This window comes from Poecile atricapillus, chromosome W (genome assembly GCF_030490865.1).
Source record: "Poecile atricapillus isolate bPoeAtr1 chromosome W, bPoeAtr1.hap1, whole genome shotgun sequence".
Lineage (NCBI taxonomy): Eukaryota > Metazoa > Chordata > Aves > Passeriformes > Paridae > Poecile > Poecile atricapillus.
The window spans coordinates 47,923,560-47,995,648 of record NC_081288.1 but is presented as its reverse complement, the minus strand read 5'-3'; the positions used below and the strand labels follow the sequence as shown (position 1 = coordinate 47,995,648).

Below are 72,089 nucleotides of genomic sequence, written 5' to 3'. Positions count from 1 at the left end.
AAATGGAGGGATCACTCAGCATTTAGCATCACAAAAAGTAGACGACTTCAGGAAATTAATTTCATTTACTGCTCATCAAATCAGAGTAGAACAATGAGAAATAAAACCAAGTCTTAAAATATCTCCCCCACACCAATCTTTCTTCTTGGGGTCATCTTCACTCCCAAATGCTCTCCACTCTCTCATCAGTGGCATAAGGGGTCAGGGAATAAGGGCTGAGATCAGTTCATCATCACACACTGCCTCTGCTGCTCCTTAACTCCTCACACTCCCTGCTACAGTGTGGGGTCCCTCCCACAGGAGACAGCCTTCCACAAACTTTTCTAACTTGAATCCTTCCTACAGGCTACAGTTCTTCATTAATTGCTCTATTGTGGGTCTCTTCTATAAGGTGCAGTCCTTCAGGAACAGGCTGCTCCAGCATGGGTCTCCCAGTGGGTCACAAATCCTGCCAGAAAACCTGCTTCAGCATGGGCTCCTCTCTCCACAGAGCCACAGGTCCTGCCAGGAGCCTGCTCCTGTGTGGGCTTCCCATACACACACACATCAAAACCTGGCTAAGCAAACCAAACACACTCCTTCAGTCAGAGATCCCACTTAGACACAAAGGGCTTCAGACACTGCATTGTGAAGGGCAACTAACCACTGAAGGCCAAACAGATTAAAATACAGGGTCCAACTCTTCCATGCTATTCTTCCAAAAGATAAAATGTTTAAACACTTTTCACAAAGTGTTTTGCAAATTATTGCATGAAGTCCAGGTCTCTGCAGATACCAGGATGTAAACTGTATTTATAAATCGTATTATCTGATGGATGACCTTAGGAAAGTCAGCCTTTCATTTAAGAATTCATAATATTTGAGACAATTCAAAAATATGAAGAAGGGTTTTTACATCTCTGACAAGTGGAATATGCATACTTTGGAAAGAGACTCCTTTTTATTGTGTTACTAAATTTTACATATGGATCAAATAAACTACATGGTATTCCTTAGAAAGTTCTGGCAGGACTTTTTATCTATGTTTTATTAGATGACTGAATGCTCAGGAAATACCCACAAAGTTTTAACAATTGGATAACTGTTGCTATGTCTTAAAGTAGTAGTTAAAAGAATTTAGCACCTTTCAGGGGATCTTGTGGTGAAGTGGAGCTAGACTTTGGAGAAGGTGCTTATGAGCCATCCCTACCCTGCCAGCTGCGGGGCAACACAGTATCTTTTCTGTTTGTGAAGTCCGAGGATGATGAAGGTTTCAATAGGTCAGCAGTGGGCTTAGTTGATATGAGATAATTGAAATGGATGCTGGAAGAAAAATCAGTGAAGCTGGGTAAGGCTATAGCAACAATTGAGAGCACCAGGTTCATCTGTACTTCTGTTCATCCTGTAATCGCAAAGGGTCCCCTTCCCTCCCCAGATGTCTTCATAGCTGTTTTTTTAACTAGGGAGGATTTTATCAGCTTTTCCACTCTTTAAACATTGTCAGTTAGTGCTAGCCAGACTTCACAGTTAATTGTATTCTAATCTACCCAATTAGTCCCCTATTCCCACAAAGACTTACACATGTGGTTAATTTAAAGTTTCAAGCAAGTGTGAAACTCTTCTGTGCCTGAGCCTGCCTGCTTCTAATGAGTGCAAAACCAAATGCTTTTCTTTCTGAAATCCCTCCTCAAGAGCCACAGCTTTCTCTTGGCCTTTCATCATTAATCTCAGCTCTGCTGTTATGCACTATCTCACCCATGCCTGATCATTAAACCTAATAAAACAAAGTGAAAAACAAATCCAAAATAAAAGCCAAATGGAATCAAATTATCTGATGGTCATGCTTTATAAATAATGAGTATTTCATGAAACAAATTCCCTTTCTTTTGCTTTCTGTTTTTTCCTTTTCTCTTTCACTCCCACTGTGACCCTTCTTAGCCAACGTAATTCACTGTGTTGTCTCTTTTGTACGCATCCTAGGGCAGGGATCTTGTAATCTCTACAGTCTGCACGGCACCATGCACCTCAGAGCTGTGTGTAAATATTTATCAACACACATTCACATTCAATGAAATCAAAAGCCCTAATTTTATGGATCAATAACACTGTCTCACTGGGTATGAAACAGTAATCCATTGCCACCTTTTGAAAAGTGGTTTCAAATGGAACTTTCACGAACAGTGTGAAAAATATATGTATACAAACAAAGATACAGCCATCTAGTAAAGCACTGGTTTGCTATATGAGCAGTGCTTATTGACTTTCACTCACCAAAAAAAAAAAAAAAAGCCAACTGCTGGCCCTACACCTGCTCCCAATGATGTTAAACTCTGTTTGGAAAAGTTTTCCTAAATGACCTTTCCAAACTTTTGGATACTCTTAGTCTTTCATTTCTCCCCCTCTCTGCCATTACCTTAGTGATGTTAAAGCATTACAAAAATGTTAACCAAAAGGAAAAAAAAAAAAAAGGTAGAAATTAGAAAACAAGAGATTCATGATACTTCTGTGCAACCTCCATTTATCCTTCCTCCTGCCTGTATCTCATGCTGCAAGCTTCAATTGCAAGAACTTGCTCTATGATTTTTTTCCAGCTCCTGGAAGCCAAAAGGCAGAGTTTTACAGATAATCAACCAGTGAGTGCAGACTCACAAGGTGTTGAAGCTGATGGTAAGGATCATACCTGCATTACAGGATGTCTAGCATGACCAGACTAACAAATGAACTACAACCCTTTCAGGCAAAATGTATATTCTTTCTTCCCTTGATTCACTATTATCCTCTGCACTGCATGGACTCATGGCCTTCTGGAGAAAAACCCTGCCTCTGACTGTGTCATTGTTAGCCTAAGCTCCTAGCAAATTTTCAAGGGTTTGGTGGATTGTTTAGGAGCAGAAGAAATTAAAGAGGGAAACATATATTTGTCTAAGTCTCTCTAACATAAAAAACCTCGATACTTTTCTCCTATTTTCTCCTATACATGATCAAATATGTATTCCAGCCTGCTTTTCACTCTGCAATGTGTTCCCTAAATATCACTGTTAATTTTATACCAGAGTCATGTAGTGTTTTACTGGCTGACTCTAACTTGTCTTAATTTTCTTTGTGGAGGAATTTCTTAAGCTAGGCACGGTGAGGTCCATCCATTCCTATTTCTGATGCAGCTTTGTCCCTGGCACTGAGCAGCAGAGACACCTCTGACTGCAGCCCACAGGAGCTGCAAGTACATGACATCTCCACATCAGTTCTCTGCAGGACTTTCCAGTTATTCCCGACGTTACTTAGGCAGGCACAAGGGAACCCAGGCAGGAAAAGCAGTAAGAGAAAAGGAGAAATTCCCAGTTCTCATGCACTCAGGCTGGTGAAGTATGTGATGGGAATTTTTTGTACAGTTATGTGCTCCCATTCTTCTTTATGCTAAAGCAGAATGAAACAGATCTTTCATACTGACCACCAAGTTAGATAGATGTGCAGCAGAGCTGCTATGCTCTGGTGTGTCCCAGCAATAGATGCTAGGAGAGGTTTCACTAGTTACTCAAGCTTACGAAGACAACCACAGAGCACCTGCAAAGCAGCACACGAGAGAAAATTAGAAGGCTTTACACAACATTATTGCCATTTCTTCTGGTTTTGAACATGTAGCACATAATTAGTCTCCTTTTCTTAGTTTTATCTTTGCAGTGAGAAATCTGTCCTGTTCTTGTTTTGTCCTGTATTGTTCTCTCAAGCCTTCATTATGCACACTCAACATTCACCAAAGTCAGCTACAAAAATTTCTCTTGAGAATACTGGGCACATCAACTAAAGAACATTGGAGTAAACACTGTTTCGAGGTATAAAGCACACTTTTTTTTTCACTGCCTCTCAAAAATCCCTTCCCCTGAAACAGTAAACTGTAAAACAGAAAATGCTCTTGAAAGTGTGATACCATATATGAGAGTGTTGGCTGTATTTGGTTATTTTCTGGAAATTTTAGCTGGGAAGAATTAGAGGAAGGAAAGCGATCGTTGCATATGCTGGACTTCCAGCATGTGGCAACTCATGGGAATACCTATACGGTAGCTTCATCTGACTAGCCAGAAATCTGGCAGCCCCAGGGTCTACCAAATTAATGACATGTGTGGTACACAGATGGTTCATGTACATACAGTAAGTACGACGTGAACTGAAAGTGTCAGAGTAACGATGCACAGATTTAGTCCATGAAATCCCTCAGACACACAGCAGACACATTTGAGATTCTCTGGCTCAATGTCTGCCAGATTTGAAGGTAGCATTGAGCTCTGAGGTACAACAGTACTGTCTCCTCTATTTATTCCACAAAGGAACAGATCAATTTTTCTATTTTTTTTTCTGAATTAATAAGGCTTCAGTAAGGCTTTTCTCACTCCCAGCATAAGGCAATTAAACATCGTGTCATACTGTAATAGGTCTGCACCAAGGGAAGTTAACCTTCTTCTTAGCCTCTATGGTGCTAAGCTTTGGATTTGTAGCTAAAAAAAATGTCCAGAACTCACCAATGTTCAGACTTTTATTGAGGAGTGTTTGCACAGCATCAAGGCCTTCTCTCTTCTCTGCTCTGCCCTCTCATTACCCTGCAGTGGGTAGGCTGGGGCCAGACATGAATTTGGGAAGGGACATGGCTGTGACAGCTGACCCAAAGTGGCCAGAGGGACACTCCATGCTGTAAAAGGTCATGCTCAGCAATGGGTTGGAGTAAAAAAAGAGGTCGAGGGGTTTTGGCTTCCAAGGTTGATGTTGCTTAGTGGCTGGCTGGGCACCAGTCTGCTGGTGGGAGGTGATGAGGCATTACTGCCTTTGCATCATTTGGTTTGGTCTGGGATTTTTCCAGTTACTAAATGTCTTTATCTTGATCTATGAGTTTTTTTGCTTTGTGTCTTCCTGTTCTCTCCCCTGCCCTGCTGAGAAAGGAGGATGTGAGCAGTTGTGTGGGAGCTTTCCTGCTGGCCAGGGTCAGCCCACAGCGCATATGTGTGTTGAGTGGACATATGCCCTCAACACAGGGCAGTGTGTTGAGTGGAACACAGCTTCTGTCAAGAGTCCTACCTCTCACATTTCAGGTGGATTTGACTGTGCAATCATCAGTTCAGGCTTGTACTTGCTTTCACAGCTAGATTGCCTCCTTCTTTCCCCAGCAGCCCTTGTGTTTACTGAAGGACACATTTAACTGGTGAGTTTGGCATCTGTGTTCATTGTCCTGTAATATTCACAGCAGGGCCCCATCTATTTCCAGGGCCTGCTTCCCCAAATCCTCACAAGCATGTCATTGTCCTGCAAATGTCCTCCCCACATGCCCTAGCTTACCCTTATTCACTGTCTTCCTTGTCCTTCAGGATCTTATGTGCATGTCCTGCTTGTCCAGGTACTTTGTCCCAGGACCTGCTCCTCATGAGGGGCCTGGTTCCCACCATCCTACTCCATAGTCCTCCTCCTCCTCCCCAGAGCCAAGTGTCAGCACTGGAGCAGAGAAGCAATGCTCCTACTCCTCTCCCTGTGCTCAGGAGCACAACTCATGAGCTCATGATAAATTAGTTACCTGTGGGCTTGTGACCTGCCAGCCATCATGATTTTATCACTAGTTTAAAGGTGTTAGTTCTTCATGCTTTTGCTAGAAAGCAAATTCCTTATTTCTGTCGGATAAGCAAGTTAATAGTGCTCTTGAGTGAAGGGGGCATTCCCAGCGAGTAACTATGTGAGCCTGAATAGCTCCAGTGCCAGAAGGTGACTGCCTCTAATGCATGTATTTATTTACTTTTAAAGTTCCCAGGATCTTTAAGGTCACCTGATTTTCTTTGTGATCTGAATCATAAAATAAGTTTTTATTCAAGATTTTGTCCAGGATCCATCAACATGTGGTTTACTAAGAGATTCCTACTGAAACTTTTTGTTTAGTAGCACTAAAAATGCCACCACTTTTTTGGAATGAAAATGAACCTCTATGAAGGCAGCAGGAGTTTTGCCATTGATTTCAACAGTATAGCTTTCTGTCTTTTCATATAAAAGAAGCTCTTACTGCAGAAAGGAACTGAGATGCTGAGGCTTGGTTTGGATCCTGATTGATCTCCAAATCCCTTGTGCAATCACCCAGGTAGTGGAGCTCTACTGCAAGTCCAGGAACGAGGATGAATTCCACTCACCTCCAAAAGAGAACAAGGATAAAGCAAATGCTTGGAGGATTTAAAGTCTTTAGGGACAAGAAGGGTTCATTCTTCTTATTTCCCGTAGCTGCTATTGTTAGGTTTCCTTCACTGTGAGGCTGATCCAATTGCCACTGAATGTCGCTAGCAAAACTGCAAGTGACTTGTCAGCCAGAATACACTGGAAGGTTATTGTTGTTATGATTACATGATACAGAAATGAAGCACTTTTTGAAAAATATGTGTTCCCTCCGGACTGTCACCTAGTCAGAAGAAGTTCCAGCTTTCAGCAAATAATACAGAATGACAGCTTCAGAAGTGTCTTACTAGCTCCCATTTCAAGGGATGTCATTTTTGCCTTCACTGTGCCTGTTAATATGCCCTGACTTCAATGGGCTTTGCACATATCCTTGAGGTGATAAAAGCAGTTCTACCACCAATAAAACACCACAGAGAGAGCTTAGTGACAGCATGTAGGAGAAGTTCACTGTTACTAATTAAACCCACATTTTCGGTGTTGGGGTCTTGCTGCCTCACCAAGTACATCATAGGACTGTCTGGAGAGAGAAATCACAAAGAAAAATATTTAATTGGAATTTGCCAAAAGTTCCCCCAGCATACAATTTTTCATAGAATTACTCAAAACCAAGAAATAACTGATGGTTTGAAATGCATGTGTTCTTGGACAATAGTGCTAGTGCATTGAATGCTGGCCGTAACTGTGTAAGGGCAACTGTTTTTCACTTTCCCTGCCCCATGTCAGTTCACTGTACATGAATAAAGAAATTTTTGAAGAACATTTTTTTAAGTTACTGCTGCTCACAGTCTCCAGAATAGGAAATTAGCACTGCAAATAGAAATTGAACTGCTGGAGATCTTTTCCATTATGTCGTCCAGCATGATGTACCCCCACCCTACACACTCATTGCTCATCTCCTCTATTTTGCTCACTTGTCTTCCTGAGAGTCACAAATATTCAATTACACTCTTTGAAACATGCATATTCTGAGATTTCTTCATTTCTTCTTGCTGGACAATGAAGTTCTTCTCCCAAACTAAGTACTCACACACCTTTTACCTTTGGTTCAATGTCTGTATCTGTGTCAGAGAGATCAGGAGTGTTATCACTCAGCCTTCTAACTCTTGCATTGCACTGAAAGGACAGTCAGCAATCTTTTTGACAGCAGATTAAGAAGTAAGAAGCTTAAGAGAGCCTCAGAATACAACTTTCAGTGCCCTGTTAGTATGCTTTGAAACAGATCTCAGTGTATATTTTCGATTATATATTTTTTAAAATTCAATACACACAGAGTGGTCTGTTTGCCCTTTCTTTACACAAACACATTTACCTTCTGCTCATGGGAGTAGTGGAGGCATGAACAACATCTGGGTCATAGTCACTAGGAATCTTTGGGGCCCTCAGCACTCCCAGCTGTGCTGCTCACCATTCTAACACACTGCCAGCAAAAACTCAGAGAGTATTTCCACTTCATTCTGTGCTTTTGCTTCAGAAGAGTAATGAACCTTCTTTCAGTCAAAGCTAAATATTGTACTATGGATGCAAATCTTTCGCTAATGAATGAATAGCAGACATACATTTTTCATTTGATAAAGACATGCGCTTAATGTTGTCATTTAAAAAATGTATATTCATATGGCCATTTAAAAATAACCAGCACCATTGTCATAATTATCTTTTCATATGTTCAGCAGTGCCAGCAATTAACTATGAATGTAAATGTAATCAAGCACACTACCACACTTTTAACAAGGCAGTTTCTCTAATTCTGTTTTGCTGGTAATGGTCTGTAGTTTGCTCTTAAGGAAGCTTAAGGGGAGTCTTTACCCAGCTGACAATTGTGTTGGCTCACTAGCACACCACATTGTCCTGAGTCTGCTGAAACTCACGGGGAAGGCTTGCTCAAAATAAAGGCATCCAACTCCAAATATGGGAAGACAAATGAGTATTTGTGTGTGTCCTCTCTCACAGATGTGGGGAGTGGAGGAATGTGTGAATGTAGTGTGCAAGAATCGACTTCTTTGGGGAGGTACTAAGGAAGTGCTCCCACACCTCTGTTAGCACATGTATGTTACTACATCACACAGTGTAATTGCAACCTTTTTTCTGTATATCTCCTTCCCCAATCTCCTTGGCTCATCCTCCACCTGGCAGATGAGAGAAGCTTGTGGTCTAATGGTTTATATATTTAAGAAAAAACCCAAAACCACGTGCACAGTAGGAAACAGGACATGTGATCAAAACACAACTTAACGTGAGTAGATTATTTCACTTTGGTCTTGCCCCAGCTCCCAGCTCTCCTCATCTCTCTCACAGCGCCTCTTGCTTCTCTCAGATTCTTACCTGCTTGGAGGAGACCAGAGGTCTTCTCAAAATCCCTAACACTGCATATAGACAAAAGGATATTAGAAATATAAATGGTGAATTGCATAGGTATCATAGACACTACATAATTTCCTTAGTGTGTGTTGGAAAAATGGAAGTATTTTCTTTCAAAATCTATTCAGTGTTCTCACAAAATTCCCTGATGAGAGTCCTATTGTCCTTCAGAAAAAGCATAAGACAACCAATATTGGGGCACACAGGCTTGTGCCTCAAACAAAACACACTGTGGAAGGACTTGCTTCGGGGTTGAAATGGCAATTTACTCTCTGGAGTCCCTCAGGTACTCCATATTTCTGCTGAGAGAAGGGCATGTCAGCAGCCATGTAATCACATTTTCCCTAGAAAAGGGCCAATACAACTTGCTCAGTGAAACCAGGCTACCTGACACCTGTCGCTTGGTAACAGTCTTTGGAGCAGAATAGGACTGGACACTGTGCTGGATTTTAAGCAGTGGCCTGAGGGTAGAAGCACCCATGTGTCCTAGTATTAGGTATTATTTTTCATTGATTTGACAGGGAGACTGCTCTGGTCTGGCATACTGAAAAGCAAAGAGCATATGAGAAGTTTCACCATTTAATACATCCCACAGGGCTCTAAAGACCCAAGGCACTTGATTAGGCATGGCCAGCCTTCGAGTTCAAGTAATGCAAATCACTGCAAGGAGAAAGTTATGCAAACTAGTTAAGTCACTTACTATGAACACACTGATCTCTGTCTGTGAGGTTAAGATCATCACTGACTAAATTGTTTTTTTTTAATTGGTCAGCCAATTTTGCTTATTGGGATATTCACTATATCTCCCACAGCTCACAGGGGTCATCAACAAGGTCACTGGCTCTGGTCACTGGATGAGAACACTTCTCAGCTGGGGACAGATGACGGAATTCCTCATAAGTGTCTTCCTGCAAATTCATGTAACAATTTTTTTTCCTGGTGGATTTTTGTTTCTGATGGAAACTTTACTGTGTCAGCACCAGCTGAACCAAAGACTTCAGATTTTACTTCTTTGTGAACAGCAGAGAGAATGTTTCTATGCACCCCTGCACCTCCTATTTTCAATCGGCTCTGGAAGCAGAGTTGGACACAACAAACAAAACTTCTCTACTGCCATGTGTCCATATTGGGAAGAGGAGGAATATATCAAAAGATTTACCAAAAGATTATTCAGGCAGATTTTCAAACTGAGACCTGTGCTTTTGAGATTAAGGCACAGCAGTAAAGAACATCTTCTCAATACTGTCATACACAAAAATGGCACAGGAATGATATCTGTCCCTTAAGAAAAGGAAAATAAAAAAGAACAAGTAGCCTACAAATACTGGCTCCAAAACAGAGCTTCTTTCTTGATAAAAAAATGCCTAGAGAAATAATCAGGAGAACAGTATCTTCTTTAAACTTACTCCTGGTGCAGTGACAAGGCACAATATCATTAATATTATTGTTCTTTAATGGCTTTGGATCATCAGTTGTCATCATAGTAAATTGCACTAACTAGTTATGCACTTAAATGTATGTAACTGGAAATAGGATTAGTAAATTTAATTTACTGATTCCCTAATGGGCTCATCCCTGTCTTCAGCTTGGTGAAATCAGTAGCAACAGGCAGGACTCAGTTTAAAGGCCATCCAAGTTATCTCGGGATTGTTTCCTTGGATTCCAAGTCATTTGAGTCAGTTTTCTGCAGCATGCCCATTGGCAGATGTAAAAACACTTTACTAAAATATAAAACCTCATTTTTCAGAGATGTTTTGGTGGATACATATGCGTACACATGCCATGTTGTATACAATGATCCTATTTTTTATATATCAGCCTTTCATTTTACTTTCTTAAAGAGGTGTGAAGATAAAAAATAGTTCCAAATGCTTCATTCATGTATGTGCATAAAATGAATTGCTCACAGTGTAATAGAAATTATGATAAGATGTGTTTCCACATGTAATGAGGGGGAGTATAAATTTTATGATTACACTGTCTGGCAAATAAATAATACAAATTGTTCAAAGGGCTGTTGCAGATATCAGGCAGTACTTCTCAGGTTTTGTAGCTTCCAAACTGCTATTGGTCTTGTGCTACTGTTGTAAGAACAGAAAACACTATAGGAGCTGCTTTAATTTTGTCAGTATTCTGCCTTTTGTACAAAACAGACATTAGTACCAGAGTTTGTGCAGAAATATTCAACTCTAGAGGATGAATCAAATTAATCATATTTTGTCACTTTTTTCAGTGATGTAGTTCTTAGAACTGTTCTGTGACCAGAAATATAGCATTAGAAATGCAGCAGTTCTTTAAATAAAGTTTTCCACAGATGATCACTGCTGAAGAAATGTAATCCTGCTTGATATTCAGTATATATTTTTTCATGACAGCTTTATGATACAATTAAATTTCATACTTTCTTTTCTACCACTCTGAATATGCATTAGAAAGCCAAGCATCATAATTCTTAACCAATTGGGTTGATTTGCTTGTTGAAATTCAGTTATTGCTTCTTTATGAGCATTTCAAAAAAAAGGCCATTGACGTACCAGTATATTTAGAGCCAACACATGGTCACTAAAGGTCTAGGGCGCATCAGAATTGTATTTCTAGGCTCAAGTTATGTACTTTATGTGGAAAAAATGAAACAATGTAATTCTAGAATGGTTTCTTGGAGTAACAAACTGTAAGAAACAATAAAGCTAATAGAAGGATAGGGAGAGAGGCAGATTATGAAATTGTGTATTACTTGAAAATTATACTGATATTTAGATGGACATAATAACTTAGTAAGGCTCATTTGAATGCAAAAGAATGAACGTTGAGTTGATATTAACTTTTAATGCTTGTAATTTTATGTTAATTTATATTTTTAAATTATAGTCTCTTTTTTTTTTTTTTTTTTTTTTTTTGTAATCAGACTGGCTAATTATACCTCAAACATGTAAATTTGATATGATGGCAAAACCAAATTAAAAAAAAATTCAACTAAGTACTTGGTTATAAAGACCTATAATTCACTCAAACTGTATTCTGGCTGAGTTCCTCCAACTACACAAATCATTACATTTTGCAGTAGCAGAATCATGCCATTTCTCTGAGATTATTTCTTTAGTTGATTTCACAAGGCAACAATGCTAATGCACTCTATTTGTGCAATCTTTACATGAGCACTGATTTGACAATTCTTGAAGAAATCCTTCATCTAACTTTGATATTTGCAAATGTAGTTTTCAAAGATGCCCTCATGCTAAAAGCATCATTAGCAAAAATGTATTTTTCTACCACCAAAATGGTCTCAAATTGAGATCATGAGTTCCATTCTTAAATAGTACACTTAATAATAAGTAACTTACTTAATAGTAAGTTATTTGTGTCAACATTAAACATCTACTAACCTACTAAAATAAAAATGTAAAACTATATATCTTTATTTAACTATATAACTGTATAAATATATAGCTATATATTTATATATATAGAGGATCCCCTTTAAGGCAATTATTTTCCAACACATATTAAACAAAGTTACTGTGTCTAAGCATGCCAAATTGACAGGAGCTTATACAGAAAATTTCTTTTCTGTATAATATATATATATATAATGTATATACAGAGCACTTTCTTTTCTTAACTTGTATTCTGGAGTTAGAGTTTATTTTATTTCTTTTATTGTGTTTCCGGAACTGAAATAATTAATTCCTTCTGTCAACTCTGTTCAGACAGTTTTTTAAGTGCTCATGACTCAGATGTCTTTAAAGAAACTAAATATTTTGTCTTGAATGACCTTGAACTCCATCAGATTGGGAGAAACTGAGCAAAGCTTTATGTACAGCGTTGAGCTGGTAACCTTGTTGCAGCAGCCCTCTACTCATTTGAAGTTATTTGGTTTTTTTAGCAATATTTCTGTAATAGAACTCATTCATTTAATGAACTATTTTTTTCCTTGCATACATCTGAGCAGACTGACATACATAGCAACTTGAAAATCCTTACTCCTTCAGCAGGCCATTCTTTCTCCTCCTTCTGCCTTCCTTTAGGGTCAGGGCTTTATTCATGTGGTCTTCCACAACACAGATTGCAATGAAATCAGTAAGCTAAATTTTAGCAAGAACTCCAGTCGATTTAAGAAGGAAATTTCTCTTAAATAGTAATTGAAAGTTGAACTGTTGCTTTGGGGGTAAAAAAGTGTACAGTTACTGCAAATAGCTAGGTTAGGTGAAGTGAACCTCTGCTTCACTTACCTCCATGGAAATATCAAAGCAAAAGTCTGTCCCTGAGTTTATGAAGTATTTTCCAATGACATCAAAATTCCTCCTCATTCATCCATGCCATTAATCCATGCAAAGTCCTGAATGCACAAAACTGTAGGTAGTGTCTCCTACAATGCTGAGAAAGCAGAAGTTCTCTGCTCTGCCTGCCTGTGAGGCTTTTGGGGAGCAGCAGGATGTTGCTAAGGCACTGCAGAGCAGAGGCAAATGGGTACAAGGCCAGTGGCCCCATGAGCTCACCAGCCACAGCCAAGGGCTACAGGGGCAGCAGTTGAGTGCTGGGCTGCCCCCACTGCCCACCAAGAGCAGCAAAGCCATGGGCAGTCTAAGAGCTCCCATCAGGAGCAAAACTGTCAGTCTGTGCTAGGAGCTTGGTCTGCCTTATTTCCTCTAACCTTTCTGTGTGTGTAGGTGGCCAAACTCACTACTTTTGTAGGTGGATAAATCACATCCACAGCCAATTAATAATTACTGACTCATTCAAGAGAGATTGTTCAAGCACTTGTATAAATGGCTCTGCTCTAGCATCTTTTATCTGCTCTCCAGCTGGACCCATAAAATGCATGTAATAGCAGTCACAGAGCACCAAGGTTTACATACCCTCAACACAAACCAGTGAACACAGAAGAATTTTGAAATTTGCAGACCATCCTTATGATAAGAACATATATTTTCAATAGCTCAGAGCTGATTTTCTTTTATTAAAGCATCTTCCATAATAGCTAGTGCATACTTACAATGCTAGTTACTTTTTTGCAATTATGTTATTCAGAAATAATTGGATTTCTGGGTTTAATTGGGCTCTAAATTAGCCGTAGCTTTCATAAAAGCTATTACAGAGATTTCTAATAGCAGCTTTTCCTGCTATTTAAGGACAGAGTGTTTCAATGAGAGTGATTCAACATTGTAAAAAGTCCTGGCTGCTGTGAACTCTAGCGCAGGTTCAGTTTAATTATGGCAATTTAGGCACCATCCTTTTGTAATTAAACATTTGCTCAAAACATTACCCAGAGTGTATAACTGTGTCAAACAACTGGTTGTCCTTTAGAAAGATATGATTTTGTTTTCCAAGTCTTTGGAAGATTAGGGAGCTTTATGGCAGGTTGGCTCCTGATGACTGGGTTCAGAGGCAGAATAAGCACCTGTTTGCCCAGTCTTTTCACCAGCTCGCTTGGGAGGAGGCTGTGTGAGGTGTCCCTCTGTTCCTTCCCACCCAAGGGGTCCTGTGCTCTATTTGCTGACCACTCCTGCACGCATGCTTGCATGCAAACATCCCACTATTGGAAAAACAGAGAAGTAAAAATGCAATCAGCTATTTTGGAGAATATCTTGGGTCAAGTCCTTTGGCTTAGCTGCAGATGATTGAGGGGTGATGATGAGGTGATTCAGGGTCAAGAGGAACAGACTTCACCTCTGTGCTTTTCCCTGGTATCTGCCAGTGGCACCTCTACTCCAGTGAAGCAGTATCTGTGATCCTCACAATCTTCACAATAAACTTCATGCATTTTAGGCATCACTTTGATAAGGAATGGCCTTATCCTACCAGACAACATAACTCCTTGACCATAATGATGCCTCCCATGTTTACGTTCTAGCCTGGTGAGGGATAGAGGATAACAACAGCAATTGTTTCACTTCCAACTGATTCCTGCTTACTGCCTGGCCAAAACTCTGAAAGGATTTGTGAAGGCAGACTGACTTGGCTTTGTTTTTAAGAGAACAAGTTAGCAAGCCTCTACCTGGTATTTTTTGCTTTGGAAAATGCATAATCTAAGAAAATTTAAAATGTATTTTGGTAAATTTGGCTTATTCTCTAATGCACTCACTCTTCTGATGAAGCCCACTTCTTTCCCAAGGATACTGCCAAAGGAGACAAGCCCCATATTTTTAAAATGATCCCAGAAAAGCTCTTTGCCCACATAACAAAGGTTGGAATTCTGCCCCAGATTAAAACATGAGAATCTGCATGCCTACCAATACATATTTACAGGTGAACTTGGTGGCCAAGCATCCCTTTTATCTCTGCAGTTTTAGTCAATACACTCACATGAGAAAAGGAGGATTAAGGCCACTGTAGTAGGGACACTTTAAGGCTCAGCTCTGTACCTGAATGCAGGTGCTCAGAGCTACCTGAGGAGCCCTGGGGGATCCCAGCTGCCTTTTGGGTGTTGATCCTGGAGGGCACATATCTCCCAGGCTTCAAGTGCCACAACTGTATCCCCAGGTCCATGACTGGGGCACTTGAAGTCAGACAAGAATCCAGCATTTACACTGATATCAACAAGTCAAAACATTGAAACAACTTAGGACACTCAGGGACTTCATAGGACATCATAAGATACCACCATCAACTTAATTTATTATGTTACTATGAAGTCCAAACAATATCTGACCTGAAAGACATGACACAAATCAAAATTTGCCTAAATTAAATATGAAGGTTGAAACAATTCAGTTAAACATTTTACTCTTGAATTTTTTCCTTTTCCTTCAAAATGCTGGAGACTGCATTTTCTGGCGAAAAAGTCCCTTAGGGACAGGGAGTTCCTTTTGCAGGTATGCTTTAGGCAAATTGTGAGTGATAACATTTGAGTGTTTTGCTACACATGCTTTCTGGCTTTGTTTTATCCATAATAGCTTCAAGGATTCTTCAAGATCTACAGCAAGGCTGAGAAAGTTTTTTGGAAATTCCTTTGCTAAAGCACATTTTTCAACTACCTGAGAAAATTCAAGGCTCTTTTGTGTAAATAGGGAAAAAAGGTATCAAGGTGTCAACCCTAAATCCTTTTCTAGACAACAGGAGTTTCACAAATGATTTCAACACTAGCAAACTTAAACCTTCAAGTTCAATATTCCAGTTTTCCACAGACAAAAAAATCCTTACTAAATTGTAAAACTAATTTGGTGAATTGAGTCAATTCACCTAGCTAAATGATTATAAAAAAAGTAATCAGAAGAGATGTCTTATAAAAAAGGAGTATTAAAGGATATGAACTTCTTTTGATGCCTTCACCTAAGCAAAGATTTATCAATATTCATCAATAATATATTTGCCTATGGTGACTGTGAATAATGTGATGTTTAATATTCCCTAAATTTTTTAGATAACCTTCGTGAAAAGTCATTAATTATAGTATTTATCTGCTACTTGAAAAAGAACATGATATAAAATGACAACTCAATTTTCCCCTTTGACATTTCAAATACAACTAGGTCACATTAATCAATCAATAATGTGCTTATCATATACTGTGGTCAATTATATCCCAACTATCGGTGACAGTTTTCTGGCTTGCAATCTGGACACATATACTGTCATGACAACTACATTCTTTTTAGCCCTTTTGTATTTTACAAGCAGTGCTCTTGCTTGAGGCACATCATAAATGTGCAAAAAAGGGCATCAGATACTTCGTAATTCCAATTCCATTTCTGTGTTATTAATATATTTCCAAAGAATAAACTTTCAGTGCACTGAAATCCAAGAGCAATGTGCTAAGCTTCTCTTCTCTGAAGAGAAAGTTATACATTAAATAAAACTGACTGCACTACAAATAGAGCATTTGCATTTGCTGATTGCAAGATAGTGATTATAGCTCACCACTTTAATGAAGTCATAAACTAGTTGAGTATACTTCTTTGGTTTATTGCACAATGATAACCTTATTTTTTGGAGTTGTAGCCATATGATTATTAATGATATCTCCGTCTAAGACATTATTAATGCTGTTTGCCAGGACATTGTTTATATTCTAATCTATCTGTAAAGATCAGACAGCATCTCCCAAATGAACTTTGACACAGTTTTAAATAGAGCATCTCACCTTCAGACAAATCACATAAATCTTAACCTTCCTGTTTTTATTGAAATTATTCTGAATGAATGATACACTCACAAATCTTATGATACAGTGTTTCTCCACTGAAAAATGCTGACTGGTGAATGGTTTAATTGATTATTTCAACCATGCCTGATTCTAATTTCCCTTGGAAATACTTTCTGATAAGGAGCAACGGAACACGTTCAATTTTTTGGAGAACTTTTTTTTTTAAATGGACTTCTTTTCAAATATTTAAAGTGATGTAATAAGCCAGTATGAAGTAAAATTATGGAAGAAATAAGTAAAAAATAAATTATCCAGAATTTTTTTTTAATTAAATTAATTTTAACATATTTGCTCTGATTAGGAATTTGTTTCAAATTGCAGAGCTTTCCATGAAATAGAATAGGCAGGTTTTATGAGGCCACTGACCGATGAACCTTCCTCCCACAGAGGTTATGGCTTCTGAATTACCATCCTCCATGATCTCCTGAAAATGAGAAAATACAACTTTTCATATATATTTTTTTTTATCTTTCTTGCATAAAGTTTGCTCCAACTAGCTCATAGATAGAAAGCTGAGAAGGGAGAAGATGTGTGAGTTCTCAGCCCTTCCAAGTGCATGATGAGACACATCATACATCTTCCTTCGTAAGTGCCAGCAGCAGAATATGGAAACGAGAGGAAATTTGAATATCAAAAGTCATTCTCCAGTTTACCCACTCTTATAGCCTGTCACAACACATTCCCAGCAGTAATTATCTACCCTGTTCCAATTCAGAAACAAGGGTATCACAGAGGTGGTTGAATGACCCTATCTGTTGCAAACTGTTAATTTATTCAGGATAAAAATAAAGAGAAAGAAATTAAAAAAACTGTTGTACATATCTAACAGTTCAATAATAGCTGTTTGCTTGGTTTTATTGTTTTTACATCCTATTTTGATGCTGCTATGCTCACTGGGACATTTAAAGGGTAATATAGTAATAATTTATGAAATAAGAGTCTGATATGCAACAGTATTCCTAGTGGTGCATTTCGTTTCATATTAGCAATACAAAAACAGTAAAAAGCTGATGGTGGCAGTGGGTTCCCACTGAGACATCCCCTATTACAGTGGTATCCATGTCAGCATGTCAGCTTTTTGCTCTTTAATCACAGCTTTGACATTCAGTGGCTACAGTGTTTTTCTCTCAAAAATCATACAGGTTTTCACCCAGGAGCCGAAATCATTTAGATGACATTCCTTCTCCCACATTAAAGCCAGTTAATGAAAGGAGTGCAGGTAACTTCCACTGAGGAAGGAAGATGTACCAATGCTATTTGTGTGTGCAGGCTATAAAGAAAAAGCCCTTCCTTAACCCCTAGCTTGAGCCCCAGTAGGTGCTGAGATGGGACATCAGAGAGCAGGGAGCATTCCTGTGAAAATCTGAAGGTACATTTCTTTTGCCCTCACAAACATTATGTTATGTTACCAGTGCACAAATACACATGAAAATTGTCAGTGAAGACTGACCTCTTGATATTTAGTTAATGTAGTATACCCACAACAAAGAAAGGCAAGACACAGAAATTCTTACCTATACTTACAAAGCTAAAATTAAAATGTTGATGAGAGAGTTATGCTGATATATTGGTCAGCTCAAATAATTGGAGAAAAGAGTAGGAGAGGGACTTCGACACATAGGCAATGGGCAGTGGCATAGGCTCTGCCTTAGAATTACCTTATTTTCCCCAACAATGTCTTTAAAATTTAATCACCCTGGTTCTGCAAAACCACTGAATCTATTATTCAATCTTTAGTTTCTTTTCTTTACATCATTTCGAGATTTTTATTATACTACCATCTCCCTCAGAGAGAGATCATCTTTGTTAGAGTAAACTGAAAATCACTGGTTATGACAAAAGGGAATTCCCATTAACAAGTCATCATCTAATAATTTTAGGATCTTTGTATCCTATTATTTATTAGCTTTCTTATGAAATACCATTTCTTAACGACAGGGATTTGACTAATACTGTGTGAACTCTGTTAACGTTATTTGAAAGTTACAGCCAAATGTGTATTTATGGAATAAGCCATCATCTTTTTCATGCTTGCACATAATTTTAGCTTGTGATTTGATCAGATGTGGATGCTGGAAGTTAATTTTCATCAAATCAACTGAGGAAGGAGGAATAGAGCTATCAGGATTTTCTGCTGGCTTAAAACATATTGGCATTGAATTCAAGGGGCCTCAAAGGGAATCAGACTTCCCTTCTCATTCTCCACAAAATTTCCTTTTTGGGTGACAGAGGCAGTCTATCCATTTAGTACTTTCTTTGAGGGCCACAGTACAGCTTGTATATAAGATATGTAACTTTTACTGTATTTCAGCACTAGGGAGAATCCAGACCCCTTTGGTCCCAGTCTTAAACCTTATGCAATGAACTCGATGCCTGATTAATTTCAGCCACCTCCTGAACTCTGAAATGCCATGTTTCTTTCCCCATATTCCATCTGTTGCCAGTCCAAATTGATTTTACCTTAATCTGAGTTGTCTTAATCTGTTTTAGCTGTCCTGGCTCCCCAGAGTGTGGAAATTATACACTGGTGTAACTCATCACCTGATAATTATATGACTGGATGAAACCATGTTAAAATGGAGAAGAAATTGACCTCCTCTTTTTATCCTTGTTCTGTATGCCTTGTTCCTCATAACTCTAATTCAGGGACAAACCACATTTATATTTAATAGTTCACTTTCTATCAATCTAAAGACACAATTCTTAGGTAACAGCTTGGGGAAAATGTTCTCTGTGCCAGAAAAACATATTTAACAAATTTTTTTTATGGTCTTGAAAGGAGAAATACAAATTTTGATCCATTTCTCATTGATGATCTTCATACCACCCTTCCTCACATCTTAAAAGAAAAAAAAATTAATATATTTTTAGAAAATAAAATCTTCTATGAGATACACTTTGGATCTATTTAAGTGATATATACTATGCTAACAAGTAGATATCACTAACAGAAATAGAATTTTGCTTTATCTTTTCATAGGTAGACTGACTTCAAGATTCTGAATGTAGAAAAGCAATAATAAATTTATAAGGCTGTTCTTTCTGGTTGAATTACAAATGTAGAGATCCCTATCTGAAATACTATATATAGAATCACAGAACTTCAGAGAAAAATTTCCTGTGGGTAGGCTGTTGACAAGACAGCCTCCCAGTGGCAAAATGCTGGGGAGTAACAGGTGAGGCACCGTCCTTTCAGCTCATGTTTACACAGCATCTACCATTGGCTCTGGTGAATGACTGGTGTTCTCAGCTCTAATAACACATGAAGAGCAATACATTTTTTTATCAAGTACATTGCCACAGAGTGCAATAGGTAATATCATAAAATGATAGCAAATAGAGCAAAATTGTCCATAGGAGCAAGTTATCTGTTGTGCTTCAGTATTCTTGGTGTCTTTGTTACGGAAATCCAGGTAAGGGGATAATGTCGGCACAGTAATGCTAATGGAAGTATTTACTTTGATTTCCATGAGCCTTGCATCATGTTTTTACTTTCTAATTTGCAAAATCCGATAATTCACAGTACAGCCCATAGAATTATTAATTTGAATTAGTGAAGTTCTCTACCTGATTGATTTTAAACCAATTTATATAGGCTTGTATATTTAAGCTGTTAATGCTGTTGAAGATTACTATGGTATTACTGCAGTCTGCAATATTTCAGAGCTTATGGTGCTGTATCTCACCAAATCCTCAAAAAGGATTTGACTTTCCACACCACTTCTAGTCATCTAAGAGCTATCACTTGTGAAACAAGCCCCTGAAAGCCTGGGCTAAGTATCGGAAAACAGAATTTACTCTGCTGAAAGGGCTAGAGCAGGAATTCAACTATTCACCATAAAAACAGAAAACACATTCTTATTTCATCCAACTTCAGGTACCTGGATAAACATTTTGGTTAATTAAGCTGTGAAATTTTTTGCTGGATTTAGAGGTCCTTATAGTTTTACTGATTCAATGTTTAAATTAAACCTGTACTTTCCTTTGTGATTCATTCATTTTGCTGAAGAATTACCCATTTAAAACAAGTACTGATTTTGCAAACATGAAAAGAATACCTTAATAAATGTAAGTCACTTCTCTGCTCTAACTGCACTGGGAAGATAGATTAGTGTTGTAAATTAACCCACAAACATACTTTATGCTCTCTTGCTCCTTAAAACAAAGCCAGTGCATGGCTAAATAAACCATCCCTAAAAATATGTGGCTCTAATTTCTCAGCCAGTACAGAAAACATTATTTATAATCTCCAGTTTGAAAAGTTTAGCTAATGACAACAGCCTCTAGAAGAAAGGGAAACAGAGCACCATCTGCTGTACAGCTCTGCAAATGTTTCAGAACAAAAGCTGCAAGAAAACCAGCTTTACCTTAAGTTTTCCAAATAGGATATGTGGAAGGTCATTGTCATCCAATAATGCATGACCATTGTCGCTCTATTAGGAACGGCTGGAAAGAACGACGCAGACTCTCATGGAGTCAGAACAGGAGAATTTCTCTAGTTTATTACTTCAGGCTTGTTTTATAGACTGGTTCGTGGAAAGTACAGAAAGGAAACTCTTATTGGTTAGTAAACTGCTACATCACCATCATTGGTCAGTGGTGCACAACACCCTCTGACTTTCTCCTGCAAAGAAAACAAGGGACAGACAAACAGCACCTGGCACGGCTGTTTTCTGTCTCTGAGGATTGTTTTCAAATCCTCCCATGAATTTCTCAGGCTAGCTCTCAGGCAAGACTGAGCTATGTGGCCTGTAATAACTACAGGCACTCTGGTTCAGATTTAGCATCCATAGACCACGATCTTTGGATGGAGAGAGCCTAAAATTAGAGAGAGACACATGAAGACCCAGGGCTCACAGTAAGTTGTCAAAAGCTACAGGGAGAAAACAAAGCATGGAGTTTTGTTTCCTTGGAGGGCCTAGCATGGCTATGATATTTAAAAGTACAGAATTTGACAGCCTATGTATGTTATGTATGCTATGTAGCCTATATACTACTATATTGACATGTCATTTGGCAGACCTGCTAGCTCAGGCTAAAACAGTGCTATGATAAACCACTCAGAAGTTGTGTTAGTATGCCTACACCTCCTTTTCCAGGAAAAGGAAAAATATATGCTCAGGGGCCACATCTCTGTGCATATCCTCCTCATGATTAGTAGCCGTTTGAAGATAAGCCTTTTGAGGGGCCTTTATTTGCAAAAGTTCTTTGGGGGAATCTCAAAAAGCAGATAAGGCTTAGGCATGCATGTCACAGGCTGCAGAGGATCTGAGTTAGGAAAAGTGATGCCAGTGACTCCTGAAGCACCCAGCAAGCCTGAGGGCAACCTGTCTTCAACACGTCCAACATGAACCATTAATCAGTACTGATGGAAACTGATTGGTTTCTGTCCTATGAGTAGAAAAGAAACTTCACATTTCAGACTTCCAAATGCCCAAATCAACACCAAGACCATCTCCTACAGAAGATGAGGAAAAGCTACCCCTTTTAAAGACTATAGACTTCAAAGTCACCAACTGATAGAGCACATAAGATGTGTAATGGATCCTTCCCAGTCCTGAAGAGAATGAGGGACTCTTCATAAGCCTGACATCCCAGGATACAACCATGTCCCTTTATCAACTGCTCAGAAGAGTCACTGAGGCTTCCTAATTTGCTCACTAAATAATGGGCAATACAAATGAGCAATAACCACACAACCCCAGAATATGTTGAGTTGGAAGGGACCCACAAATATAATCAAGTCCAATTCCTGGCCCTGTACAGACCATGCCCAAAAGTCACACCACGTGCCTGACAGCATTGTCCAAGCACTTCTTGAGCTCTGTCAGGCTGGTCCTGTGACCACTTCCCCAGGGAGCCTGTTCCAGTGCCCAGCCACCCTCTGGATGAGAAAACTTTTGCTAATATCCAACCTAAACCTCCCCTGACACAACTTCAGGCCATTCCCTCAGGTCCTGTCACTGGTCACCACAGAGATCAGTACCTGTTCTTCCTCTTCCCCTCACAAGGAAGTTGTACCTGCAATGACATCTCCTCCAAACTGAACAGACCAGGTGACTTCAGCCACTTCTTGTGCAGCTTCCCCTCAAAGCCCTTCACCATCTTTGCTGCCTTCCTTTGGACACTCTCTAATATATCTTTCTTATATTGTGGCACCCAGAACTGCCCCCAGCACTGGAGGTGAGGCTGCCCCAGCTCAGAGCAGAGCAGGACAATCCCCTCCCTTGCCTGGCTGGCCATGCTGTGCCTGATGCCCCCCAGAACAGGGCTGGCCCTCCTGGCTGCCAGGGCACTGCTGGCTCACATTCAACTGGCCATCAACCAGGACCCCCAGGTCCCTTTCTGCAGCGCTGCTTTCCAGCACCTCATTCCCCAGTCTGTACACCCAGCGCTGCCCTACCCTGGGTGCAGAATCTGGCACTTTCCCTTACTGAACTTCCTGTGGTTGGTTGCCCGGCCCTCTCATTTGTTGAGGTCTCTCTACCCAGCTACAGCAGCTCTGAAACTGGCAGTGGAACTGAGTCACAATCTTAGAAAGTTGTCCTTGTCTTTTCAAGAAAAAGCCCTAATGGAAACAGGAGTATTCTGGGAATCAGCACATGATTGTGCTAATTACAGTATTACCAAATAGGCTTTGGTTCTTTGTTGTGGGAGAAGACTATTACAGAGGTGAGGAATCTTCCCTGAACTAGAAGATGGGGATAAGGATTAGAACAAAGGCCCTGCAGAGCGATCCAGACAGGCTGGATCGATGGGCATGAGATTCAACAAGGCCAAGTGCCAGGTCCCCCCCTCGGGTCACAACAACCCCAGGCAGTGCTGCGGGCTGGTGGAATACTGGCTGGAAAGCTGCTCATCAGAAAAGGACCTGGGGGTATTGCTCAACAGCAGCTGAACACGAGCCAGGGTGTGCCCAGGTAGGCAAGAAGGCCAATGGCATCCTGGCTTGTATCATGAAAAGTGTGGCCAGCAGGACCAGGGCAGTGATTGCCCCTCTGTATGCGGCACTGGTGAGACCACACCTCGAGTGCTGTGTTTAATTTTGGGCTGTTCATTACAAAAAGGATATTGAGCTACTGGTACATGTCCAGAGAAGGGCAACAAAGTGATGGTAGCACAAAACCTGCTCAAAAAATCCCCAAACCAATACCAACCTAACACTGTGATATAAATAGAGAGGAGTTACATATTTATTATAACCTCACAAGAGAAGCAAGAATGAAAAAAAGAGGACTGTCTAAGCAGCTTTTCAGGTGGAGAGATACCAATGAATGCAAACTTGAAAGCAGCGACTGAGCATCTCTGTGACTTGCTGGAAAAGGCTCACTTCAGCCCTGTCATTCACTTAGCATGGTTTCAGTGAAATCTATCAGAAAAAAAGGCTGAATTCAACCTTTCTCTGCTTTTAAGAGCTACAGCTCTTAAACGTTATGATTGTTTCCCCTGAGCTCTAAATTATGTCCATGATGTGTAAGGATATTTTACTGCATCAACCAGCATTGATCAACACAAGCCATTTCTGACTCCTCCTCTTAGAGAAAAAAGACTATACTTTGCCACTGTCACTGCCCTTCTACTGGCCTGTGTAAATAAGAAATTAGAGTTCCTCGCATAACTTACTTCATATCATTACCAAGCCAGAGAGCTCTATTAATAGCCTGCAGAGAACTACAATCCATGGTTTGGTCCAGTTTACAGAAGCACCTGAATAAGACCCCAGAATGAAAGGTTAGTCACGGTCTGGTCTGTAGGGAATCCTTAACTGGATGGAGCTGCCATCATCATCCTAATTTTGACAGAGCAGCTTTTGTCAGTGCCATTTCATTTGAACTTTGTGGGCTGCTGCTATGTCAAGATACCATTTATTTATATGATGGTTGGTTTATCTCAGAATTGATGCCCAGCAGCTGAAATTGTATAAAGCAGTAAAGAGCTGTCTTTTGCCATGAACTGGCGAATTAGGCTGATGGCAACACATGAGAAGAGGTCGAAACAAATGAGAAGCAGAGGGGAGCAGACAGGTGGGTTTGCAGCCTCCATCACAGCCTGAGCAAACAGGCTGAGCCAGTGGAAACACTCCCATCAGGGTGACCCTAAGGATGAGATGCTGAGTCTGGAGGCTGTGGACAGACCACACTGGGGGACACACAGGTGTGGAGTGAAGGTGACACATGTGGAAAGAATGGCGGATGCTGGCAGGGGAGCACCACAAGTCCCAAGGGGAGCAGCCTGCTGTGGAGACAGCAGCACCCATCAGCCAGGGGAACAAGGAATACACAGTTAAATCCAGAGAGGAGATTAAAAAGAGTAACAGTCAAGGGGAGACTAACAACTGGATTTTACTTTAACAGTTAAGCTGTCAGTGACTAGTGAAAACAACTAGACTAAAAGAACATCAACAAAAGCAGGCAGATTTCACCCTAAAAGTAAGATCCCCAACATAAAAAGGAAGTAGAACATTTCAGCACTCTTGTCTCTCCCCTTTCAGTGAACACTTTCACAGGGTTCAGTAAGTCCAAGAGGAAAGCCATTCTCCTTCCTTAGAGAAATGCAGTACTGTGATCTTTCATGCTAGTCTGGCATGAAAATATCTGGATGAAAACTTTTCTTTTTTTCCTTCTGCTGAAGTAACAAAAAAAATTTATCATTCTGCAGCAATTTATACTGAAACTATAGGGGCTAAAGAGTTTTAGAAACATCTTATTTCTCATAGCTATTGAATTGCATGTGTTTTTTTTATCTTTCTGAGTTTATATCACTTCACTGGAGGGAGTGACCAGTGGAAAGTCTACAGCAACTGTTTTCAAAAAACAACCCATTATGAAAACCTTCTTTAATAAAATTAAAGCTTGGGGCATCAAAAATATGGCCATGTTCTGTTTTACTCCAGACCACAGGAATGTTTTGAATTCACACAAGAAAACCAAAACTAATGTTATGTCAAATTAATGTGTTTTCTTAGAAAACTCAGTTTTTGCACCAAGTAACTTCTCTCAAAAATATACACATGAATTTCAAAGAACACAGCTTGTAGTAGTACACCTAATATAGCAGATTTAGAAAGCAAACAAAAAAGCTAGAGATAAACATACATCTGATGCTATTTAAGTTGTACTGTTCTTCTTCCTTTCCCCTGAGATTCTGCTGAATCTAGGGCTCCTAGATGACTGCAAGCAGTAATGGTCTCTTAAAATTGAGACCAAATGTGAAGGAAATGCAAAGCAGTTTGTGAGCTTTTCCTGTCCACAGAACCAATTACATTACAGACTGCCAAACCATTCTGTGTTTTAATTGCTGTTTGAGATTTCACTGCATCCTGAAAAATAAAATTCTGTTTCCTTTTCAATTAGCACCCAAGAGATATTTAAGAACAAAACTGCATGAAAACAATGATAATACTAGAGGTTTTATTGAGAAGACCGCCACTTAATTTTCTTAATTTCATGCATTTCCCAAAAGAACACCTAATTCTTTGCCTATTCCATGTTCTCTACAATTCCCAAATGCACCCCACCAATTTTCAGTCCATATAGTGCAGGGTGAAGAAAAACAGGAACATTACAGAGAAAATATTGATTTAAAACCCTTGATTCAAAGCTCTAGGGTATCAAAAGATTAGTTACTCTTAAGGACTATACTAAAGGTGACTTTTAGCTACTTCATTATTGAAATACAAAGCAAATAAATCCAGCTATTCAAATCAGCAAGATACCAATGCAGAAGCTGTTAAAAAGCAAGCTGGTTTGACACCCAACAGACCAGCAGTAAGAGACCCAAACAAGCACTGATAATGAATGTTTCAGTGACAAAACATAAATGCTACATCTCCCAGAGGCAAAAAAACCCCAAAACCCTCAGTGTTTCATTGCAATCTCCAGATGAAAAAAAAACTGCCAAGACTAAAACTCTGTTGCCATGTGATATCCCACAAGGATGCCCTCAAGCATATGACGGACCAGATAAACAGGACCATGAGGAGGAAATCTGGTGGGCATTCCCGCCTTTTCCTAAGGTTGCTAGGAGCCAGAGAGCCTCAGTTCCCACAGCTATGATTTGAAGGGGTTCACACCACCCCCTAAACCCAGAGCTGGTGCTGACACCCTGCCTCACTGCAGCATCACTGTGGCCCACACTGGGCACTGTTGTCAGAGCCAGGAGGGCTGGGGGAAGCTGCAGGTTCACCCCCCATGTAATGGGAAGAGGAGTGGGGCACAAGGTGTGTTGGTGTGCAGGGCTGCCACAGACAACCATGGCCGTGGGGCAGGGGAAGCTCTGAATTCAGTGGAGCCAGCCCCAAGGAAAACAAAATGCCTGAGAGGATCAAAGGAAAAACAATATTTAATCCACTCATAAACCACTCCCAAAATCTCCTTATAAAATTCAGGATTGGAAATAGTGAGGAAGGGCTACTGTCACTAGACCTCGTGTGGTAGCATGACCCTGGCAGGACATCAGGTACCCACCAAAAGCCATTTCACTCCCCCTTAGCTGGACACAGGAGAGAAAATAGCAGAAAATTCTTGTAGGTCTGGATAAGGACAGGGAGAGATCACTGACTCAGTTACTGTCATGGGCAAAACAGACTCAACCTGGGGAAAAATAAATTACCACTGAAATCAGAGTAGGGCAGTGAGAAATAAAACCAAATCTCAAAAACACCTTTCCCCAACCCCTCTCTTCTTCCCAGGCTCAAGGTCACTCCTGAATTCTCCCTTTCTTCTGCCCCTGCACAGGCGGATGAGGAATGGGGGCTGCAGTTCCTCACATGTCTCAGCTTCTCCTTTCTTCTCAGGGGAAACTGGACACAGCACTCAAGGTGCAGCCTCACTAATGCTGAGTACAGAGGGACAATCCCTGCCCTGGTCCTGCTGGCCACACTGTTCCTGACACAGACCAGGTACCAGTGACCTTCTCAGCCACCTGGGCACTGCTGGCTCATGTTCAGCTGCTGTCACCAGCACCCCCAGGTCCTTTTCCACCAGACAGACCACTTTCTAGCCACTCTTCCCTCAGCCTGTAGCACTGCCTGGGGTTATTGTGACCCATGTGGAGCCCTGAGCCTTACTGGGAACTTCAATACCTGGAACTTCAATACCATCAGAGAGCCCATTGATCCAGCCTGTCCAGATCCCTCTGCAGATCAACATTCCCTCCCAACTTGGTCTCATCTGAAAACTTACTGAGGGTACAATCAATCCCTTGTCCAAATCACTGAAGATATTAAACAGAACTGGCCCTGATACTGAGCCCTGGAGAACCCCACTGGTGCCCAGTTGCCAACTGGATGTAATTCTAGTCACCACAACTCTCTGGGCCTGGCCATTAAGACAGTTTTTAACCCAGTGAAGACTGCAGCTGTCCAAGCCATGGGAAGTGAGTTTCTTCAGAGCACCATGGGAGACAGTTTCAAAGGCTTTACTGAAGTCCAGGCAAATGACATTCAGTCTTTCCCCCACCCACTAAGTGGATTGCCATGTCACAAAAGGTGCTCAGGTTGCTCAAGCAGGACCTTCCATACCTTAACCCCTGTTGGCTGGGCCCTTATTCCCTGGCAATCCTGTACATGTTGCATGACAGCACTCAAAATGCTCTGCTCCATGCCCTTCCCTGGCATGGAGGTCAGGCTGAAGGCTTGTCATTCCCTGGAGACACCTCAGCAGTTACCTTTGGCCAGAAATTTAGTTACTTGACCTTCTCTGCCTATTCAACCCTGTATCACAGTTAGGTGGGAGGTAGTGGATATGGTTTCCACAATGCTGAAAATGAACACAGATCTCAAATGTGAGCATTTGTCAGAGACTTCATCAAGCTGCTGTCTAGCCAGTACTTATGAGCATACACAGAGCACAAATGAAAAGACAGTAACTTGTGGAAACTTCCTAATTGGCTTTGTTGGCATAGATGGATTACTTCCCATAAATGAAAGGCAGAAGGGTCTTCTATCAGTCCCTGAAGTTCAGTATTTTTTCTTTTAATTATGCATTACCTGCACAAAGGCCTTATTTTGTGATCAAAAGGACTTTGGGAAACAAACCAGCAGCCAGAATTAGAAATGCTGACTGAGGAACAGACGTAGAGATTACCATAATTCACATATCAGCCAAAACTCTCAAGTCAGCAATAGTCTACAGATGTAATGTGTAGATGCTGCAACAGTCAGTTGACCTGAAGCTAATTTTCTTTAGAATCACTGAATATCTCAAGCTGTAAAAGACCCATAAGGATCATTATGCTCACCTCTCTCCTCCTCACAGGACTAACTAAACCAAAATGCTAACAGCACCGTCCAGATGTTCCTTGAGCTCTGGCAGGCCTGGAGCTGTGACCAGATCTCTAGGGAGCCTGTTCCAGTGACTAACCACCCTGCCAGTGAAGAACCTTTTCCTAATGCCCAATCCAAACTTCACTGATGGTTATTAGATCAACTTAGAAGTTACTAACAAGAGTAACTAACAAGAGTAACAGAGTGGGTTTTCTGTGTATAATATCTAGGGGGGGAAAAATTACACTTGTATTTGCCATCAGAAACCCTAATACAGGATGTTCTGCCAGGAAGCAGAACACATATCACTTTATTATCTATGACTTCTCTTGAGCCACAGACCAACACTTAGCATTTAAATTATTTCAAAAAGTGTTTCAGGAAGAAAAACTATTTCCTGGACATATTCACAAATACTTGGAATAGCAAGAAATAAACCTTAAATGGATCTGGCTTTGGCTGGGATTGACCTTAGCTCACATTATGAATCTGCATTTTGGCACTTGATTCTAAGCTCGCTTTCTAATCTCTGTCAGGAGGGGAAAAAAAACAACTGCTTCTAGAGTAAAATTTCTTTGATTTACATTATATGTCTACCTTAGGATGAGAAAAGCTGCAGAATTTCCTTTAAATAGTGGTCTAGAACCATTAATTCAGAGAATTTGGTTTTATGAATCCAACATATGTTTTCAGTAAAGGAGCTATAAATTTCCTGATGCATGAATCCCTTATTAAGGCAGTGTGAGGGACTGAAATGTAAAAGGTTAAGGACTCAAACAATTGAGGCCACTTGCAAAAGCAACAGGATGTTGTGCTCTAATCTGCCTCAGGAGTAGGTCCTAGCAGGTAGCATCAAAGAATATTTGACAAGTAGTACCTGGCATTTTGTATAAACAACAATCAAAAATCCTTCTCTTCCATTACAAAGTTATGAGGTTCAGTATTATTACAGTGATAAAAAAGAACTGAGTTGCACCTAAATTTTACACAAATGCAACAGAAATAACTATGATCTACTTCAGAACTACTATCCAATATGACTATACATAAAACCATTAGCAAAAATTGCATAGTTTTGTATCAATACAAGTTTGTAACTCAAGGGATAGCCTTATAAAAAGTAACTTACAGGCCCATTCAAGAACACAAGAGACAAAAGCTAGAACACTCTGATGGAAATAAACTGAATATACTATTAGTATCAGAGATAGTAGGTACTCTTATTCCGTTTACGAGCTATTTCACATCCATGAAAAGTGGGTGCAACATCCATCATTCAAGTCTCAAAAGTTACTTCTTCATTTCTATGTTCCATCTGGATATTAAAAAACTAGAAGATAGGGGAAGGAATGTTCTTCCCTGTGTTTCTGTATTACACATGTACAGGCAACTTTGTGCACAAAACAAAGACAGAAAGAGAGAGAGAGAGAGAGAGAGAGAGAGAGAGAGAGAGAAGGAAATATAGGGGTAAGGGTATTGATTTTTTGTTTGACTCAGTACTGTGTAACTGCCTCTCTGAACCTTGTAGCATGATCCCAAAGCAAATAAATGACTGGGGTATCTCTTTTTTTTAGCAAGACACGACTCTAACACATCTCCAAGATACCAGCTCTAAATTGATATTATGGTATTTGTGCTTACCAATTAATTGTTTTGAAAAGCAACACTTCTTCCCACCACCTCCCTTCCCAATTAAGCAGGATACAATGCTGTACTTTGGGGAATAAATTAAGAACAAAAGAAATTAAAACTGTCTTCATTACTAATTAATGTTGTTGATAATGTGAAAGCATTCAAGTAAGTCTTCTGAATTCAGCAATAAAATATGTTTGCATCACATGAGAGTGCTGATATACTTTTGTGTCCATTAGCAAACCAGAAGAAAGTTAAGCAAACACTGACCAAGTATAAACATTTCAAATCCAGCAGATCTAGGCAATTTACAGTAGGAAACCATGAAAGAATTTATGGAAGAACACTGCTGTTAATAAGTTCAACAACTCTTAGAATTTCCAGAAAACTCCACAAAACAATTTAAATAATTTTAATATTATTTAAAATACTGAGTAACTTTCAGTTAAGAGTACTATGAGAGTACTGTCACACACAAAAAAAATATTACAGAAGTTGCAACAATATTATCTGGAAAGAAATTAAAACAAAATACTACAATCAGAAATAATCAATGTGTTTTCCAAGAAAATAAAGATTGTCAAATATCATACTTATTCCTGAATATATGTTTTTATTCCATGAAGCTGAAATTATGCTATGCAGAAAAAAACCAGAAACACAAAAAACCTGCAAGATTAACTGGCCATTCTCAACAAATAATTCTTGATAGAAAATCATTATCAAAGAGCTGTTTCCAGTGTTGTTAGGAAGGACAACATTATTAAAAGCTTTTACTGGTAATTTGGAAATAAATATAAAATCATGGCTGGTGAAGTTTGCAGATGACAATACCAGGTAAGATGATAAACAGTGAGAACAGCAGCAATTCCACAGCTGAATCTGCATTACTGTGATGAAACAGCATTAGGCTGAGCTCATTCTAACAAAGACAAATGTGCCTACAGCAAGGAATGAAGATCTAAGCCCAGGAATAGAAAGTATGCTAACATGAGCACTCAATGTACAAATTTAGAAATTAATAGGAAAATTTTACCTATGTATTAAAATTACAAAATCCTTAACTACACTGTACACTATACTGAAATCATGTACACCATATTTTATGCTGTGCCCATATTTTACGGAGGCCTCTGGAAAACTGATGAAGGTATTAAAAAGAGCTACAAAACCTAAGAGATGTGTTTGAGTAAAAGTTCATGAACTCAATTTGTTTGACTTATCCAAAATGAAACTGAGAAGTGATTTGATTGCTATATTTAAGCATCACCACAAGGAGAAACTGCAGGATATTAAGGACCTCTTTACCCCAGTGGGGAGAAGCATTAAAAGAATCTATGGCAGAAACCTAATACCAGAAAAAATTCAAATGAGACATGAGGCACACACTCATCACTGTGAGAGCAATGAACCATTGCAACGAACAGGCAAAGGGAAGCATTTTCTTTCTTCAGGCACTCAGACCAGGACTGGACATTTCTCTGGAAGGTGTAAGCTAGCTAGACACAAGTTATGCTCTGGTCAGATAAATTACTGGGTTCATTACAGCTGTAACAGAGAGAAATTTGATGACTTGTGATATATGACTGATGAGACTAGATGAACTAACATACTCCCCCCCAAGGCCAAACTTTATTAATTGATTTATCAGTGCTTTATGCTGCCATCCATTGCTGGGTTATCTGAGCACTTTCATATTAAATCAATAGCAAAATCCTTAATGGACTTCAAGGAGCTTCTGAAATGTCTACTTTCAGGAGTAAAACTAATTAGGGGAAGATTTTTGAAGAGGTCAGAAAGTCTGTATTTATCCTTCTAGTTAAAGACTGTGTACTGCTGTATTTCCTTTGTGCTTATGGAGTATTCTGAAGCAGTGAGCCAATGATTTCACTCGGGCACAGTACTGCTAAACGGTTCATTTAAGAAACTCAGTTCAGTTTGTCTCCTCTATGCCTGCCAAAGTGCCAGTGGGTATCAGGACAAAACTCTTCATTTTCCAGTGCTGTTAAGGGTAATGGACACTTGTTCTACTGACACAGAAAAAAAAAAATTGCATCCTCAGAGTCATAATTTAGATGAAAATGAAGAGTACTGGTATGCACAAGGCACCATATAACACACTCCTCAAAAATTACACCTTTTCAGAGACACAATACCATTCTGTGTGGAGAACAAGCACTTTCACATCTAACAGTTATAAAGTTATGACATAGGATATGGTGGTCTCAAAATACATGTATTTTGCAAAAAGGTATTAAGTGCAACTTGGACTCTAAAATTTATAAAAACACTTAAGTTTATTTTGTACAAATCTATAAAAATTCCCAATGTATTATTTGACAAATGTACACTAAGAAACTGACTTCTAATTAATTTAGAGACTGCTTGTGGTCTAACACATAAAAAATACAGCAGATTTGCTAGCTGCCTCATTTTTCTTACAACAAACTGTTAATGCTTTATTCTTCAAGTTAAATCAATTTTCATTAATTACACCCTATCCTTCTGAGCAAAGAATAACCAAAATAGGCAAAATAGGATTACTGCAAAAATAAGATATTGATCTAGTTTTTAAGCAGTATCCTACCATCACTAATTTTTGCTCAGTTTGTTCATTGCTTTTATGGACCAGTAAAGAAGGTACTTCTCAAAATCCTGTGTGCTTCAATGGGCTATTTGCAGCTGTTAATTTTTCAGCCAGAAAAAAATTTTAAATACTGTGCACTCTGTTGCATTCAACAATCCCTCTAAAACTTTGTTTTGGCCCTTTGAAGTCATAAATCAATTTTCTCTTCTTGTACCTTCACAGAAAGAGGAGTTGTTTGAGGATTTGTTTCTTCCTTAGAGGTTATCCAGCAGCTACAAGAACAGGGCAGGGACCAAGCCCTTCTCTGACACCAGGTGCCCTGGCAGGCAGGTGCTCATGCTGTTTTCAGAAGCCCTGCTGAGCCTGCCTCAGGCAAGCAGAATGGCTCAGACCACCTTTCAATTGTAATGGCTTCAACAGCAGAGCTTTCTTCCTGAAATGCCTCTGGTAAAAAGCCTTTATCTCTGCAGAAAAATAAAGATGATTAAAATTTTGTAATAGTCTATACAAAGCTGAAAGGGAAACAAAATTTATTCTCCAAGTTACAATCAAGAAACACACAGCACTGCTTATGAACTGCACTGGGTCAAGAACACACTTAGATGCCAGATGTGGTGCTCATGCTGTAGTGCCGTGGAGAAAGCAGCATGCCTGCTCCAGGGAACCCTTCTGGCTTCAACTAGAATTACACTAGAATTCAACTAGAACACACTTACACTATTACAGCAAACAGATCTAAAAGCACAGACCTGGTGGCAGAAGACATACAGCTGACAGTGAGATGCAAAAAGACCAGAAAGGTAGAGTGACACCAAGCCCTGGAGAAGACAGGCAGCAAGTAGACTAGAGGGGCAGTGAAGAAAGGAGACAACCAGGAACAAGAAGCAGAAAGGATGAGAGGCAGTAAATCCCCAATTTTACCCACAAGACTGGTGAATAATAGCAAATCAAAAGACAAACATATATAACTCACTTTGGGTAGCAAAATTGTTTTTTTTTATTTCTTGGGCTTAGATCTGCAATCCAAATTCACCTTGAATAATACTATCCGTGACATAAAAATGTAAAACAAAAGAATAAAGTAAAACAGAAAAATATTTTAAAATTTAAAAAATAGCAATACCAGTGACTAGTCAGAACTGCATACTGAATATGCAACTGAATACTGGACAGAAGTTTCATGAAATCCAATAGGCAAGCAGAGTTTCCTGGACACCAGCTACTCAGTAAGACACAGTAAGTCAGCATTACAAGGCTAAAACATCAACTTTAATTAAATTTGATTTCCTAGTCTTAAATCATTAGTTAAAACTGATTATACTGCTTTAATTCTCTTGGAAGCCAAAAACAAATATGCCTTAAATACTCAGTAATTCAACCACAAAGATTTGCAGTTTAGGATAACTTTTCTATCCACTTATGATTCAGCTATTCTTAGAAATATTACAGACTAATTTGATGTGAATTATTCTAGTAAAATGCGTACAGAAATGACTGGCAGAACATTAACTTACGTAAGACAAAGAAGAAAAAATGGACCTGTTGTACCCAGATTTTAATTCTGAAAATGAGGGCATGATATTAAATGACCCAATAGAAGAACAGGAGGAAAAGTGACCTCCCAGAATATGAAGGTACTAGAAAATGCTAATAAATTTCTTATCTCAGTTTAATCATTTAATACAAGCTGCATAAAATAGGAAGGCCACTAATGAAGGCACAAAAAACATTTTTGGCTATCGATGTTCAATGGTAGTAATGAGAAAATTAAAGACAGCACAATCTAGCAGCACTTCCCCAAGCAGTGAGAAAGCCACAGGCAAGTCCGAAGTTTGTACTCCATGGCCTTAGAGAGGTCTGAAGTGCAGAAACAATCCCTAGAAAACAAACTTCACTCTCTTTTATCCCCTTGCAAAACTCTGTTTGGTTTCAAGTGAACATTTCTTAAAGCAAATTCCCAAATTTTTGCTTTGCTCTAAGGAGACAAAAAAAACCCAATAAATTATCTGTGGAAAAGAGGGAAGGGGATTTTGAGTGAGAATATTAGATCAACAGATACCTTGTACAGTAGTCATAACACTTACAGACTATACAGAGTTAGAATATATGCTTAAAGGCTTCTAACAGACTTTTGGAATATAACATGCCTGTATTTTATAAGCCTGGCACTCTTAAAACAGTAACAAACTGTATTATACTTGAGAAATCCTGCTTTTGTAGACCTGTTTTGGTAAAACAGCACAAAGAAACTATCCTGATGTCTAATTTAATTGTTCTTAAATGAGGGTGTTAATGTGTTGATCTCTGGCTTTGACCCAGACTCTGAAACTGGATTTAGTTGTTGGTTTTTAATGGTCATGTGGAATTCAAAGACAGCAGGCCAGGAACTAACAAGGAGATGCAAATAACTGTATTATTTCTCCTCCCCTTTAACATGACCATTAAGAAACAAGTAAAACCAGTACAGCAATACAGAAGCAAGGGGGCAGTTATTCCTAGTTTCAGAGTTTAGACAGGGTGATAGTAAGGATCTACAGTGACAAATTACAGTTCTTTTCCTTGAAATTCACAGTAAACAAGGAATCAGTCTTCTAAAAATCACTGCCCATCCCTCCACAAAAGGGGCTGACACAGGGAAAAGTCAAATAATTCAATGAACAAAGGACACTAACCCTTACATCCACCAAATCAAAAATTAGATTCAAGGATAGAGAACTATTTCAAAATTGTTAATTGTATCTCAGAAATCTGTAGTTATCTAGCTCCTGTTGTGAAAAATTATGTATTCCCTGTTATCTCTCTATTTTATTCTTACGGATTAGCTAGCAACTAAAACAAGGAAATTAAATAAAAGATGGACACCTTAGAGCAGCCTTCCAGTACCTGAAGGGGGCCTACAAGAGAGCTGGAGAGGGACGTTTTACGAAGGCATTAGTGACAGAATGAGGGAATGGCTTTAAACTGGAAGAGGGAAGGTTTAGGTTAAGTATCAGGGAATAAATTCTTCACTGTGAAGATGGTGAGATACTGGAACAGATTGTCCAGAGCAGTTGTAGATGCCCCATTCTTGGAAATGTTCAAGGCCAGGCTGGATGTGGCTTGGAAGAACCTAATCTAGTGGGAGGTGCCCCTGACCAGAACAAGGGGTTATAACTAGATGAGCTTCAAGGGCCCTTCCAACCCAAACCATTCTCTGATTCTATGATCTGTAAGTGGAAATAGACAGGATCTCCAGTTTGTACAACTAAGGTGGCACCCAGATATAGAAGAAGTATTTAAAATCCAGATTTAACAGAACTGATGGGCATTGATTTGATTTAAGAAACTTGCAATCATATGGATGAAGCAGGCAGGCAACATCCATGCATCTATCATAAGAGAACAGATATTCAGGGAAGAAACTACAGATAAACACTCCAGGAACATGACTTTACTAATGGCTGCAAACTTCCTCCTACCTGAACATCATCAAATAGCAGTCTGAAGAAAAAGAAAAAAATAAAACCCAACCACAGCAGGAATACAGGTTCTCCTTTAATTACAGATTTCTGCAAGGAGACCTGTAATAATACCTCCTGCAATTTTTATAAGCATTCAAATGAAAGAAGAGCTTAGTGATTATCTTTTAAAAGCAGTGTAGGGAAAAGGCAGAAGGGAGCATAAAGAAGCCCTGCAGAAATCTGCAAGCAAATATACAGGAAGAAGCACATTCATAAGTTTAAATGAGGACTCTCTCAAGACTGCAGCTGTGCATAAAGCAACCACAAAACTGAACTTTAAGACAAGAATTTCCAATTACTCAATATTCCTTCAAGAAACTTAAAATTTTAATAGGCCCATGAAGGCTTGAAAAGACATAGGAGACCAACATATCTTAAATTTCATGACAACTTTGCAGGACAAGCTCTTCTTATATAGATCCACTAAATGGTTACAAGAGAGATTTTGAGAGCTACTTTAAAATGAGATTTCCTCACTTCCTGAAGTGGAAAATTCACTATTACCTCTGTAAACATCTTCTGTTTTGAAATCTGAGTAACAGTTTTGAATACCCTACTAGGACTACAATGCAACTGTGAGGCAACCTGCATTTCTGTAGGAAATTATCCTGCATTACTTAAGATTTGGCAGTCGAATACAGAAAGCAAGCTGTCAAATGTTCCTCTGTAGTGTTAAAAAGATCCAACAACATTTTTTGTTTTCCTAAGGGAACCTAGGGTGCTCATCTACATTCATGTTTAGTTATCTTTTACTTGCTGAGTTCACTCTTTGTCCATTTGGACAACTTGAACAAATAACTTGGCTGTTATTTGTGCAAAACTCTGTAGGAATTAGAAAAATGCAGCTGGACAAAACTGAACTTCCAAAAAAGAAACAGAAGACATTCAAAGAGAATAGAAATGAAACAGAAAAATCACTTCTAAGTTCCTGTGCATAGAAAAATGCTCAGACTGACAGCAACAACCCCATAAGATAAATACAAGATCTTCTGCAAGATCCACGGTGATGGGAAGTACCTTCCCATTACTTCCTACTTCTACTGTCTCTGCTATAGAAGAATCCAGTTTCTGCTAGTGGAGGTCATAAATCCATATTGCAGCTCTCTACAGCTTATTTTAACACACAAAATCACTGGAGCTGTTTCAAATGCCACCCATTCACAAAGTAGTGCAGTGGGCAGGAAAGCCATGAGAACTATCATAATCACACTAGATATCACGAGAGAGAATGTTAAAATAGTAACTATTCAAAATTAATAATTTACTAAAAAAACCTGGACAAAAAGCTTACACATTCATTTTAATTATACATGAATATTCCACTTAAGTAAAAAAAAAAATCATACTGTCAGTAAATGTATATTGTTAAACCTGTTTGATAGTTGAAAATTTTTAGATTTGAACTAAAAAAAAACAGACAATGAAAAATAACTTAAGCCTTCTAAGGAGTAGAAATTCCATACATATCTCTACATTTACAGACACCTTTATAAACCAGGCAGAAGAAAACAGAGATAACATCTCTACACAGATCTCTTTACCATGAGACTGTGATCCCTTTAAAAGAGACAGAATAATGGTATCATGACATCAAGCATGAGGAAGACAGATTTATCTTCAGTTAATCTGAATGTATATTTCCTGATGTTTACATTCTTCCATCAAACTTTACACTTCATAATAACTTTATAACACATAAGTCATTAAAAATTGGATTCCTAAAGGCAATTTGTTAATACTCACTGTGTTTCTAAAACTAGACAGCAATAAGAATTCCCACACCAGATGTAAGGTCTACACTTTAAGCATCTAACCTTACAGATCAGGTATTGAAATATTTGGGAGCATCACTGGTTCCTATCACATTATCTGTACTCCCAGTCTTTTTAGTGTCTCCAAATGTTTCTCTTATAAGCCATATTAGGGTTTTTGTTTGTAAAGGTTGGTTGTTTTTCTAAATTTAAAACAGACGTATTAGAGAATAAAAATGTATTTGAAACAGACAAATACTCTGGAGAATTACTTAATGGAAGCTATTTGCTTTTTCTAAGTTTTCTAAATTGTTCATGAGTGTTACCTGGAGGTGACCTGAGATGAGTAGTTTTCATTTATATTAAAAAAAAAATTAATCAAAACCTATGGCATAAGGCCATAGTTTGCTATTTGTAGTATGCTATGTAAACATTTCTAGACATAAGCACAAAGTAAGAATTTTTGTCCAACAATAAGCATCAATCTTAATTCTTTTTGTTCTACTCCCCCACAAAATTTGAAATTTAAGTGGAAAGATTGATGCTGAAGTCTACATTCCCCATTTTTTTTCTTAAATGGCCCATTAGGTTTTAAGAGTACCTTGACATGCCTACAATATACTAAAATTTAAAACTGAAAATTTCTGCTAAGACAAACACAAAAAATAAGTACAAAGATTTTTTTAAATACAAACACATAGTACAGGTAAAAAGGAAAGATGAAGACAAATTGATATAAAAATCAGTATTTATGTAAAAAAATAATGCACTGCATATTGTAAAATCAGTCAGTTACAGTATTCACCTTCACAGAGATTTCTATATTTTCAGGTTTCAAAAGGTTACAAAGCAAGGAAAAGAGTCCTACATGACAGGCAGACTGCTTCCCAGATTCCATTCCAAAAATTTATACCCCGAGCCTGCAGGGAAATTAGAAGCAGGATTCAAACTCTGCTGACAGTGAAGTTTGTTTTTGTACTGCTAAAGCATTTGTCCAGCTTACATGGATCTGGAAGTCAGAGCCAGTCTACCTTTGACAAAAATTAAGCTTGTAAAATGGGGTTGGGATGAAGGTGCAAGTCAGTGAGTGGATCCTCCATGTTCAACACACAGGAACTTTCCTGGAATCCAAAAGCTCACTTTATGAAGACTTCATCTCACTTAGACAGGTTATCTAAGTTAATACATACTTTACAATACATTTAATACCATGCAAGTTTAAATATTTCACTGTAACACTAGAATTCAGCCCTTCATGGTTTTCTCTGGAGAAAAAAAAAAAGTTTTTATTACTTAATTTCACTAAGATAATTGGAGGAAACCTAATCCTTACCTGCTGCAAATCACTATCAACCTATCGACAGTAATGCATTCATGTAGTTAAGGGTCTGCCCCAAAACTATTTTAAAGCCATTTATTAAAAAAATATTTTAACAGGATATATTCTCTAAAAACCCATCTACTACACAGTCTGATGAAGTATCAGGACTCTTACTACAGCTCTTCACTTTTAGGTACTACCTACTCTACAACAATAATCAGGTAATAATTCCTGGTATGGAAATACAAGAGCAAGAGCTTTCCACCATTGGGCTTTTTTTCTACTTTCAAAATGCCTTATAAAGCTGCAAAACCATGAAATTTTTGAAAAGTGTTGTAAGAAACAACTTCAAACTGGATTTTTACTTAAAACCCCCTCAGTTCTGCTCTACCTTTTGGTGCTAATAGCTCTACAAATTGTTGAAACAAATTATTTTTAATATAAAACCTCTGTATTTACTAACAGAGAAAACTAGTATCACATACTAGTAATTAATTTCTCAGAAAATCATATTTATAGTGTGCAGTTTACATCTGAGATAAACAAGATTGTCAAAACAGTACTTCAACATGTAAGAGATGAACATATAAAGGCACATACAGATTGTCAATGATTACAACACACTTCTTTGACAAGAGAGTATTTTCTGCACTTGTAAACAGCTTTGTTTACATAAAGGTTCACACCTTTAAAGTGAGGTTAGTGCTGCTGACTCAGTTATTGCTACATTCACAGTTTAAGAGAATTTTAGACAATATGAGGTACACTCCCAAAGAGAGCCATCTTCATTTCTTCCTTGTTCATTTATCATTAGATAACTGAATTATGCAGACTAAATGTACTGACCATAGAAGTCAGTAACACCCAAATCATCAGACATGAGATAAACACTAGCACTGATTAAACTTCAGAAAACCAAAAAGTCACCTTTGCAGAAAAAAAAGTTCTTGTTCTTCATTACATGAATATTTTCTTCATTTTTATGTATGCTAGTAAACCTTTTTTTCTGGGCACATTAAGAGCCCATTCAAGCTGTAATAGAATTCTTGCACCTATGGACCAGCTATGTTAATTCAGTCTCTTGATGTGACAGCTAGGAGTCAAAAATCACCTTCCCTTTGATCTTCTGGCATGCAAGTCTCTTATGCTTTTTGTTAGCTGCTTTATGAATATTTTGTATACTCTTCCACAGTATGTATGCGTGGTTTTCTGTAATTCCCATTCTAGGGGCTGCAGCAGTGAATGAACCAGGTCATCTCCAAAGGAATACTGTAAAGAGGTTAAGAAAATTTAAGGTTAATATGGAAGATTGTCATTAATCAGAGGTATTAGAGTTTTATAAAAATTATTTTCAGCATGATATTTGCTGTTTAAAGGTTTATTTATATTATTAAATATTCATTATTTAAGAACTCATGAGTGCTTCTGAATGCAGTAATTTAAAAACACCTCTAAATTACAGAAATATACTCTCATACTTCAATAAACCTAACAATAAAGATTTTTTTTTTTAATGTTAAGCAAATGAACAGACAGACAAGGAGGAAATTTAAAATTACCTTACCCAATTAAAAATCTACAACTCTAAAATGATTTCTGGATTTTTTTGTTTTTGTTTTTTTTCTTTATGGTAACTTTCTCAAATGACATATAACCTTTAAGTAACATAATTCTTATCAAATTATAATGAAACAGCAGTATAAAAAGTGGTGCTGAAGTTTCATTAAACTGAATAATGGTCAAACACATACCACGTATAACACAAGCATGAAATAAAGTTATCATTAGCTCAACACTGCAATGTTCTTTATAAACAAATGATAAGTTAAAACAGCATTTTGAAGTAACGTAATTTTGTTCATCTTATTACCATTGAATCAGTAGTGGTTTACATACTTTCTCTGACATGTTCACATACAAAATGGGATCATAAATAAAGGGAAATAATTTTTTCTTCTATTTTTGACAATACTCAAAGGAAACAAAGAAGTAATATTTTTATGGAAATACAATCACTTTCCCTGCAATGTATTCTCAGACCCCCAAAAGTACTTTTCTTCATTTTTATATCTATATGACAACATGTAATAAAGCAACATTAAAATATACTCTTGATTTTTGTAGGTTATACACATACAGTAGCCTGCTACATTAAAATGTGCATCAGTGCTAAGTTTTACAGCTCTTCAGTGAGTATACTGATGTAGTGATAAACTATTTATTAGATGACTTTTTTGCAGAATGAAAAGAAGTCACTGTGCTTAGTATTTAAAGGAACAGCAACATATTAATACACTGAATTTCTGGAAAAGGTCAAATCACAGTATATACATTTTTTTTTTTACAATCCAAATCTAGATACAATTAGGAATTAAAGCGTTGCAGTAAATACAAACAAACTTTGGGAAGAAGGGATTTTTTCTGCACTTTAAAATCTCCATTCAAATGAAGCTTCCCATGATGGCTTGTTCAGCCTGGAGAAAAAGACTGTCCCTCTCTACTCTGCACTGGTTTGGCCCCACCTTGAGTAAGTAGTCTGTGCAGTTTTGGTCACCACAATATAAGAAGGATATAAAGCTAATAGTGTCCAAAGGAGGACTACGAAGATGGTGAAGGGCCTTGTGGGGAAGCCCCATTGCAGTTACAACTTCCTGGTGAGGGGAAGAGGAGGGCACTGATCCCTGCTCTCTGGGTCAGGGAGGGTTGAGGTTGGATATCAGGAAAAGGTTCTTCACCCAGAGGGTGGCTGGGCAGTGGAAGAGGCTCCCCAGGGAAGTGGTCACAGCATGAGGCCTGAAGGCACAGTGCAAGGATTTGGACAATGTTCTCAGGTGTATGGTGTGACTCTCAGGGATGGTCCTGTGCAGGGTCAGGTATTTGGATTTCAATGATCCTTGTTGGCTCCTTCCTATTCAGATATTCTAAGATGTCTAAGTGCTCATGGAAACAGTTTATCGGGTGATTTATTAAATAAATGAGAATAAAGCCTTTTAAATAAACACTGACAGTTAGAGGCATTGTCTTAGAATCCTAATCTAGATATAATCTATACTCTGTTTAAAAAGATGCTCATCAAAACAGGAATATACTGGAACTCCATTCAAACAAGAAAGGAGAAAAAAAAAAGTGATAAAAAACTTGACATTACTTAAGAGGATGGATATGAACATACCTACAAAATACTTGTACCACTATAGATAAACATACATGAAAGAATAACAAGTTCAATGCAAAAATCACTTACATTTTTTATTGCTTCATAGACAGCCCTAAAAGTCGGTTGTTTATCATCATGGTAAACACCTCTGTTTCCATGAAGAATAAATATACCTTCTTCTTCAGCTGCCTTACAATTGCTTCCATAGATGCAGTGGTCAGGCCGGTAGTTCCATTGGCAAGGAAAGACATAAAGACTTTCTGTGTGGAAAAATGAGAGCTCTGGGTTAAGTATCAAAATTGTTTCAGGCAATAAACCAATCTTCTCTTTATTTATTTAGGACAGCTTTATAAATTTCTGTACAGATCTTCTGAAATCTTAAAGTTAATTACACTCTAGCAAGCTTCAGCACTGTCTCTCAAATGCTTTCAGAAAATTAAAGAATCAAATAGCCCCTTGAAAGCTTTCACCCAAAAGCCTGCTAATTGAATATTTTCCTGGGTTTTTTTCCCTGGATATTTTTTTCCCATGGAAAAGATCACAGTGTTAGACTGAAAATCAGTGTGGATTTACCTGGATTGTGAAAAAACATAATGTTCAATAGATCCTGATCACCCCATGTTATATTCAACTTGTATTTCTTCAGTAGTGGCATCAGAATTTCTCCCCATTGTAACCGGACTGGTGTCATATCATTCTATAAACAAAACAAAGCAAAACAATACACATTCAGGACATTTATACCTATAGGGAAGGAAATGCCTTACAGAGTCACAGTAGCTTGCACTTCAAAGGTAAAAATCCCAAATGTATTTTTTTTTCTTTTAAACCACCAAGCCTAAGGAAACTAGTTATAGGGACATTTCCAAAATGCTTTTTTTCTCAATTTATTTCTCAATCAACTTACTGAAAAATTTCCCTCTAACATCTCAAACCAAGAATTCTAGGAATAGCAAGGGATTTTTTATACAGCAGTAGGATCTAACACTAAAAATTGAATTTAAATCATGCAGCAAGCAGATGGGGAGTATTTAAATATCTCCACTTCATGCAATTTCTCTCTTTATCACAGAATTATAATATACAGAGGTTCTAATGCTAACTGCAAAAATTCAAACCAGTTCAATATAAAATTAATTCTTAAATAGTTCCCAACATATACAGATAAAAAATACTGGCTACAAAGCAGTGTACAAAAATACAAAAATCCTTCAAAGGTTTTCAGAAGCATTTTCATCAAATTGAACTTATTGTAACTGAACTTGAATTTCCACATCAACAGGACAGGACAACTAGCAAAAATCAGTAAGAACCAAAGCTGTTAGCAAATTCCCAAACACTTGATTTAGGAGAATCACTTCAAAACAGAAGGAGTTCTTCTAAGGTTCTGGTTTAGGAGCAGCTACTCCAAGTAAATTGGCCTACACTGAATTCCATGTTAACAAAAGGATTCTAATCTGCAGTTTAAATGGTTACATATTCTAAAGCTATAATCTCTTGTCTTTACACCTTATTTAAGGTCAACTAGAACAGAAAAGGAACAAGGCTGCTCACTTTGTACCCTGCACTTCCCAATTTTGAGAGTGTGGATGGAATAACAGTAAGTCCCATAGAGAGAAAATTCCTGAACAAGTACAAGCATTGCATCCTTGCCTCTTTTTAAGCAAGTTGTTAAAAAAAATCATACTAAAACTCCAGTATAGCTTGGGATTTGCATACAGGAATATTATGTTAAGAGACAGATTACCAGGAGCAAAATACTCAGTTTGAGATTTACAATATCAAAGACTTCCTTCTCTGAGCTTTACACTGACAAAGTAGAAGGTGCACAAAATTGCAGTTCAGTTCTTACTCTTCCCTCAAATCATTTCAGCAATCAAATATGAAGGGCTTTCAGAACTAAAGACTAAACCAAGAAATACTACAAGATCTCAGAGAAGAATATCAAAAAATACCTATACCTTATATTATGCAAGAAGCCAAAAAGAATATTTACAATCCCTTCTCTCCTAAAAAAGTTATGATTATGATTGCCTGCAAGAATTCAATGAGCCCAGGCATAAGAAATGCACAAGAAAATTCTTCACTAGTAAGAATTATCATTAGATTCAATGCAAAGTAAAACACAGGCTTTAACACTAAGCTAAAACCATCCAAAAAAGCAAATAAATAATACTGAATCACAGCCAGTAAATACTATTCCTTCACTTGAAATTTCAATTCACAGAATACTGACCTAAGTTTTAAGTTTAGAGAAAATGCTAAGAATTAAAAACAGAATTAGATCACTCATAGTAGGCAAATCATGGTATGAGAATATACAGTAACAAATATAGTTTTAGAGCAACACATAGAAAGAGAAGTTTAAATTGTTAAAGTCATTATTTAATAGAATTTTCTTTTCACTTGTAGAATTTTAATAGTAGAGAAACCCAGAGGATTTGCATCCCAAGAAGATGCAAAGCAGGTGAAAACATGCATTGCATAGCCACATGTCTAGAAGCAATACTACTTGACAAATAGTGCTGTCAGACTTAAGAACTGGAAATTGTAATATTTCCATAACCTTTGCATAAATAGAAAAGAGCTATATATTAATAAAATAGCAGTGATATATAATGACACCAGTGTAGGAGCAAGAGAAACTACTTAAATACTTGTTTTCCTTCTTTAAAATATTCTATTCTAACTTGCAGGGAGGTGAAACAGCCCAAGAAATAGGATGCTGATAGAACGGTTTTTTCTAAGTTACTCAAGTAAAAAACTCAAAGAGAAAGTGCTACAATAATTTTAAAATTTCCAGAACAAAAGCCTTCTTTGCAGTATTCCACAACATTCAAAGAATGTTAGCGATTTGAGAAAAAAAATCCCAAATGATAGTAGGCATTTCTGTGAGGACATCAAACTGACACAGGTTCTTAAGAACTCTCAAAACTTAGTTGACTTGAGCAGAAGAAAATATGTAAGAACAAAATATATGCAGGAACATCAACCTATTTTCTGACATTTTGGGTTGGTTTTTTGTCTGTTTAGCTTGACCATTTCTCATTTCTGTACCAGAAAACTTCTGTCTGGCCAAGGCTGAAGTCAGACTTAAAAAACTGTCACATTTAGCCTTTTTTTTTTTAAATTCTAGGAAGAAAATATAAAACTGAGGAAAAATTCTCAAATCACACAGCAATAACTAAAGAAACTGCAGCTGTGTCCCACAAAGGACCAATTTAAATTTCCTTCATGCTAAGGGAGACCCACAGCCCTATCCTACTTAAATGATTTTACCCTGTTCTTGCACTAACAGTGTAGTGCTAACACTTACTGCATGTTTATGTAAGCTGATGTACTTCAATAACCCAGCACAAGGATTTCTTTTTTCTACTGTTAGCAAATTGAATTGAATCACAGAAAGGACCAAACACTAAAGGCTGTAACCAAGTAAATAAGTAAAGTAGAGAAAAGCAGCTGGTAAGAGACAGGAACCTCCCTTTGAAAAGTAATTTGGTGCAGGCTCACCATATTTCTTGTAACTACAGCCATAAGTAACAATGAATGGAAAAAAAGGTTGTGAACTTTGTGAAATTTGGGGTTTTTTTCCTAAAGCATACTCATGAACCTCTAGTTTGCACACTCTATCTGAAGTTAATTTATTTGGGGCTTGTTTGATTTTCTAAGAGCTTGTTCCCTTCCTTGGCTGCCTGCATCTCAGGCATCACAACTAACCTTCTTAATAAACGTGACAGAAGTCATTCCTCTCTATTCAACATTGCCTCATCAGTCTTTTTGTTAAAAAGCACCGTACCTGTGGCACTTGATATATCTCTCCCAGTTTAAAAAAAAAAAATCTACATCTATATGTATACATACACTAAAAATGTCACCTACTATTACCTCTTCCATATCCTAAACAGTCTTGAATGCTTTACATTCCCATTTTCTAACTGCTGCTTAGCAGAGACAACATGTAGGCACTAACCATCAGAAGCTTCATTATGAATTCCAGGCTCAGGTGCAGTTATGCAGTGTAATGACCACACTACATTCAGTAACACCTCTGTGCATGCACATGTATCTCTATACAAGCATACACGTGTGTGCATTTAGTGCATGCATTTGTGCCGTACGTGCACACACAGGCTCGCAACACACAGGACAAATGAGATAGGGCCAGACATCCATTAGGAACTACCAACAGCCAAGGAGCTGGGATGCTTGTCTGAAATGGCCTGACCTGACAGTCCTGAGAAGATTGAGGCTCGAATAGGTAAGTGGATAAAATATGACTTAATCCTGGAGCAGTACATGGAACTACAGTTATTGCTACCCAGATGAACATTATAACCATTGGCTAAAGTCTCTGGTTCTATATTTTATTTATCCATCCTCCGGATCCTTCTGACTCTTAAAAATCAATGTGACAACAGAAGAAAGATGCTTAAAGGCCTCAAGCCGCTCACCTTGTAATTTGGGCTACAACAGACAAAGAACCCACAGTTTTAAATCCATAGCACTGGAGGAATATCCTGATTCAAAAACTTTCACTTCAGATAAATGCTCTAGCACTACAGTATTGTGCGAAAAGGTCTACAGACATCTTTAAAAAGATACAAAACTTCCCAGAACTTATATACTCCTTGAGCCTCCTGAAAGAATATAAACAAATTCACACCTTCCCATAACATAATGAAGCATTTTCTAGTTCCACTGTATTTCACTGAAATAATTAATGGGACACAATGGAACTATTACATGTTAGGTACGAAAGCATCTGCAGTGTCACTGGCAAGGGGTATTGGACAGTCCCTACCCCTGAATTTGGTCTACCTCTTTTCCAAAGATTTAGGAATAGTAGCTCCTTTGCTATTAATCACAAGCTAAAGTCATACAATCTGTGTATAGGCTCAGCTACACTAAATCCTTTCCCAAGTTTTGTTCTGATGTCTGCAATTTTTCCTACTGACCAATTGTCTCTTTATACAGACATTCAAGGAACCTGAAGATGAAAACATCAGTCTCTGCAAATTTCTATGAACAGTAGTTTTTGTAATAAAGCTTGTGCATCTTCAGGCACTGTGATGCTCTGCAAGCTTCTGGGACCACACTCTAGGTACTGAGACAGAATAAACGAAATGGTTCCCCTGCTCAGCACTCTCTTAGCCCAGATCTCACAGAATCACAGAAAAAATATTCTAACCCTCTAGAACCAAGGGAAAGTGAAGCGTTTCATTTTTAATTTCAAAATACTCATGTATTATTTCACTTAATTAAATCTTATATTTTAAGTATATATAGACAATTAAATTTAAAGAAAACACCAGTTTTAAGTGTTAAGGAGACAGGACTTCATGCTGTCCTCTAGAAAACTACAGTTCATTTTATTGACGATTTTAGTATCCTACATAATCTGTATGCTTCTGAAAATCTGAACTCAAATTTTACCAAAAATGCATAAAGTTTTCAATGAATTGATAACCTCAGTTGTACTGAGACGCCAATCCAGAATTCTGGTACAATATGAATAAAAGATCAACTTTATCTTAATGTTTACCACACTGAAAATAAATCACTATACAGAAATGCACTGTCAGTGCTTAAGATACATGTAGCTTTCAATCCCATGTTTTTTGTCTTTATACTTTTCTGTATTTTCATTTCCCCATATGCTATCATCAGTAAAACAAACAAACTAGACAATACAGGATTTCACTGATTATATATATATATATATATATATACACATATATATAAATAATATATATATGATTGAGAAGTTTTCTTGGAGAAACTGCAGCCATATACTACAGCTACTATAACTTTCTACTTTTAACTACAACTGAGACAATCCATTCTCCATTTCTCTTAAATTCTCTGAACTTCCTTCAAGAAAATATATATCAAGAATGCTAGGATGAAAGCTGCTTATTACACTGGAAATGGGGGGAAATTAATGTCTACTGCAAGTTTATATTGCTCTTCTTATGGATGCATCTTCCAGAAATTTTTGACTGCATGATTATTTTTCCTTAATCAAGCTTGTCTTAAGCAGAGATGTACTTTCCCCCACACATAATCACATAGCACTGCTTTTGTACTTGTGTTTCAAGTACATTAAGAAAGAACTTCTTTCTTAACACAACGAAAGAAAGAATGACCATTTCTACTGCACTGTGCATTGCTTCCATACATGTAGTAGTAGCTACTTTCATGACAAACTTCTTTGTCTACAAAAGCTAGGACTTCAAAGCAAATAAAAAGATACTTAGGGTGATAATCACTTGGCTACAATGTAAAAGATCAAAATTTGGAAATCTTCGTTTTCAGCAACTTATGAAATGTTGTAGCACCACCTCCTGGTCATACACCTACACACATTTTACAAGTGGACAATAATTGTTTTTCTGGGATGTCTGTAGTGAAGAAATAATCTGAGTATATCTATTGGCAAATGTAATTCCCAGCAAATTGTATCAAGTCAAAGGATTTCTCAGAACTAAGAAAACTTAAATCAATCAAGCACACACGAAATTCAAGGCTTACATTGAGTAACATTTTAAAATAGATACTATTTTAAAGTTTACCCTGAGAGCATTATTACAATTACAGAGAAAACATTTTGAAAAATACATATGAATATGAAACAGAAATAGAATTAAAAGATGGAAATCCCCCGAAAATGCAATTGAGGCAACACACATACCTTGAAATATTTTCTTCTGATACGTGTCATATTCATTAGCATGACTCCAGAATTAATTCCAGTTACTCCATAATAGGGATGTCTAGCAAAACGATTATACCACCCAATACGAGGCTCTTCATGTTCTGGTGCCATTGCAGCAATCTGTGTGGAGTTGAACTTTCCCAGAAAAGACCAAATATCATCAACAGGCCTCAAAAACAAGATGTCAGTATCAACATAGAGTAGGGAATCCACATTTTTGAGGATTAACTGTGAGGGAAAGAAAACCAGAATTTTAAGTTTTATTGAATTTCTCTTCATAAAACAGAAGAAAGTTTAACAAATTTTTCTCATATGCAAATAAAATCACTTTACGCTGACAGTTTGCAGTCAATAAACTTATCATTTCTTTTTCTCACATTTTAAATAATTTTTGTAGAGGGAAATAAGTTTTATATAGAACAGCAATGCAAAGGCACTCATTCTACATTTTTTATGTCAGGGCTCCTTCGGAGTAGGTGGAGGCCAGGTGTAACTTTAACAGGAGCTGCTCTCTTGCTCCTGCTCCCATGCAGCTAATCAAACAAGCATTAAGAGCCTGTCTTTGGGAGACAGCTCCCACTGCTCTAATTCACCAAGCCTGAAGTATGCTTTCTTGTTTTAGATGAGCATATGCACACAACACTGGCAACAATAGCCCACTTATTGTTTCCTTTTCTCTAAGACTTCTCAGACCCACGCATGCAGGAGAATTTCCAACTGAGTGAGGAGATGAGGTGTGGTAAATCCATCTTACCTCTGAGATGATGACATGAGCTATACCTCTTTCTGAGGATACTGTGCCATAATGCATCCAGTGAGAAAAGGACTTTTATTCCAAAGGGTACTAATGCCACAGAAGAACATTAAATTCAGAGGGTTTTTTCAGATATCGTAAAAGTAACTTTAAGGAATAGTAGTAGTTCTTCATTTAAAACCGAACAGAAATCAGATTAACAAGGACAGTTTGATGCTTCATAAACAGACTTCTGGATTGTCTTATTACAAAGTAACTTACTGGCAAAAACAGTCTTTGTGAAGCACATGGTTTAAACAATTTCTTCCATTCTGCTGCACTCTCAGATGGAAATGTTATTGGATATAATGTGTAATTAACTTTTCCTTCATAGGGGAATTCATCAAGCTATGTGAAAATAAGAAATCACAAAAATTACTTCAATTCTGTTACCAAAAAAAACCCAATTCACCATTCAAATTGATACTTGAAAACAAGTGCAATGCCTCTTTTCCATAATAGAAATCCAAGAATTTGTCAGCTAATCAAAAGACTTGAACAAAAGTGGCACCTGCAGGCCACTATGAAGAAAACATATCAGATCACATTCAAAAGGAAGAGAAAGCAAAATAAATCAGTAATTTACAAAAAGTAAGTATATGAATTAAAACCCTCTTAACTAATTACCACAGAAAAAATACCAATGAAATCTTTCAAAATTTAATCTTACCCCATTTTTGCCACAGCTACTGTTTGCATAACAGTGTATATAAATTTGCATTTGTAACATACTAAAGTCACAGTTAATAAGGCATTTGAAGCACAAAAATAGTAAAATCCTCCACAGTTATAGCCTTGTCAGCTTCTAAAACTGCTACTCCAATCATAATGTAATTTTCACTAACTGAAATGTACTAAAATTATACATCACTGTATCTACCATATTTAAAAACTGGTGTTTCACTTTCTCTCAACAATAGAAGACTGACTCATGCTGTAAGCACAGGGACAAAAAAAAGGACAGATCTCTAATTTTTTACTGGAAAGCCATCTCTAATTTAAACTCACACAAGGTAACTGGTTTGTGTTTAGAACACCAGGCTTGTATTTAACAGATTCAAGATGACAAATCAGAAACTATTGGTCTGTTTCTAGGAGAAACACTAGTATCAGCAGCTGGCATTCTTCCACAAGAAAAAATTTCAAAGATCCCCATCCAACACAACAAATGCCTTATTACCTTATTTTTAGACTCCTTCATTTCTGCCACTCTATCAAGCAAGTAGAAGAACTGCTATTACTGAAATTGTGCTACAAATTGATTGAATACATTTTTGAATACTTACTATGTCTTTGAAACTCTCATGCAATTGGTCCTCAGCAAAAATATGAAAATGGAGAGGTTTGATGCTGAAAATAATTGCTGATCTCAACATAGTAGCAGTCTCCTCCAGTCTTTCACCACAGGCCACCACTGCTAGATGCATTTTCTCAGAAGGATGTGTTTTCATGTAATCATATCTGATACAAAAATATTTTTTCGTTTGACATTATTTCTAGCACAGTCTTAAAGAAGAACTCTACTATTTAAGGCTTAAACAAAAACTCTACTATTTACTACAGCAAGTAATTAACAAAATACCCTTTATCATACTTAAACCAGCAAAGTATAACTCAACAGAACATGCAAACTACAGCACTACACATCATATGTGTGCTTACATTTAACCTGAATCATCCTCAGAGTCACTCCCACCATCCCAGCCTACAAGGAAAAAAAAGGTCTAGATCTATACACAAACAAACATTTATTTTTTACAATCTTACTATTCATTACTAGCAAGGAAATTCATCCAAATAGCTATGCTAAAAGAAAGACTACACAAAATCACATCAAAATGTCAAGGGCTGACAGTACATTAAGTCTATACATGAGTTTTTCCCCCTTTCCCTGGACTAAACAGACATCGGAAAATATTACAAATACAGCAGAGTTGAGCTCAACAACAAAAGTGAAATAATCCCTACTTTCACAAAGTTCTGTTGAGAATATTTTTGACTGACCTAGGTTTTATCCATTTTCTGCCCCACTAAGTCCTTTTCTGCCAAACCCACCCTTCAGCGCTTTGCCCAAGCACTGACAAAACACAGAAAGCTTTCTCCTGTCCTTCTGTCTTGCAGGAGTACAATGTGGGCTGGATGAGGGGGAAAAACAATAGCTCAGATGGCCTTGTGGGATGCCCTGATGCTCCCAATGGTTCTGGGAAATCCCTCAGGTACACTGACCACACACACTCTCCATGTCCTTGAGGCTAGATCATTGCAAGGACTGGGGACTGGGAAATCCTTTACTTCTGAAGACACCTGTGCAACAGTTATGGTAAGATGTGCCTGGAATGTATTACACAGGGCACACTTAAAAATTATTTCACTATTTTAATATAATAGACTAGAATTGTTATCAGGTAAATACTGTTAGCTTGGTGGCAAACACAGTGTCTATACCAAAAATCTCCTGGATTTCACAGATTAAGTCAGAAAAGCTTTCAAAGCTTTTAAACACACATCAACTCAAAGCCCATCTGCAAAAGAATATTATGCACTTGAGCTGTCTGCACAGATAATGGGAGAAGGGGCCAATAAAACCAAAAGTATCTGAACATTTAAATTACAAGTTTAATGCCAAATTATGCAGACAAAACCAATTCTGAAGTTAAAAGTTAGAGAAGACTTTACCAAACTAATAGTGGTAGAGAAATGCTTGACAAATCACCCATTCTTAGAAACTTGTTGAAGAGGGACGCATCAAAACAGAATTACCAGATGTGATTCTTAGCACATAAGCTCCACCCAATTTATGCAACCATGTAAATAATACAAGTTTTCCTTTAAATTTGCAATAGATAATATGCAAATATGCCTCTTTTCTTTAAGGCACAGAAGAGCTACACACATTATTTTCACTTCCACAAAGCAAAATATAAGCAAAGTTATCTCTATAAAACTGCTGAATTTTAATGCCATAAATAATTGCTGCTTTAAAAAACATTCTGACTTTAAAAAGAATTTAATGCCCTGGAATTAAAAATCTCCTTTTTTTATTTTATTTTTTTCAATCTTAAATCCAAGAATTTAATATTAATAAAATTTTAGTTAGATTATGCAGCCAGTCTTAAGTCAAGGTTCAGGGCATTATTAAAAATCACATGGATCAAAGACCTCATAGGTCAGATTTAGATCCAAAATAGGGCACTTAAATGAAGATACTAACCTGAACTGTGTCCAAAGTCACATTAAAGCCAATAGAGATCTAGTGAGCAGGCCATGGAATACAGAGAGTAATTAATCTTATTTCAAAGTAAACACCTAAGGCTTGAATAGATTTTTAACATAGCTATAGTGACACTTAAGTTCTAGAATATCTCACCTGATCTCCAGATGCCAAAAAGACTGCATACTACAAAGATCATTTTGCATCTATTAGTCCTAAAAAGATGTCTAGGATATGCAAGTGCTTCCTGATTAACAACCATTTACATCTCAGAAACTAAATTGCTGGTCATCTGGATCATCCTCTATGCCCTTTCAATTTTAAAGAGACTGTTTAAGACCTACCTGACATAGACACCAATATGCAGACATCTGTATTCAGATTATTTAATTTTAAGATTGAAACCTTTTATAAATCTTGAAACAAAATCTGAAAATTAGTTCAGGTTAACACACACACTCACTAAAAATAAGAATCTTGAAATACAATCAATACATGTCCATTCAGACCTTTATATGTACAGCTAATTTAAACATTACACCATGTAGTAAGCAGTAATGGAAAAAACAACGCAAGCTGAATATGACGGGGGTAAACTCAGAAATAAGTGCACTGCCACAGTGTGAACAAGCTGCAAGCAGCAGATTAGCCTCACCACTAATCCACTGAAAAGGGAATTACAATAATTAAACCCTGAAGTCATGAGAGCCTACAGTGATATTACAAGGTCATGTGATAAATAAGGGCAAAACCTACACAAACCGCATAGCTGAAAGCCAAGCTCCTGAATTACGTGTAACACACAGCTTTCATTAATAACATATGAAAAAAATTATGCTGAAGAAACTATAAAATGCACTAAGATTCAAAGACTATATTTTATTATTTCTACATCTAGTGACCTCTGTGAATAAAAAAACATTCAAGCCACACAACAAAAAACTGGACTGATCATGTTATAATGCTTTTACAGTCACTTTGTTCACACAACCTCTTTCTTCTGTAAGTTGCAGATTTATTGAATTCAATTTTTTTAATCTGTGCTTAAAAATTATTTCTTTAAATGCAAAAAAAAAAAACAAACCACAACTTAGAAAAAGCTAATGAAAACTGCATTTCAGCTCATACCAAATGGGAAACAGCTGGACTCAGATCCATAAATTCCCAACCTAAAGCTTTATCCCTGGAGCAGATGGAGCAAGAAGCTCCATCAATGTTGGGAAGAACAGGCCACCATTCCCTCTGTGGACTATCCACTACAAAGGGAATGAGACATATCAGATGTTTTAAGGCAGAAGTTGGGAAACTCCAGAATTGTGGTCCTTACTCCAGGCTCCATAAAAAGACATCCTTTAGTGATTAAAAGCTGCATTTGAATCCTCTGCATATAGACCACAGGGAATCACAGCCTCCATTTATTAACCAGGCCTCAGTGCTGCACCTCTCCCTTTCACATACACCTCTGTCCACTGCCAGAGAGAAGTCCCTTCACCAGGAACGCTGTTTACCAATAACCCTCAGCTGCCAGCATCTTTCATCGCTTTTTCCTCATCCTGATGCGAGAGGCAGCATGAAGTGTAAATTGTTCAGCAGAGCTTGTCAGCTTGAGCTGTGCAGTCTCACCTTCAATGTGAACGTGTTCCACCCACAGAGCTAATTCTGTTTTTTGTTACTTGCTTCACTCCCTTCCTCAATATTATGCCTATATGGCTTTAGTTTTTCCACTAATTTCTTCCCAAATTTTCTGCCTTGAACTGCTCCTTTCTTTTCCCAGCTCCGCGACTCTTCTCCCCATCTTTCTCCACTGCAGTTAGGCATGCCACTACCTCACTGGAAGCCAGGGAAAGGAAAACCATGTTTGATTAGATAATTGGTCCGATATCTGTTATCACCAAGTGATACAAGACCTTTTGGCAATACAAATTTTTTCAGCAGTTCAGTTGCTGAGTTGATAATGAGAAAAATAAATATTATTCTGCAAGAATAGTAACTTGTCTGAACTTGAGCAGGTTTGGTATCGGGTATCACAGCTCTGGTATGAACTTTTAGTGAAACTCAAATACAGGTCCTGAAAGGGTTAAGATGCTTTCGAAAGTGAGGAGATACTTTCAAAAAACTTGTTGAGAGGCAGAAAAACACATATGTAGATTTTTATATGCACATTTCTAATTATTAATAGCTTCATTTTTGGTGTGGGAGAACGTAGTGGAAAACCTTGGAAAAAAGCAACAACAGAGTGAAATACAAATTGTATTTTAGTAAGAGTGTTTGATAGACTAATAAAGAAAACTCGACAGACCTAATAAAAAAAAAAAATCTCCAGCAATGCAGGGAAAGGAAAACCTCTGGTAATTAAAATGGAAGAGAAAGAAGGCACCTGTAACCCAGTAAAAGATATTGTGCAGGATGCCATGACAGCAGATTTGAGTCTTTAGGAAGAAGTAAGAGAATTTAATTATTGTGAGGATACTAATTACACATGAGAGGTAGGGACAGTAAAAGTAAACAAAATACTTGAGACAAACCTCCATGCACACTCCCATGAGTTTAGGAAACACATTTAAAACAATCCACTTTTCACAATGTGAGTAAAAAACATGTATTTTAGAACACTACTTAGCAGCAGCAAAAGGCCAGGTACAAGCCTTGGCCTGAAGTATTTCTGTGCCAAGTGTAGACCTTCACTCTATACTGATTAATTCTGCTGTCAATAACTTCTGAGAGAAGATCACAGGTGGATATCTTCAGTGAATCTGCTACAACAAGGTTTTCTAGTGTCTGTCAAGAACTGCCATATATTTAAAGATGTTTACCATGACATATTGTATATTAAATTAGCATTTCTAGGTAAATTACAATTATGAAGCTGCAATTTGATAGCAAGCTACAGCAGTATGTTTTGACAGGTTATACTTTTCTAGAACCTTCATAGCATCCCAGCTGTACTTCCTGAGAAAAAAAATCAACACTAATTTTATTGGCACTAAAATACCCACCAGCTCCACAAAAAGCTTAGCTCTGTCCTTTATAATTGATGCAAGGAACTGTAGTAGAGGTCACCTTTATTTGTATAAAAGTATTTGTATAAAGGTAAAGTTCTCTGTATTCTCACATAACACATGGAAAGCACAGGTGTGAGGTTATCAAAGCCTCAGGAGCATCCTGTATACAGTTCCATCGAATTGGTGTAATAGAAGTGGTTTTCATAATTAGCATAGAAAATGCTAATTATATGCAATAAATTATGCAGGGAAAGTATTTTCATATAATCAAACTGTATTATTTCAAAGCTGACACCACTACAATATACCTCAGAAAATCAAATAGTAAGTGCAATACAAATGGCTTACTTTTGGCATCCTTTTTCCTTTTAATGCCCTGTTTGATCTAAATCAATCAACTACTAAGCCTAACCCAGCAGCCTTTAGTCACCAGATAAAATACAAAGCAAATAGGCAGAGTAAGAAGGCAGCAAAGCTACACTGATTAAAATGCAGCTGTTAAATCACTCCCACACTTATTACAAGTAGGATCAAGATAACTACAGACATTACTTGGATTTGAAAGTGAAGAAAATTCTAGTTTATACTTAGCTTAATGTTCTGCTACAGCACTGCATGAAAAACATGTCATAATCAAGAGCTTATTTTGTAAAAGTATGCTAATGATACCACTGCATTTACTGTCTAAATGTAATCTTCTCAATGCCAACTCAATTAGTAGATTAGATTTGAAGTTACAATATATGAGTAATTTCAAATTGACTATAAAAATAGAAGCCCCATTCTCCAATGAGCCTGCTAGTTTAGAGAAAGTCCTTTTTTCAGGACTAATTAATCACAATATAACCATACCACATGAAGCTCAATATACCCAGAAACTTAGTGAAACTTTATACTTTAGCAGACAACACAACTTAAAACCTACTTAAGCTGCAAGATCCAACAACTGAAATCAGCCTGGTCAGATAACCATAGTAATGACCTCTAAGAATTTCCTCCTAGCCAGTCCCAATGGGATATAAGCAGCTATACCAGCTAGACAACACTGAGCACCTTGAAAGCTGTACTAGAAAAGAAAAGCATCATCTAGACCACGCAAAATCTGAGCCTCATGTTATCTTTATCAGCATTTTTAAAGTTTTGGTAAAATCTATACCACTGTACGTAAAAGCAATCTCATGCTTCTTCTGTCAAGGTGAAAGATAACAAATAATCTGTGCCACAAGCATAAGACATGACAGTCTCAATAAAGTTGATAATCAGAATAGTGGTGAAAAAATGTGGATGCAGGATAGCTACAAAATCCTTCCCACATACAGTAAAAGCAATTGATCTTACACTGATTAACATGAAGATCCTCATTATTCCTCGTTAGAACCAGCACCTGTTCAGAGTTCATCAGCTTCAAATGATCTTCAACTACTGCATGACTTATACTGAAGTCTATATACACAAATTTCAGAGTCCTCTGTATGTTTCAACATTTCTATTACATACTATCACATTTCTATGTACATACCTGAATCTTAAAAATCCATACAGCATTAGTTTTCACTTAATACATTTAGAGTTATTTAGAGGAAATAATGTAGAAAACTGCATTTCCAAAGTGTCTATGCCAATTTCTCTCAGGGGTAAACAAATCCCTGTGGTTCTGATATCCAGGACAAAAAAGCTAAGTGGAATTATAAGCTAGAAACAGAGAGATAACAAGCTAAGATTTTTCAATAAGAATACTTAAAAATTAAAAAGTTCCCAATGTTTTCAAAACTTCAGTGGAAAATGGAGATATTCTAACTCTGAGATAAATTTTATGACTGTACTATTAGCAAAGTTATTCCAGCTGTATGATCTGCTCTTCTAAACAAACTCCTTTGGTTAGTTTATTGAAAGAGCAAGAATAGAACATCAGAATTTCCATTCACAAGCTCATTTAAAATCTGGTTAAACAGTGCTATCTCATGGATTGAGTGTTCTCATGAATTAAATCAGCCCAAATAGATTCAAGATTTGTATTAGTGCATTTCAATAACCAGACTTGGCCACATCTATTAAAAGCAAATTAATTTGGATTCCTACTATTTTGTTGGCATGTTTATAAGCAGTGAAAGTAGCCATCCTCAGATTTCAATCAAATATATAACTCTTAGGTTTTCCTTATATCCCTCTCCCTTATCCTGATCTCTTCATAGTTCAGCTTTATTCTGTACCTCACTGTAACAATCACACCTATGACAAAGGTTTAGTCAATCCAGGATGAAATTACTTGGCCTAAGACATTATTATGGTAGAATAATCATTCCTTCCCATTGCAGAACATACTCAATTTAGAACCACAATTTTGCCTCTTTATGGAAAAAGCTTTCAACAGACTATCCTCATGAAGAACCTTGAAGTGACCCTACAGGTATTGTCTCAAAAATCAAGAATGCTAGACTTCACTTGCTGTGGTTAATAAACATGCATGCAATTAAATTCATTCCTCTTCCTCCAAAAATCCTATTGCAAACCAGAACACAACTCAGAAGTATCGTACTTGAAGCAGCCTTCAGCTTCTCAGTGCACCCAGTACAACGCACACACTTTGTCTGAGAATTAAACACAATTATAACTCATAGCCAAAGCCGAAACTGCAATTCTTTGTTATTCCAGCCCATACAGGGAAATGAGGCTTAGGACACAGGCCCAGCAATTGCTGGATAGCAATTGCTGCTATCCAAAGAGTGAGCACTTTCTCCTTCTCCCTGCCATCTTTCCCCACTTCTTGTCTTACAAAAACTCCTCTGACTCCAAGTGAACATATTAAACAGAGTCAGAGTAAGTTTGGGAGAAGCATGGTGGCCCACTCTAACTTAGAGCATCTCACTGAGGAATTCAACAAGCACTGAAGTCAATACAACATATGTGGATTAATTTAATAGTAAAATATTGATAAAACAATCCAGCTTAATGTGAAATGTTTAATCTGAACACTACACACCCTTTACTTATTTAAGCAGCTTTTTTTCTTCTAATTTCAAGATGTATAAACATGAAATTCTGCAAACACTAGACGTTCACCATGAACCATATTTCATCACAAAAGTGGACTCATCCAGTAAAGTCATAATCAACGCATACTTCGACAGAATTGTCTTCACAGACACATATAGAATTCTTAATAGATCAATCAAAGTTACAGCTTAAGGTATGTGCAAATAAACTGCACAGGATTTGTCAATTTCTGGTTCCAAGGTTCCACTTGCCTCAAGCCTGACAGACTATCCAGAAAGGAAGTTTCCTGCTATTTTTGTGCATTACTGGATTTCTTCATGCTTAGTGGGGTCAGAAGACAGCAAGACCTCTCCTCTCTCTGCACTACAAGTGTAAAACTGGCTCAGATGTCCAAGGATTAAATGAAGCTTACAATCACATCCTGTCCCTCCACCTAGCATGAGCTAAGCCCTTACACCCTCAATCAACAGCATTTGATTTATCCCACTGTGCTAAACTTCATAAAGCTGAACTCCCAAAAGCTAGCCTACAAGGAAAAAAAAAGTTATTTCTGTCTATTCAGGAAGCTAAATCTGCCTAACAAAATCAGGCAAATCCCTATGGATTGACACAGGATGGATTGCTACTAATGGCAATGAGAAAAACTCATCAGTCCCAAATAGCAGATGAAGTTCACTAACAGAATAAAAATCAATCTAAATAAACTCTTTAAGGAATGTCTTGACAACTGATGAGCTTAAAAAGCACTGACAATACACAAGCAGAAAGGAATAAGGGATCTACAGCCTTTCCCACAACCATAATTTTCAAAAAATACTAAGTCTTGTGAAGCTAAACTTTTTTCCCTTTTGCTTTCCCAGAAATATTCAAGCTTCATACTAATAGGAAAAGATAACCATATCAAAGGATGATCAGTAAAATTTTAAATGTAAGAAAAATTGGCTTAAAACTTTAAATTATATACTGAAGAGTATATAACTCTTCATAGACCAGAGTCTGTGATTAGAGAATAACCTGACAAGTAGCTTACTTCTTTTCAAGCTACTTGTATAATGTGACAGTCTAAAGCATCTGAGCCACCACATCAAAATATTTAAACTTATTGCTAAAGATGCAACATTAAGGAGACAGTCTACTCTTTAACACATTAAATGTTAAAGAACACTCAAAATGGTCGCTTCAGTGCTTTTGGATGAAGTATCTTCCTAAATTCTACAAAATATGGAACTTGAATTAAAAAAAAATCCACATGTAATTTCTAAGTATATCATTTTATTGCAAGTTGTATCATGGATATTAGTGTGCAGCAAATTTTATTTCAGGAAAATAATTTATCATTAACTTTGTAGACTATATTCAGACAGGTTTTTAACAGACGTTAGCAAGTTTCTATTTAACGAAGCAATATAATTTTAAAAAACTACTCTTACTAAAGTAACACTTGATTCTACAATTCCAGAATATAATGTAACAAGAAAAAATCCAGCTAAAGGCAACCACAATATAAGCAGGTGAAATGCATGTGAAATAATCAAGACATTTTGTTTTGCCACCTTTCTAAAGAGCCAAAAAGCATCAGCTACATCTGTCTGCAATCAAACAATAAAGTACTATTTAACAACATCCTACCTAAAAGCAGCTTCCCAAAAGCAGTTCATTCCACAAACATCAGAGGGCAGCATCCAATAGGAATTCCAGAAAGATACAGACAAATTCTTACACCTAACAGAATAAGACAAAAATAACCTATATAAACGTTACTGATTTTATGGCAAAGTTCAATGGACAGTCTCCTAGCTCAAGCATAAGCTGAACAGTTAATTAGTTGGCAGAAAACTGGCTATGTAATGCAACTTGAATACAAAGGAGAAGGTATTAGATGCCAATCAGAATTTTTTAAAGGTAGAATAGTCCCACATCCTTTAGCTTTTCCTCTTCAAAATTTTTAGAACATTTTAGAATTAGAGAAAAACAGAGGGGCTGAGATTTTTGAGGATTCTTCTATGTTCTAGGATTAAATTAAGCCCATAGGTAATAAGTGAATGACAACCCTTATTGCTAGAAAGAACTTGACCTTCTCAACACCTTCATCTACTCAAAACAGATGAGTAACTGTAACTTTTCATTTTCGAGGTTACACTGTCCATTTAACACAATCCCTATTCATCCATTACTCTAGTCAGTGCAAACGTGCAAATCTGATTTTTAATAAAAAACAGGACTTAGCAGCACCAAGGAATTCCATTGTTTCATAACAAATGGTTAATGTAACACAGAAATAATCACAACATTTCACAAATTTTCTTTCTTCATACTAACAGCAACACTAACAATTTATTGACTTAGTGCTACACTAGCAGCTAAAAAAAGCAGGGTTTAGCAGTTCACCATTACATTTTATGCAACCACAATATAGAAAATATTTTTAAAAAGAAACAGAAGTGTCTATTTCAAAGGTTCTGGTGAGAAAATCAACATCAAGAATTACGATCTGAAATGAGTAAGCAGAATATTGTAAAACAATATTCTCTTGAACAACCTTCTCTGCTCCCTGCCCTGGTGATACAAAGCCAGTAGTGTTTATTCTCCTTTGAAAGTTTGTATCTGTGAATGAAAGACGTGCAAGAAGAAAACCAATACAAAAGCGGCTGATGAAAAGGTATTTAAGGACTATAGCTCAGAACCCTACTGAAAGTTGGCTTTGCAAGTTTGAAATTCATCAGTACCATCTTGGAAGTGTAATCTGAAACCTGTAAAGGCCAATGTTTTGCAAATACCAGAAAATAATTGCTTAATGTAACATCAAAAAATGTCAAGCTATGTAATTTCTGCTTTTTGTAACACTTGAGAAAAAAGACCTGATAAACACAGTGTTTCACAAAGCCTCATTTACATGCTGTGGGGGATGGTGCAGTTCTTTGGTAGATCACAGGAAATCTTTATATTCTGTAGATAAATGTGCTTGCAAGAATTTTCAAGTAATTTTATTTCATTACTTAAGAATGCTCTCCACAAATAAATACCCAGGTACAAAACCCGAAAATACAGACTGCAACTCTATTTCAGGAGCATCTGCACTACTCTTTACCAAAGCATAAAACCTTGAGCTCTCTCTGCCAGATTCTTTCTTACATTACTCTTTGTGGCTTTTGAAGTTTTATAAAAACTTCAAGGCACGTAAAGTCTTGCACTTATCTGAAGAACAATCTTTACGATCTCTACTATCAGCTTTTTGAAGTAACTGTTTCTCATTACTTTTAGGATAAATTAATAGACAATCTCTCCAAAAGAATTCTCTGGTTTGGAAGATTACTATGTTAATATTACAGGGGACTCCTCTTAGAGCTGTCAACAAGAGTTTTCTTAGCTGTCTTGAGTATTATCCTACCCAAACTACCAAGGCAAGAGACAAATCTGAAGTAATGGCTAAATTGTTTCTCTGACCCATTAGGCCTTTCCAATATTCCATTTTGCAAGATTATCAGCCTTGGGTTTGATTCATAAATTGCATGTTTAAAACAAAAGTGTTACTAGGATACGTACATATGCAATTTAACTAATGTTAGCTCAAGACATTCTCCTGTCATCAGCAATCTCTCCCAATTGACCACATGCTACCATATTCTCCAAAGGCTTTTCACATAAAGGATTAAGAGACTGGAATAATTGGACAACATTTTCTTCTAGGCATTCACAATAAGATCATTTAAAATGCCTCTCATTAAGGTATTTTTTTACTTGAAATAAAATTTGAGGAAAGCTTGGACTACAAAAAATTGCTTTACACAGCTAGGGAGATGCATTGTACCTGTTCACAAACAGGAACAGTCATTCTTACCTCAGAGAGGTTACTAGTCACACAGGAATAGTCACCTTCAGTACTATGGAGGGATATTTTGCTCACATCTATTATTGTTACATGATTAAAGGCCAGTCCCCACAAATAGAAAGCAGAAAAGAATGTAAGGTGAAATGAACCAAGGCACATGGAGTTCCCTAACCCAGCCCCAATTCACAAGGGCAGAGAGCACATGAACCAGGCAGATGATCCATCCACAGCTTAGGTAACAGGAGAGACTCCCCAGGCCAGTTTACTGACAGCCTAATGGAGGTACTGCCTGAAAGGGTGTAGCACTCCTTGTGGGATCAAAGGTGGACTTGGGAGGAAGGAGAATGGAAAAAACGGAGAGAGAAGATAAGAGGGTCCAGTCACATGTGAAGACTTCTGTTTTCCTGGATGACAGAGGGGCTCCATTCCATCTGCACATACAGAGATCAAAGTGCCTGCAAATGAGAAGATGGCCACAGATCCGAGGGGCCCAAGAGCCTGCACCAGAGATGAGGAGAGGTGTGTGCACACAGCGTGTGGCTGTGTGCATGTTGGTGCACATAACCACCAGCTGCCAGACCAGCCTGCAAGCAGAGCAAGAGGCTCGGGAGCCAGGTGTCAGACTGGGCCAGACTATGCAGAGAACAGCAAGTCTGAGCTACTGAAAGAACCTCTCTTACATAGCCACAAGAGATTAGGGTCTGAGGGATGGCAACTGGAAGCACCAGAAAGTCTGAGCTGGCCACCTGGGGTTTGAAGAGCGGCTAATGTTTAAGACACTAGCTATCCAAAAGATTCCCTCCCTTTCATGAGGCAATTATGTGGCCAGCTGCCACAAGGCTGAGGCCAGTAACTGGAGAGATCCAGCACATTCACCTGTACATGTGTCTGCACATCCAAGAGGGTGTGAGTACCACAAACTGAACTGGGGCTGCAAGCCTAGAGGGTTCACACTCAGGTCAGCAACAGTGGAGGCCAGAGGATCAGAAGCCCATTCCTGGATGGACCAAGAGTCTAAGGCCAGTTACTGCAGGGATACATCTTACATACACTGATGTATTTTTCGTTAAAACCTTTCACCCTGATCAGTCAGAGAAGGGAACAGGATCAGGACCCTTGCTTGTGGTGGTGCAAGCACTGTTTCTTGTGTGCTGATCTCTAGTGGACAGCCATGTGTGTATGTGCTAAGAGTCTATGATCCCATTGGAATAAATGCTCTGCTTTGCTACTGCCTGGACCCAGGAACATGGAAATGCAGCAGCCTTGCCTCCATCACACTACTGGGCTGGACCACTTCTAATACCTACCACTGTCAAAAATATAAAAAAGAAACATGAAGTTTCAAAAATCACTGGTGTCAGAGACAAGCATTCTCAGTGATCTGTTTGCCAACTCAAAGCATCTCTCCCTTAAGCAACTTAAGCCGTTTCTTAACTACCTCTATCAGTTAATTTAGTTTCAACACCTCTGCATAGTAGAAATTTTACTATTGCAGACATAGAAAAGGTGTCTATATTGTGACCTGAAAGCTTTTCAGAATGAAAGGACCATTTCAAATTAGTGTGCAAAATACACAGCAGTGCATAAGTTGCTGTCATGAGGACTGAGGCCCTGTCCTCTGGCAGGTCAAGTTCTAACCACAAGAAAACCCTCAACAATCAGTACTAACTTCCTTTTCTTAATGGAGGTCATGGTTTTCAGAAATACTTTTCAATCCATGTGGCATCTCTTGTACTACTGTAACTCCACAGCAAACTTTCACAGAATGTCCAAATGGTGAGGGGTGCAGCCCTGATGACTACATTCCTGTAATAATTCATTTCATTAACAATCTGTGTTTTATTAACTGCATGAACCAACTAATAGACAGACTCACATCTCTCCTACAGCATAGCCCACAAGTGCAGCAAAACAGGAAGGATGAATTTCATTCCTGCTCATAATCATACAGGAGTAAAAAACTGGGGTGATAAGATGCTTAATTCAACTTCCAAATGCACCAAGAATTTCTAATTCTCCTCAACAGCTTTTTCTGAACATTTGCAGCAATACCACAAATTTGTTATGACATATGTTGTCATAGACGCAATGGCTTTATTTGGATATAGTCGATGCAATGCAAGATGTCCGATACCTAAACTTTTTAACTGGAAAAATCTTGATAACATTTCATTGCTTCACAACATTCCTATGCAAAATAATATTTGCTGGTCAAATGCTTGTCAAATTCAGCAGAGTATTAAATCGAAGTTTCAACTTCAAATTATTCAATGTTTCATCCTTTTAAGTTTACCTCACATTTTGAAGTTCTTTGACAGGTTCTGGACTAATTTCTTAAAATAAGAATAGCTGAGAAGCAAATTGGTGAAACTGCTGCCTAAGCTCTTATACCGATGAAAACAGCTGTGTACAGATCAAGGAAAGAACCAGCTACCTGGCATAACCTCCCTCCTCTGCTAAGCTTGTGGATATACTTTTGACCCTTTTTCATGCACTATAATCCACTTAACTCTCCCTCTGCCAGACCAGTTAGAGATCAAGAGACTGGTACAATCAAGCAGCAATGCCACATGTAGCGGAACGGTATGGCTGGCAGCACAAAAATGCTAAACTACAGCATAAGGGAAACATGCTCCATTTTAATTGGGTCAAATTCACTGACTGCACTAAATTCATAGAACTGACAACAGACTTCTGTATATCTCAAAATTGCTATTAGAATAGCACTTTGGACCTGAATAGTAAGATGAACATTATTTGCCCAACTGAAGTGGCAATATTGCCAAAATATTGCCTTTGACAGAGTCAACAGCTCCTCACATTTTTGTATCATCTGCAAACTTGCTCAGTATCCCCTTAAGTCCTGCCTCCAAGACATTTATGAAGATGTTTAGCTATTAAATTCTTTGTGTTCTTCAGCTGTTTATATCAAGTCTCAAGATACAAGCCTTTAGTCTCCAGTCCTCTTGTTCCTCAGGCCAGTTCAGCGTTTGAAACAAACAACTCCTTACCAAACTGATTACCCAATAAACTCCTGTTAATTATTACGTTTATTGGAAGAACCTGCCTCAACCTGTAATTCTAGTTTCAATACAGAACCTCCTTTTCAATTATTTTCTTCTTAAACATGGCATCACCATTGCTAAATTATTTCAGGTGAAGCATTCCAAACCCTTATCCAAGGCTTGCAGTTTTCATGTTTGCATGTTTCCAAAAACTAACAGAAAATTCAGTGTCTCCCTCCCCTATCCCAGAGCATGATCCAGGTGTTTCTCCCCTTGTGGTATATAACAACTAGACTATTCAGGCAAAGAAAACACTTCTTGGCTAAAGAAAAACCCCGCTGAGTGCACAAATGCCTTCAGATGATAGATTTGCTCTGCTGAAATCTATGTTAAAGCTATCAGTGAACACAGCTGAAGCAACCCATTTATGAAAGTTACTACTAATGCACACAAACTGTTAAATTTCAAGGATTAGAAGGTGATCTAAATGAAATTTACTCTGTAAGGTTACCCTTCAGGATATTACATGATCACAAGACAGTGAGAAGTGGGCATAAAACAGATGTGGCCACAGTGCTCCATCTCTACTGAAGAAGTAGCTGATGTATAAAAACTGAAAAACACCAATACATTCAGCAAGATGTGCGTATCACTTACAAAAGTGAATGTAATGCAGTTTAACACTCGAGAATAATTTAAAAATGCTTCTAAAGGAACATTCAATGGGACATTTCTTAACAGTCACAGGACAGGGCTTTTCCTTAAATAAAAGCCTCCTAGGGACTTTTCTAAGAGTCTGACTGACAAATAAGTTACTTTTTGCACAAACAGCATGTTTCAATAACTTATTACTAAACTATGTTTATCCTGAGCCCTCAGCTTGACAGCAGTTTATAGGTAAAGAATTCCCACACAGGTGGTAACAGACACTGGTTTTGCAAGGCGATATGCCCCTACAAAACTGTACACAGTGGAATTACTTGTGGCACTTGAGACCTTTGGGTAAGAATTTTCTCAGTTAGTAAAACTTTTCTATTTTACAACACGGGGCAGATTTATATCTCATCTGATGTCACTGCAGCAAGAAGGAAGCTTCTTGCACCTTGCTGAGGTTCTTCTTCACTCGTATATTTTATTTAAAAACTACACTTTTAGTACAAATATTATAACAGTATAGCTTTTAAAATAAACTTGGTTCTTCTTTTGCTTACTAACAGTATGATGCAGGTTAAAGTAATTTTAGTGTTTAATAGTACAAATAATTTATTTACATTATCATCCTCTACCCAACAAAAGTTTGCTTCATTTAAACTGCATCTTCTCTTTAGTAAATCAAATATAATATATATTATTTTTTAATCATATTTATATTTAGAACTAGTAGATTTCAACCACTTACAAGGAGTTTTTAATCACGAACTAGAAATGAGGCACAATCATCCTTAGAGTTTTTTCATGTTATAATCTGTGTTAACTTGAAGTAAAGCAAAAACGCAGGGGAAAAATTCTTTCAAGTAGTTTACCAGTCGAAAGCTGGGTTTGACATTTCAGCTGACTCCACCCCTAGTAACTCAGAATGCTTTTTCATGGTATTTTAATATTATTAAGTCACAGCTTGTCATCCTGCCATCCTCCACAAGCCCTTTACAACAGCATCGACACTTTTATAATTACATGATGAGGCAATACAGAGAGCTGAGTAGGCCGAAAACTAGGTAGTTTTCAAGCAGGTCACCACACGAGCTCAACTCACTCGTGTGCTCAGAGGAGCACAAGCAGTACAAGGACTGGGGGCCACCAGAACTTGCACAGCACTGGGAAGCAGTGACTATTGCCAAACCAACAAACTCGCTTTGCTTTAGCAAACTGCTGTAGAATCTGAACAGCCTTAGAGCTAGACCAGAATGGTCTGGTTCCAATTTCTCCTCCATTTTCAGTAACAGACTTCTTGTCACTCCTCTTTTCTTGCTTTAGGATTCCAGCAGCCACAGGTGAACAGGATTATGAAACTGAAGGCAAACTAGTAATTTCCATTCCATAATCTCACTCACCACTTGGCCACATTAAAATTTCTGCTGACAGAGGGCAACAGAACTATGCAGAGTGTGAGATGCTCGGATATGCACCCCTTTAATTATAGAACTGAACTCACTGGTTTCTGTGAGAAGACTGGCTGTATAAAGGTAACCCATAATAAACAGTTTTACTTCACTGAAGTTATATTTGATAATCATAAAGTTACTAACTTTCAGACCTAAAGGAGCACCGTGAAATTTTCTCCTTTTGGAAGAAAGAAACGCAGCCCTCATCGCCTCACTGGCCCTGTCCCACCAAGCGGCAGCCAGGGACGGGCTTAGCGCCGCGGGAACGCGCACGGGGGCGGCCCCGGTCGCCGGCAACGCCACTCCCGAAAGTTTTTCTTGTTTGTTTAAGGCTTCCCCACCCGCCGTTCTCCGGCCAGCCGCGGGACGCCGGGAGGGAGCGCACAGACACCGCCGCCCGCTGCCCCCGAAAGCGCCTTCCAGGCCTCGGCGCCGCCGCCCGGCCGGCCCCGCGCAGCCGGGGGCCCCCGCTCCCGGCACGGAGACCGGCACGGAGACCGGCACGCTGCCGCCCTCCCGGCCCTCCCCGCAGGAATGCGGCGGGATCCGCCGCCCGCGCCCGGCCCCGGCTCCGGCCCCCGCGCCCCGTACCTCTCGGTCCCCGCCTCGCCCCGGCCCGCGCTCCCTGCCTGCCGCCGGGCGCCGGGCGTGGCGGGGTCTCGGGCCTGCCTCTGGCGGCCGCCGCCGCCAGGCTCCTGCTCCAGGGAGAGGGCCAGCTGGCTGAGGCCGTAGAGCAGCGAGCAGACGGCGCAGCCCAGGCACAGCAGCGCCACCCGCGCGAACCGCCGCATCCTCCCGCCCGGCGCCGGCACGGCCGGGCGGGCCCGCGGCTCCGGCGGCAGCGGGAGCACCACGGGAGCGGCAGAGCGCGATTCCCAGCGCGGTCCCGGCGTGCGAGGGGCGGGCAGGGGCGGGACCGGGGCCGGGCGGGCCGCAGGGCGGGGCCGTGGTAGCGCCCGCTGTTTATTTGCCCCAAAAGTGAAAGAAGCCGCACCCCCCTCTTCCCGCTTTATCCCTCCCTCTGTCGCGGCCCTGTGCCCAGCCTGGTCTCGTCCCCGTTCAGGCCTCCCCGAGAGAAGTCGAGCGATGAAATATCCAAAGTAGAAACAGTGGCAGTCCCGGTCTGCTCCGCTCTGGTGCGGCCTCACCTCGAATCCCGTGTGCAGTTTTGAGGATCTTAATATAAGAAGAATGTAAAGCTATATTAGAGGCTGTGTGTCTTCATCAAGGGCAAAAATGGGGATAAAGCTCCCTCAAAATTACACTCTTGCCCTGCTCTCAGTGTTTCTGTTGCACTTTTCCTGTGTGAAATCTGCACAGCTACTTTTGCACATGGATATTCTGTACATATAAATACCTAAAGAGAGGGTGCCAAGAGGATGGAGACAAACTCTTCTTAGTGGTTCCAAGCAACAGGACAAGAGGCAACAGGAGAAACTGGTAGACAGGAAATTCCACCTGAATATGAGGAAGAACTTCTTTACTGCTCAAGTGACCGAGCAGTGGAACAGATTTCCAGAGAAGTTGTGGAGTATTCCTCACTGGAGATATTCCAGAGCTGTGTGAACACAATCCTGTGCAATGTGTTCTAGGAGGACCCTGCTTGAACAGGGGGAATGATGATGACCCACTGTAGTCCCTTACAACCTTTACCCATTTTGTGATATTCCCACTCATTCCTTAGGCAGCTGAAGTTACACAGAGATCCTTTCTCCTTGTACAGACACAGTCTGCGCATGCAAATCATTTTGGACTCCAACCCCCTTCCCTCCTCTGGCCTTGGCACACAGGTGACTGTGGCACCCTGGCCGAAGGAGCAGGTGGGTGCTGCTGGGCCACAGAAGCTTGGAGAACTGAGCCCGAAGGATTTGTTTGCAGTCACTGGCAAAGATAGGGGTAGTTTAGATCACCAAGTCATGCTTCTGGACAACAAAATGTAGGTATGGGAAGTGGCAGAAGAAATAGCTGTACTGTCACCCTGAGAATCAGGCCTTCAATATTGCTTTTACAAGTTCTAGCCACTTTCCCAGGAAAGTAACTATAAACATAGGTGTTTATACATTCCATTAAAGATATGCCTTTTGATGGACATCTCTTACGGCCAGTGCGGTTGGGAAGGTGTTAACCTGACCATCCAATGCCTGGTCGTGGTCAGAAACCTATAAATACTGAAAGAACAAATAAAGTACTCTCTTTCTTTCACCACATCTCAAGATGCATCCGTGTGAATCATTTCATGTCCAACAGTGACACTGTACATCTTGCTAGACTGGGGGAATATTGGTTGGGTTTCAGCTGAATCCAACATAGTAGTGCATCTTTTCTCTCTAGCCCAGACCACTGAGCAAAAGCCTAACAGCTTAATTAACCTATACTATTGCCAAGGTAAGTATTTTAAAGTCATAATCCAGTGCTGCTCTCTCAGCTTCTGACACTGGTTTAAAAAAAAAAAAAAAAAAAAAAAAATAGAAGCTTGGAATAATTCTGCTCACTTTTTTTCCTATAGACTACAAACATCCTTTTTTAAAATAAGTAGTAATATCCCCATTCAGGACCCTGCATTTTAAGAAAAATGCCAACATGGTTTCCAATAAACCATTAAAAAAAATAGTTATGCTATAGCTTTTTCAGTCTAAGGATGTAGGTTTTATGTGAATGCTCATAAAAACTGAGCCATAGCTTACTGCTGTTCTTGGCTGTGCTTGAAAGAAGGGGAAAGCAGGATGCCAGCTGGCAACTGTGGTAGTTGGAATAGAAGTAATGCCAAAATTGTTCATCACCTCTTCCTGAAAATAAAAAAGAAATTAGGAGAAAAGGTGGCCCTCAGAAAATATGGAATACTCAATTCCATTTGCAGTGGAGATACTGGGATGATTATTAAGAGATACAAGCAGGGAAATTGAGGCTGAGGGGAAAAAAAAAAAACAACAAACCAACAAAACGTAGAATCAAAGAGAAGTAAGGAACTAGGGAGGAACAAGAGAAATCAGGGCCAAAGATTGCAGGGTGGTGATGGGAGAGTCATAGATGAAATGGCAGAGGATTTATAAAAAGAACTCTGGAGAGAGATTATTGGCTTGCATTGTAGGAAGAACTAGCTCTGAAAGCACCACTCAAGGTCTTAGCCGGGCTTTCTGCCTCTGTTCTGTGTTTCTCAGTGCTTTCTGCCACAGCCTGCTATTCTGCTTCCCTGATTTTGTGTTTGTTTGTGCTCAAAATCGGCTTCATTGCTCTCATTGCATATCTACCTGCTGACCTGAGTCATGAATTCTTGCACTCTCCCACTCCACAGCCCCTTACACACACTGTCAAGTCCATATGGCAGGGCATGAGTAACACAGAGACATGAGTCAGAGTAGAGAGATACAACGGAGTATTTACTGACAGCAAGCTTAAAAGCAGAGACCACTTATTCCCTGCTGAGGTGTGACACTTGTCTTTTATATGGAAGAGTGTTCCACCCAGGGGAAAATGAGGTCTGACGGGTGTTATAGTGGCACCAAGAATGAATGTGGCAGATGGGTAGTAACAATGGTCTCATGCTTCAGTA

At 38.4% G+C, this 72,089-nt stretch overlaps 1 protein-coding gene across 2 annotated transcripts; it reads right to left on the bottom strand.

The window, feature by feature from the left end:
- Positions 1-39,068: 39,068 nt before the first annotated feature.
- Positions 39,069-69,445, bottom strand: LOC131592321 (glucoside xylosyltransferase 1). 2 transcript variants are annotated; one of them, XM_058863741.1, is made up of 8 exons: positions 69,131-69,445; positions 61,233-61,325; positions 51,683-51,857; positions 50,619-50,744; positions 49,580-49,831; positions 43,462-43,585; positions 42,976-43,148; positions 39,069-41,000 (listed from the first exon to the last, which is right to left on the bottom strand). In XM_058863741.1, exons 1-8 carry the CDS (start codon positions 69,328-69,330, stop codon positions 40,839-40,841), a joined length of 1,305 nt encoding a protein of 434 aa, XP_058719724.1. In that variant the 5' UTR covers positions 69,331-69,445; the 3' UTR covers positions 39,069-40,838. The 2 variants fall into 2 exon arrangements, with proteins under 2 accessions (XP_058719724.1, XP_058719726.1); XM_058863743.1 differs by lacking the exon at positions 61,233-61,325.
- Between the last annotated feature and the right edge of the window lie 2,644 nt (positions 69,446-72,089).

Excerpts from the sequence above, each read along its gene's own strand:
- LOC131592321 (XM_058863741.1), bottom strand. The coding sequence starts at position 69,330 with ATGCGGCGGTTCGCGCGGGTGGCGCTGCTGTGCCTGGGCTGCGCCGTC. Across the intron at positions 51,858-61,232 it reads TTTTGGGAAGCTGCTTTTAG|ATATGATTACATGAAAACAC; the intron begins GTAGGATGTTGT and ends TTTTTGTATCAG. Across the intron at positions 49,832-50,618 it reads CACAAAGACTGTTTTTGCCA|TTAATCCTCAAAAATGTGGA; the intron begins GTAAGTTACTTT and ends TTTCCCTCACAG.